The following is a 70,003-nucleotide window of genomic DNA, read 5'->3' on the forward strand; positions in this document are numbered from 1 at the left end:
GTGAGATTTTCCCCTACTTCAAATTAACAAGTTAGCCTGACACAGTCTCATGGATGCTGAGAGAAGATATGACATTCTGGGGTCAGAGACTATGTTCAGGGTCCCAAGACCACCCCCGGCTCTAATGATCCATTGGGAGGATTCACAGGACTCAGCATATGGTCATACTGATGGCCATTATCTGTTACAGTGAAAGGATCCGGCAAAGGGAAAGGCACGTGGGGTGAAGTGAAAGGAAACCAGGCTCAAGAGTCCTCCCCCCGAGGGCACAGAGGACACCCTGAATTCCCCAACGAGTGGTGACAACACGCGTGAAACATTGGCAGCCAGAGCTCACGAGAGCCTCACACTCAGAGTTTTTATTGAGGCTGTTGACATAGGCACCCTCTGCATGGCACGTACCAGAATTCCAGACTCTCAGAAGGAACGCAGGTGTTCAGCATGAATCACACTGTTTGCACAAACAGTTTGGGCTCACTGAGCCATTCTTATCAACTCCGGGGATGCTGGGAACCCTCCCCAAACCCAAGTTCCTGTACAACAACAGCAGGCCAGCCTTGCAAGCAGGGCTCTCCAAGGGTACTAGTCGGGTCTGCCATGTCAAGTCTTCGGCACAGGGACAAAGGCCTTTTCCTACAGCATCACGAGCAGCTTACGCTTCATCTGCACATCACTTCCACACACCGCCCGAGTCCAAGGGGCAGCGCAAAGGTGGGTGCACGTGATGCTGTGCACGCAATAGGTTTGTGTCACAGCCAAAGATCCCTGAGCATAGGAAGCCCAGTCTTTCGTAATGGGCTCTGAGCACACCAGACCGAGCTTTGCCTCAAAGGGAAGCGTTATCGTTGTGACGCTGGACAGCAAACAGACCTGCTCTTCTGCTCTAGAGGGAGACATTATCTCTATTTTCCAAGGGCGTTTGCTACAAACATCCTCGAAAAGACAGCCCAGAACAAAATGCCGTCAATGCCTCTGCTTAGATATGCAGAAATGCAGAAACCCCTGGAGGACCGGGTCCCAACAGCAGCCCCTAGCAGAGTCAGCAATGTTGTTGGGAGAAGGAGCGGTTCTGCACTTTACTCCAGTGGGCAAATTATTTTCTACCCAACAGTAATAATAACAGCAGCAGCACATATCTATTAAGTGATTATTACATTCCAGACATGGGTTTTTTTTTTTTAAAGATTTTATTTTTTCTTTTTCTCCCCAAAGCCCCCCTGTACACAGTTGTATATTCTTCGTTGTGGGTCCTTCTAGTTGTGGTATGTGGGACGCTGCCTCAGCGTGGTTTGATGAGCAGTGCCATGTCCACACTCAGGATTCAAACCAACGAAACACTGGGCTGCCTGCAGCGGAGTGCACGAACTCAACCACTCGGCCACGGGGCCAGCCCCCCAGACATGGTTTTAATACTTAGACGTTTGAACTCAGTTAGTCTTTCATTAGTGACATAACCTTTAATAGGTAATGAACAGGTCCCTATTGATTTCAGAACACCATATATATATATGTCTATGTAAATAAATAGATGTTAATATGTATGGACATCTGTCTATATACCTATATATATTTTCTTTGAGATGAGTTCAAAGCAAGGATCTTTGTTGAAAAAGTACAGAACCATTGGGTTTAAAATAATGAAAACTGCTGCTCTTAGCTAAATGTGTTTCCTTCCTTTTTTTGAAAGAGAGCAGTTATGGGATGACTTTCCACTGACTGATTCCATAGGATAAGCACTGCTGAAAAAAATTTTAAAGGAAGAACAAAATCACATTTTTTAGCTTTTGGAACTTTTGCTAAATATTTTTCTTCAATGCTCAGAATTCTGTACTGGTTCCTCTCAAGGAAGGAAGAGGAAATGGTAGGTGGTGTGGTGGTGGTGGTAGTGGTAGCAACCTGACCTCAATTAAGTTAAATTTCATCAGGAGGATGGAAGCGGTGAGGAGCCTCGTTAAGAGATCTTCCAGTGTGACAAGCACAGGGCAGCCACGGTTCTGGTTTGGTGGCAACTATTTATTTTTTTTGAGAAACCACCACATTGTTTTTCACTGTGGCTGCTTTTTTTTTGGGGGGGGGCGGTGAGGAAGATGGGCCCTGAGCTAACGTCTATGCCAATCTTCCTCTATTTTGCACGTGGGATGCTGCCACAGCATGGCTTGATGAGCAGTGTGTAGCTCTGTGCCTGGGATGCAAACCTGCAAACCCTGGGCCACCAAAGCAGAGCGCGTGAACCTAACCACTACACCACTGGGCTGGCCCCTGCAGCTATTTTTTTAATAAAACATCTTTTAAAATTTTATGTTCTCCCCAAGTATGCACCCAGGTCTCCAAAAGCTGCCTGTTTGCAAAAGTGGCCCATTTGTGTAAGCTGTTTGCTAAGGTCCTTTTCCTTTCATACATCCATTTAACAAGTATTTATTGAGCACCTCATCTTTGCCCAGGCCTCTGCTGGTCACTAGAGACTCTGCAGGGACAACGGAAGGCTCTGCATCAGGTGGCTGTCACTGGAACCAGCGGAGGGGGGACCTAGGCCCAGGGCCAGGGTGAGGGTGAGGTGAGTGAGGCGCTCTCCTTGGATGCAAAATGTCAGAGGGCTCCCCAAAAACTTAGTAATCAAATTATATTTTGATGCAATATTTTAAATCAAAATCAATGCAAAAAATCTGTGAACAAGACATCAAAATTTAAATTTATAACATGTTGGTGGTGGTGATAAGTGCAATGAAGAAATTAAACCAAGGTAGGAGGTAGTATGCCAGAGGAAGGGTGCTCTTTTAAACAGAGAGGTCAGCAAACACGGCTCTGAGGAGACGGCCCAGGAGCAGAGGGCTCAATCACTCAAGGGAGCCAGCCTGGCAAACTCTGGGAAAAGTGTTCCTGAAGAGGGAACAGCAAGACAAGAGCCCAGAAGTGGTCATGCACCGGGAGCCCTCGAGGGCGAGGAGGATGGCCAGCGCGGCGGGAGCCCTGGAGCCGAGTGAGGCAAAGAAAAGTGGCCAAGATGAGCTGGGGTGTGGCGAGGGGCCAGTTCACGTGAGACCTTGAACGCTTCTGCGACATTTTAAGTGCTTCCCTAAAACTGCAAATTAAAAGTTATTTTTTGTCTTGAGTTATCTCAGTAATCACCTCAATTTTCCACTTGGTTTTATTTTAATGCTCTTTGCGACATCCTCCTAAGTGCAACCTTAAATGGTAGGTGTGAAGTTCTAAAGAATCCTCACACGTAGTTTTTTATCCTTTCACGCTAACTCTTAAAATGGGTTACTCTGCGTGTTGGCATTTTCCAGACAGAATTTTACAGTGCAGCTATGGACGAGCACACAGGCAGAGCTAACAGGAAATCCAACCCTCAACCGTTTAGAAGTCTGAAATATTTGGGAACTATTGTAACAGGCCGTAGAAACAATTAAAGTCCTGGTTCTTAGCTGGAGCCTCAGGGCGCTGTGAACAAAACACATGCACTTATAAGCTGAAGCAAAATTTCCCATGTACTAAAGGATATTTTTCAGGGGAATAAGTCCAAAGTTTTCATCAAATTCTCCAACAGCTCCAATGATCCCAAAAAGGTTCAGAAATCCTGGCTTTGCTAGAAGGTGAGGGTTTTCTCTTTCATGATTTCATTTGTCTCCCACCCTGCAAGTCCACAGCTTGACTAGGGGAAAGGTGTCACAAGGATCCTTCTAAGGGAATATCATTTATTAGTTCGTTCAACAAAGGCAGTGGAAAGAAGCAGCAGATAAGGGCACCTGTTTCCCAGTGTGGGTGGGAGAACAGAATGGCCGAAATTAAGTAAAGCGCTGAATATAGGGCCTGACACGCAGCCAGCTCTCAACACAAATGAGCTGCTATTGATGATAATAAACCATACAGAAATTTTAGCGTGTACAGTCTGTAGCACAGAGCAGCCCAGAGACCAATATTCTAAAAGAGGAAACCAAGGAGGAAGAGAAAAAAAAATCCAGCTGCCTGAGCTTCAACGCTCGCACAGCTGGCACCGCTGGGTGTCAGCAGCAGCTTTGAGGGGTGGGAGGAGTGAGATTAAAGAACATGGTGTTTGTACTTAGATGGGCCTCATCTGAGAAAGTCCCTCAGCTTCTACTCACCTGCTGTGTGCCCCTGACCCAAAACACCTCGTATGTCTGCGTCCCGGGTGTGTCACGCCTCCAAACCTCCCAGTGTATAGTCACGGTTTAATAGAGAGCAGCTATTTTTATTTTTTCTTCCCCAAGTGAACTTGGTGAGGGGCAGGTTTACTTGCCAGAAAAGAGCACGGGTTTGAGAGTCTATCTAAAGATCCTTAGGTTTCTGCCGTTCTGGATCTGATTTTCTGTAGAGAAAACTAATCTTGGAAACATTCTCAGCTCTCACTTACTAGCCGTGTGACCTTGGACAAGTCGTTTGATCTTTCTAGCTTCTGTTTCCTCACCTGTAAATGGGATTCTTATCAGTCTTAGGGTCTGCCAAAACTGGGCTTGTCTGGCCTCTCTGAAGGAGTCTGCACTTTCTTTTGGTTTATCCAGGAAATTAATATCCAGTGTGCCAAAGACTCCTCCAGGCACTGAAGGTGCAATGGAGAATAAAACAAAGTCCCTACCCTCACAGAGGTTACAATTCTTGTGACTGGCCTAAAAAATCATAAGCCAATGAGAGACCAACTGATTAAAGGGTTTACATATTCCTTAATTCCCATTAATTGCAGTAACAGATAACCCAATCTCACAGCCCTTCAAGTTTTCCTATCCACAAATTTTCTGTTCCCACATGGGAATATTTTCAGCTTTTTATGATTCCCTTTGGTCAACAGGCTAACGACCAACCACAAAGGTCCACCTTGCTTGCAGTAGATAGGCCGTCCCCTAATATTTATAGCAATTAAAGAAACAAACGGAGAGACACTCAAAAGCATGACAGCAAACAGTCATGGATTTCAGCAGGGCTTTTGCAAAAGACTTGTGTTCTCATTATAGATGCAATACAGCCTGTCTCTTGGAAAAGGCATGGAAACATCAGTGTACCTTTTATATCTGCGTCTGTTTTTGCTTGTCTGCTTTTCAAGAAATAAAAAATTTTAGCTTGGGCTTCAGGAGGCTGTGAATGAAATACACACATGTACAAACTACGCAATATTTCAAATACATACAATGTACCTGGCAGTATCAGGAAGTTTCAGGCCTTAGACAGAGACACTTACTCCTCCAATATCTCCTTTAACATCCTTCACAGGATTTGTTGTTGAGCGCTTAGGTCACAGTCAGCGCTCAATAAAAAGGTATGCTCTCCTTTAAACACATAAACCTTAACTGAAATAACAGATCCCATTGATACGCATCATTAATTGCATTAATAAAACGCAGCTCCTTCCCTCGACGCGTTCCCAGGCTCGGGAACGCAGACCCACAGTGACACAGGCTGGGTGGTGGCACGGTGCCCAGGTCAGTGGGCGCTCCTGAGTCACCCCCGCCCGCGCCGCCCCGGCTCCCCGCCCTCCGAGCGCGAGCGAGAGATTGCGATCGCGCAGCAGAAATGCAGCGCCGCCGGAAACAGGAAGCGACCGGCCGCAGCCACTCAGACCCGGCTAAGCTCCGCAGCCCACGTCGCACGCGAGGCCCAGCTCGCTCTCCGGGGCCACGCCCAGCGCTAAGTGACGCTTTCCATGGCAACCGAGGCTTGGCAACCGCCCCGCCCCGCTGCGTCGCGGCGGGCGTGTGCGTCACCGCGGCGCGCCGGAAGTGACCGGCGCAGTCGCCGGGGACCCCGGAAGTGACCGTTGTGGGTGGTTGCTGTTGACTGACTCCTGGCCTGCGATGGGTTGCGACGGGGGAACAATCCCCAAGAGGCACGAACTGGTGAAGGGGCCGAAGAAGGTTGAGAAGGTCAGCCACGTGGGCCGGGTGGGGACTCGGGGTGGTGAGACCCCCTAGGGAGCGAGGGGAGGTGGAGCGGGGGGAGCCAGCGGGGTTCCAGACACAGCTGCGCTTATTCATCCCATTCCGGGAACTGAAAATTAATAACAACGTTCATAACGGACCTTTATTGGGTGCTTGCTATTGCCATTCACCCGGCAGTACGCTTAATGTGGGGTATCTCCTGTAATTCCCACAACAGCCCTGTTAGGACGTACTGTCATTCTCCTCGCTTTTCAGACATGGAAATTGAGTATCAAGAGGAGAAAGTTGCATAATTACTAAGTGACAGAGCCAGGATTTGAAGCCTATGTGCCATTAGTAACAGTGATCCAAATGGCCGCTGTTTATTGAACTTTGTGTACACTAACCTGATTTTCTCAGGGAAGTCTTCCCAAACGTCCCCTTAACCGCCATGAGATCAGGTCCTTCTCTTGAAAACTCTCTTACCACCCTGTGCGCTGCTCATGGTTGATTAATGTCGGTCTCAGGGGATGGTAAGCTCCTGGTGGTAGAAACTAGCCTTTTCCCGCCTCTACAACTGGCACAGTTCCTGGCACAGTAAATTTAGTGAATAATCCCTAATTATCACAGGTAATTGAGCAAATTATGTGTAAGAATTTTCATGCTAATGACAAGGAAATTGAGTCAGTAACGTGACGAAGATCATACAACTGGTCGGTAATGAAGCCAGGATTCCCATCTGTTTATTCAGGACTTCAAAGTTAGCACTAGCAGTTACTTTTTAATAATAGAAGCATGCAAAGCACCTAATACAGTGCCTGGCACACATCGGTGCTCCCTGTATTCTCCATTCAGCAACCAGAGAATTCTTTTTAAAAGGTAATCCTGTATATCACTACTGTATTTAAAACACTCCAGAGGCTTCCCGTCATATTTGGAATAAAATCCCATAAGGCCCTGTGTGACCTGATCCCCTGCGTCTTTTTCCACCTCATTTTCTGCTCCTCTCCAGCTCTTGCATTTTGTTCCCGTTACAAAGGCCTTTTTCCTCTACCTGGAGTATAATTTCCTCAACCTGATGTGTTCTTCACTGAGGTATTTGTGTCATTTGTTTCTTTACTGCAATTCAGTTCTTAAATGTCCACTGTAGCTGAAATACACCTTACTTCCAGTCATCTCCGTCCTCTTCTCCCGCTTTACCTTTCTTTACAGTGCTTATCACTATATTTATTTATTGTCTGTCACTCTCCTATTGTGGACAGGGACCTTGTATGTCTTACCTCTGTATCCCCTACAATGTGTCTGCCACACAACAGACACCCAGTAAATGTATTGAGTGCCAGAATGGTTGAACATTCACGTGGATGGACTGTGCCCTCTAACCATATCTCCATCTGCATAGACTCATGCTGGATAGTTGGCACTCAGGAGAGCTTTTGCCAAAGAAGTATTCGGCTCAGTTTTGTTAACTTGTGGCCAGGGCTGAAGAGGAGTAGCTTAATGAAAGGCTTGGCAAGAAACAGGTGTCAGAAGGGGCTAGAAATGAAGAAAGGATGATTGGAAACAACCAGAGTGCTCAGTAGGATGGACTTTTGACATCCTCATTTATTCAACAAATCCTTACGAAGAGCTTAGCATATACACCCTTCTAGGCCCGGGGGGTACAGCAGTGAACAGAGTCCAGCCCTGTGGAGCTTGCATTTCAAATAGATATATAACAATTTAATATTTGTTGATTACTCATATGATGTGTTTGGCCCAAAATTGCTCGGATTTAAGACCTTACCCTGAAAAGAAGAGAGACCTGGGAAAAAATGTTTTCAGGAGTTTTTTCAAGGGACCAATTTTTAAATCCCTGAGTAAGAAGTAATTTATCACTTTTCTCCTTGTCCCCAACTCTCCCAAGTGTTTTTTGAATCAGTAAAGGACTGTGGGGGAAGCCGGAGGGGGCTCCAGAAGGGAGGTCCTGGACTTGCTGAATGTGGCTTTTTGAATCTGCAAAAGATGTAGTAGGTCGACTTCACTGGGGGCGGGTCTCTCTCGGGGCTCTACTGCAGTGTGAATTTTGATAAAAGCTGTTTAAGCTGCCAAAGTGTGGCTCTCAGATCTGGGGAGTGGATAAAATAACAATTGCCGAGTGTGGGTTTTGTTTTGGTTGGTTTGAAATAACAGGTAGTGATTAAAAGCCTGGTCTCTAGAGCCAGCCTGCTGGCTTCTTATCCCAGCTCCTTCGTCTGCTTGCTCAGTGACCTTGGACATGCAGCCTCACCTCTTGGTGCCTCAGTTTCCTCCACAACAAAGGTACAAATACTAAGTCATAGGGTTTTTGTGAGGGCTAAAAGATTAAGTCACAGAAACTGCTTAGCGCGGCACCCGGCACACCATAAATGCTTAAGCAATTGTTGCTAGAAAAATTAAATTTAAGGGAATTTCTCCTTATTTTGTCCTTTTCTCTTCCTCTTTTTTCCCAGATGTGCCATCCTGTTCCATTGTTCAGGTTTGGCATTTTAGGGGGAAAGCATGGGACATGTAATATTATATAGGCAAAAGTATCATTTGTGGGCTATGGAAGTTCTTACATCTGGATTTTCATAGCGTGGGCAAGGATTTGGTATGCTCCCTAAAGAACAGTTTGCAAAAAGCACTTGTGTTAAATTGGTGATTTTATAAAGAATGATATAGCCTTTGTACTGAACTTAAAAAAAAAATGCCTATCTTCTCAATTCTTAGTGCTTAAAGTCTGCTAAAACTTTGGAGCTTTTCCCGTTGTTAGAAATTAGCCTATACTGCTTGTTTTTTCTGTATGGCTTCCTAGCTTACTGTTAGGATATAAATACTAATGTTTAAATGTAGTTTGCATAAGCAATTTAATAATTTGATGTAAACTGTTTCATTGTGGTGTCATGTTTAGAGGGGACTTTATTTGACATAGTATTGATTACTTTGACGTTTTAAATCCCAGCTTCGTGTGTCACTGTCTTTGATTTAAAAAACAAAAATTGTCACAGTGTGCTATTACTGAATAAGCCTTTATGTGAAAGAACTGTGGACCATATGTTTTTCAGAGGTGAAAATTAATTGAAAGGATTTTTTTTCTTTTCTTAGGTTGACAAAGATGCTGAATTAGTGGCCCAATGGAACTATTGTACTCTAAGTCAAGAAATATTAAGGCGACCAATAGTTGCTTGTGAACTTGGCAGGTATGGTTCCTTTACGTAAGATGACTTTTTATTAAATGATTTTAAAAAGAATTTTAATGTGTAAATGCAGTTCTTGATTCACCATATGTGAATTATCTCAAATTTGTGAAGCCTGGGTTATCATCCTCTGTCTCTGAATGTAGATCTGCACTTTCCGATTCAGTTGGGTGTATTTAATCACGGGTCGAAAACTCAGGGGCCAATAGGAGCTAAGTTGTAAACGTAAATGCGTGAAGGAACCCTGTGGGCAGTAGGAAATGATGGGGACTGGGGGAAACTGGAGAGTTCATATCCTGTCTAAAGGGGTAGCTGCTACTCACTTCTAGCCAGTTGTTGCAGTTCAAGAACGTGGGCCTGGTGATTCTGAACTTGTGTGTGTGTGCGCACGCACATGTGTTTTTCAAGAAAAGTTGAAAATGTGTACTTTTGAATTATATTTCCCAATTTTTAAAATCCTTGTTCAGGTCCCATTCAGCCCTCAGACTGCCAGTTTGCAATCCTTGATTTAAACTAGTTTGTTTCTTTCTTTGCTCTGGAAGTAGTTGAGATAGGATTAAATTTACTGTTTTAGTAATGCAGGACATTTCTGTTATCAAAAGTAAATGACTTTGGATTGTGCTCGCTCTAGTCTTCCTCCTCCGTGTGAAGGTCGATTGCTGCCAGAAAGTTTTGACTGGTCCTTCTTGTTGTTGCAGACTTTACAACAAAGACGCCGTCATTGAGTTTCTGCTGGACAAATCTTCTGAAAAGGCTCTTGGGAAGGCAGCCTCTCACATTAAAAGCATCAAGGTGAGACAGGCGATTCTGAAATGCTCCAAGGGTCTCCGTGGTTAAGGTTCATTTTATAGACTTTTTGTGCATTATAGACCGAGCTCAGAAATTTGGAATTCCAGTGCCACGTAGCTGCCTGACAAAGGTGTGATTTGGGCCAGGTGCTCAAAGTTCAAGCCAGAAGTTCCCACACCTGTGCTTCCTGCATTATAAATCTGTTGATTTCACACGTGTGAAAGAGGGGCCAGCCCCGTGGCCGAGTGGTTAAGTTCCCACGCCCTGCTTCGGGAGCCCAGGGTTTCGCTGGTTCAGATCCTGGATGCAGATATGGCACCGCTCTCAAGGCCATGTTGAGGCGGCATGCCACAACTAGAAGGACCCACAACTAGAAAAAATACACAACTATATACTGGGGGGGCTTTAGGGAGAAAAAGGAAAAATAAAATCTTTAAAAAAAAAAAGGGTGAAAGAGCTTTGAAAACTCTTAATGTGCTGTGTAAGTATTGGGAGGCATTATTTATTTTTTTAAATTTACTTTGTAAAATTTTTTATTTATTTAAATTTTGAGGAAGATTAGCCCTGAGCTAACATCCTCCACCAATCCTCCTCTCTTTGCTGAGGAAGATTATCCCTGAGCTAACATCTGTGCCTGTCTTCCTCTATTTTATACGTGGGATGCCTGCCACAGCATGGCTTGAGGAGAGGTATATAGGTCTGTATCCAGGATCCGAACCAGTGAACCCAGGCCACTGCAGCAGAGCGTGTGAATTTAACCCCTATGCCACTGGACCCGGCCCCAGGAGACATTATTTTTGTAGTTAAAACTCAGCTACTTACTTGTTAATTTGGAAGACACTTGTATAAAATTAGAGAATTTTATAGGTAGATTACTATTAAACCATTGTGGTCATCACCTGCTGATTATAGTTCTTTGATAAAAGTGTAAAAACAAGTTTTTTAATAAAGGAAGTTAGTTGAGAGGACAAAATCTTTCAAATCTGGTTAATAGGAGAAGAATTAGAAAAGTAGTGAAGAATTTGGGAACCATCAAGCTTGTCAAACACTTCATCTCACAGGTGAGAACGCTCGCGTAAATGACTCACTGAGGCCACACGGCTGGGTCATGAGCTGCTTGACCCGGAACCAGAGCCCAGGACTCCTGGTCTAAGGCTTTGGGGTTTTTCTTTCCTTTTTATTATTTGCATTATTTTCTTTTTTATTTATTATTAAGCTTTTTGTTTGAATTCTTGGGTAATTATAGGAGACATTTCAGGCAAACTGGTAATTCTGAAATGCAGCTAATGGTAGTGCTGTAGAAATGACCGTCATCTTTTACTTTTGGAAGAGAATTTGCTCCTGAAAACCCATGGTAGCGTAATTATCTTACCTCACAAGTGTGATTATCATTGAAATTAATTTATATAATTCTATACTAAAAACAATATTCAGTGTATGTGCTTGAACTTTTAATTTTAATGCAAAAAAACTTGCAAGAGGTTGGAACTGTAAAGACAAAAGGACTGAAAGTAACGCAAATGTAGATGATCATTGCTGTCAGTGATTAGTCCACAAATGCTCTGAGCTGAGAACTCGAGACACATGCCAGCTGTCAGCGGGGAAGCTGACGGTGTGCATGGTGGCTTTCCTTTTGAGGCACTCAGCTGCTCTCCAGAGTTCTGAAATCAGAATGATGGGGTTAAATGTGAAGAAATGCCTCAAATGCTAAAAGAGGGCTAAGTCGAACTCCTTGTGAAGTTGAATTTTTTTTTTTTAATTGGCACCTGCGCTAATAGCTGTTGCCAATCTTTTTTTTCCCTTCTTCTCCTTCTCCCCAAAGCTCCTCATTGTATATTCTAGTTGTATATTCTAGTTGTGAGTTCTAGTTGTGAGTTCCTCTGGTTGTGCTATGTGGGACGCCGCCTCAGCGTGACCTGACGAGCAGTGCCATGTCCATGCCCAGGATCCGAACCGGCAAAACCCTGGGCTGCTGAAGTGGAGCACGTGAACTTTAACCACTCGGCCACGGGACCGGCCCCAGGAAGTTGAGTTTTTATAAACCTGAATGGCCAGATCTTGGAATATGATAGTATTCTCTGGCTAATAGTTTGCCTTGGACTCATTAGGCTGTGGCCTCACAGATTTTACTGTCTATTCAACTATTAAACACAGATGGTTGATAATATGAAGCAGCCTCCGTGAGGATTCATCAGCAGGTAAAGAAGGCATTCCTGGGGGCCGGCCCTGTGGCTGAGTGGTTAAGTTCGTGCGCTCCGCTTCAGCATCCCGGAATTCACTGGTTCGGATTCTGGGTGTGGACCTACAGACCGCTGGTAAAGTCATGCTGTGATGGCATCCCACATAGAAGAACTAGAATGACCTAGAAGCAGGATATACAACTATGTCCTGGGCCTTTGGGTAGGGAAAAAAACCACGAGGAAGATTGATAACAGATGTTAGCTCAGGGCCAATCTTCAAAAAGAAACCAAACAGCTTAAGCAATTAATGAGTTTATTTAAAAAAGAAAAAAAGCAAGCATTCCTTTCTGCATGGAATTAGTACAAAGCTTTCTCTTAGTGGAGTAATGTTTTTTTGATGTCAGAAGTTACTTTTCCTTATATAGTAAAATGTTTGCAAAATAGAAATTAATTTATTTACTGGTCAGTGTATTTTCAAAATCTTGTTCCTATCACAATTTATTTTTAATTTTATATCCATATTAATTGATGGCCAAAGGAAAGTAGCTAGGAACTAGAGGTTTGGATAGGAAGGTACTAGAATAGCAATCTTTCTGTTGATTTGGGTGGTTACTAAGGCTAAGGATTATCCATTTATCAGATGAATTCTTTTTTTTTTTTTAAGATTGGCACCTGAGCTAACAGCTATTACCAATCATTTTTTTTCTTTCTGCTTTTTTCTCCCCAAATTCTCCCAGTACATAGTTGTATATTTTAGTTGTGGGTCCTTCTAGTTGTAGCATGTGGGATGCTGCCTCAGCATGGCCTCACGAGCGGCGCCATATCTGTGCCCAGGGTCCGAACTGGTGAAACCGTGGGCTGCCAAAGCGGAGCGTGCGAACTTAACCACTCGGCCACAGGGCCAGCCCTGACATATATGCTTTTTTGTTTGTTTGTTTTGTGAAGAAGATTGGCCCCGAGCTAACATCTGTGCCATTCTTCCTCTGTTTTGTATATGGGATACCTCCATGGCATGGTTTGATGAGCAGTGTGTAGGTCCACGCCCGGGATCCAAACCCACCAACCCAGGGCCACAGAAGCAGAGTGTATGAACTTAACCACTGTGCCACCAGGCCGGCCCTTGAATTCTTAAAATATTGATGTTTTTTCACAGAATGTGACAGAACTAAGGCTTTCTGATAATCCCGCCTGGGAAGGAGATAAAGGAAACACCAAAGGTGACAAACACGATGACCTCCAGCGGGCACGATTCATCTGCCCTGTTGTGGGCTTGGAGATGAATGGCCGACACAGGTCAGTAGTGGATGTGGAATCTGGTGAAATGATGCTAGTATTGTTGGGATTTGTGCCCTAGCTTGTAATCACATGCGCTTCTGTAAGATACCCTTTGGTATGGGTAGTGTCTTAGAGGCTGCTCCTCGCCAGACCACATTCATTCCCTTTTTGTACTCTGGCATTGAAGGCCACTCAACTTTGTTGTCTGTGGCCTTCTGTTCTTGAGTGTTCTGTAGTTTCTTGAGAACCTCAAGTAAAGAGGGACTTAAAAATTTCTCATGTGACACTTATGAGACAAGTTGGGTTATTTGATCTTTTCCTATGGGAAAGAAAGCAAAGGACAAATGTTTTCCATCAGACAAAGCCTATTTCCTTATAATTGCCAGAAACTATGCAACAAAACAATGGTACAGAGTGGATGGTCTGTCACTCAGCAAAAGGTCCAGCTGATAATGATAACTTGCTTTTGATTTGTAGCTAACGAATCCTCTGGCTAGGGCACCAGAAATTTTAGGTTGAAATTTATATGGCAAATGTAAGTGACCTGTATATTTTTCCCCTTAAAAAAATACAAATGTTGAATGGGTTAGTAGGTACCTTTTTATAGGATGTCTTGCTAAGCAAAAGCTTTAAACCCTTTTCACACCATTAGAAGTATCTTTAATAGACTGTCCTCTAGAAACTTCCATCTAACATACCACATGTTGAAAGGTAGCATTTTTTTTTTTTTACTATTTTCAATTCAAGAAAGTGGGGGGAAAAGCATCTCAAGTAAGTAAGAACTTTGAGCAGTAAACAACCACATTACTCTGGCACATTTGTACACACTCATTTAACAGACATGTGTGCGGTGTGTGGCACGCTACACCAGAGAGACGAAGCACAGGCTCTCCAGTGGAATAACTGTGGCCTTATGGGTTTGGAGAGAAGTAAAATTTAAGGCCCAAGGACTGTGTGCTTTTAAAGATTATGCTCTTCAAATAGTGTGAATGTAAGTCTTCTAGGCCTCTCTCAAAGTTCACCATTTAGTGGTAACTATGTGAGGTGAAGGATATGTTCATTGGCTTGATGGCGATGATCATTTCACAGTGTATAGGTCTGTCAAATTATCAAGTTGTACACCTTAAGTACATACACTTCCGATTTGTCAGTTAGACCTCAATAAAGCTGAGAAAACAAAAGTAAATAAAAATAAAAAGCTAGGGGGCTGGCCCCGTGGCCGAGGGGTTAAGTTCGCAAGCTCCGCTGCAGGCGGCCCAGTGTTTCATTGGTTCGAATCCCGGGCGCGGACATGGCACTGCTTATCAAACCACGCTGAGGCAGCGTCCCACATGCCACAACTAGAAGGACCCACAGTGAAGAATATACAACTATGTACCGCGGGGCTTTGGGGAGAAAAAGGAAAAAATAAAATCTTAAAAAAAAATAAAATAAAAAATAAAAAGCTAAGTTCACCATTTGGGTCAAGCAGGAAATATTCTAGGGAACAGATTCATGTTCCTAACCTTGTCCTACTTGCGTGTGTGTGGGTGTGCACATACTATTTTGAGATGAAAGTCATAACATAAAACTAAGCATTTTAAAGTGTACATTTCAGTGGTTTTTAGTACTCACAATGTTGTGCAATCACCACCTCCATCCAGTTCCAAAATACTTTCCTCACCCCACAAGAAAACCGCCTACCCATTCTCCCCTTCCCCCAACCCCTGGTGACCACTGGTCTGCTTTCTGTCTCTATGGATTTACCTATTCCAGATATTTCCTATGAATAGAATCACCGTATGTGACCTTTTGTGTCTGACTTCCTGCTTCTTTTTAAGAAAACCATAGCTTATCGCAAAAGAGGAACTTAGTAGAAACTGAACTCTGGGGTCTTGAGCAGGGGTTACCTGTAGCCTCTTGCTGTGACATGGCTTCTCCTAGTGTTTTCCCGTTCATTTTCTGGTTAGTCTCTTCCCCTTTTTCTCTTCCCAGTTAAGTGAGTTTTGCCTGTTTTGGCTTTGACCTCCTGCTATTAATAGGGCCTCTGCAGGGCCGACCTGGTGGCGCAGCCGTTAAGTGCACACATTCCGCTTCGGCGGCCTGGGGTTCGCTGGTTTGGATCCTGGGTGCAGACATGGCACCACTTGGCAAGCCATGCTGTGGCAGGCATCCCACATATAAGGTGGAGGAAGATGGGCACGGATGTTAGCTCAGGGCCAGTCTTCCTCAGCAAAAAGAGGCAGATTGGCAGCAGATGTTAGCTCAGGGCTAATCTGCCTCAAGAAAAAAAATAGGGCCTCTGCACTAGAAAATTGATTTGGAGGTTAGTTTGTATATTTAGTAAAGTTTGTATGATAAAGATTTAAATTTATCGAAAAATAGAAATAAATTACTAGTATAATAAAAACACTGGGCCTTTGTTTAAAGAAAAACAATTTTCTAAATTCTAATAATTAGTAAGCATCAGTAAAATAGAAATCTTTTTTGATCCTAAACAACATTTAATGAATTTAGGACAATGTTGTTAATTGGATTTTTGTTAGGGCAATTTGTATCCATTATACTCCCTGGGAAACTGGAGAAAATACCTATTGTGGTGTTTTTATAGGGATACATAAAGTAAAACTGTGAAAGTGCTTTTTGCCCTTTTCCCCCAGTCCTGGCCTCTGGTGGTAGCATTATTAGTTGTTTGGTGTTGAATGCTCCCCCCACCCACACACACACACACACCGGCACACACACCACACTCCCCTCCACCTCTGCAAAGAGAAATATAAAATGCGCATCTTCCCACAGTTGTGGGATCATGTTATACATATTTTGAAACCTCTTTTTTTCCCTACTTCTTTGTCTAATTTGAACATGTTTTCATGACCTTATATACAGATTTACCTTATTGTTTTTAGTAGCTATACATAATTTGTTTACCCATTCCCCTATTGGTGAACATTTAGGTGATTTCCCCTTTTTCCTTGTTACGGACAGCGCTGTACTACACAGCTTCATAAGTGTTTGCGGGTTTGCGGACTTGGGGGCATGTTTCTATAGAGGAATTCTGAAAGTGATGCTTTGCTTGATACCGCCAGGTTGTCCCCCCGTGTTGTACTCACCCACCAACAGATGGGCCTGTTTCCTTAGTTTCCAACTGGGTTCTTCTAGGCTCTTTCATTATTGCCTGATAGGGAAAGCATTACATGTCATTGTTTTGAAATGCATTTCTTTAATTAACAGTTGAGGTTACACATCTTTTATATATTTTGGCCATTTGTATTTCTTTTGTGAACTCTATGTTAATGTCCTTTGCCCATTTTTCTATTTAATGTTTATTATTGCTTTTCTTTTTTTTCAAGATTGGCCCTGAGCTAACATCTGTTGCCAATCTTTTTTTTCTTTCTTTCTTCTCCTTAAAGCCTCCGAGTACATAGTTGTATATTTTAGTTCTGGGTCCTTCTTATTGTGGCATGTGGGACACCCCATCAGCTTGGCTTGATGAGCGGTGCTAGGTCCACGCCCAGGATCTGAACCGGTGAAACCCTGGGCTGCTGAAGTGGAGCTCGAGCACTTAAGCACTGGGCCCTGGGGCCAGCCCCATTATTGCTTTTTAACACCTCTTTGAATACTCATAAACTCTTAATCTCATGTGTATTTAAAATATCTTCTCCCTGAGTTCCTATTCTGTCCTTGACTTTTTGTTTGTAGTGTTTCTTTTTTAATGTATCTATTTTTATTTATAGGACAGACCTTATTCGAAAGGATTATTGCAAGGGGGTAGGAATAGGACTATGGCCTATGTTGGTGGTTTTAATGTCAATATATATATTTATTTTGGACATACTGATTTTTTTTGTAATGGCCTCAATGGCCCATTTGTCTCTTTGTGGTTCTTGGCCTTTGTGTAAATTGAACAAATGTTCATTGATAATCTGGGTAACGATTTAAAAATTGTTATTTGTCCTTCTCCATAATTGCTCGTTTCTCCAGGTTTTGCTTCCTGCGGTGCTGTGGTTGCGTGTTTTCTGAACGAGCCTTGAGAGAGATAAAAGCGGAAGTTTGTCACACAGTGAGTTGTTTACACGTGTCGTGTGTTCCTTCTCAGTAAGTGAGGAGATCAGATGATTTAGTGTCCTTCCCTCCATGTGTCGTTTCAACATCTTTCAATTCTTTCTGAAACACGGATCTAATTAGTAGTTTCTCTGCTTAAAACCCTCCTACAGCTCGTCACCACTGGAAGTACAGGCTCAAACTACCTCTTGTGACATGTCCCCGCCTGTCCAGCTCACCCCCAGCTGGGGCCGCTCCCCTGACCTGCCAGCCTGGAGGGCTCCTGCTCCCTGTGAACTTAGTTGCAGAGTGATTGCTTCCCTGTGCCTGTTCCTCTTGCCTGACCTGCCAGCCTGGAGGGCTCCTGCTCCCTGTGAACCTTGGTTCCAGAGGGCTCACTTCCCTGTGAACCTTGGCTGCTAAACCTCTTCCCCGTTCCCTGCGCACCTTGTTATCCCATGCATCTCGGCAGAATGTAATTGGTATTTGTATGTTGGTTTCCCCACTGGACTGTGAGAGGTTTTTTTCTTCTTTTTTTTAATAAGACTTTATTTTTTTAGAGAAGTTTTATGTTCACAGCAAAATTAAGAGGAAAGTACAGAGATTGCCCATCTACGTTCTGCCCCTACACGTGCACAGCCTCCCCCATTATCAACACCCCCACAGAGTGGTATATTTGTTAGAATTGGTGAACCTACGGTAAGACGTCATCATCATCATCCAAATGTCTAGTTTACTTCAGAGTTCACTCTTGGTGTTGTATGTTCTGTGGGTTTGGACAAATATACGATGACAGTTATCCATCCTATGGTATCTTACAGAGTATTTTCACTACCCTAAAAATCCTCTGTGTCCCACCTGTGAGTTTTTGAGCACAGGGAGCAAGACTTGTCCATCTCATACCTCCAGGGCTTATTCTCTCCAGGGCATGTCACCTGTCCTCAGTAAATACTCACATGAGTGAACAGATAAGTTAATGTAAGAGCTCACCTGCTCAGCTCACATGCAGGAAATACTGATGACTTGGCTTTCACAGTGTTGTTGCTGTAGCCCAGAGTGTTTGTGTCTTTGGTGTTCTGCTGGCCCACAGAAAGCCTGGCATTTAGTTAAATGTCATGGATGCCAACAACTCCTGTCTGTATTTTCACCCATATTAACTCTGCTTGAATTTCATTAGGCCTACCTGTACTGTTTCTCCCTGTTGTAAATTATTCTTCATTCACCAGCCTTCACTGAATGACTGTTATGAGCCAGCCCCTGTCCTAGGCACTGTATGGTGGGATATCATGGCGGATGAGATTGATACAGCCCCTGCCTTCATGGAACTCACGTTCCAGTTGGAGAAATAGACAATAACTGAGCAAGGCACTATCGATTGTGACAAGTGGTAGGAAAGAAACGAGAGGATGATGGACCGGGGGGCAGAGAGACTGCCTTGGTGGTGGTCAGCCAAGGCGCCTCTGGAAGTTTGAGCCAAGACCTAAAGGGTGCAAAGGAGCCAGCTAAGCAGAGCTTGAGCAAAACCTCAGAAGTGACAGAGGACTTGGCTAGTTCAAGGAACAGAAAGTGTGGTGGAGGATGGGGACAGGAGAGGAGAAGTAGATGAAATTGAAGGGTTAGGCAAGGGTCACTTCACGCAGGGCCCAGGTGGCCACACTGGGGCTTGCAGATTTTATTATAATAGTAGTGGGAAGCCCGAAGGCAGCTTTAAGCTGGGCAGGATGTACTTTAGTTTCGAAATGATCCCTCTGTAAAAGAAGCCAGACATGAAGCCAAACTGGGTGAATCCGTTTGTTTGGGACTCAGAGATAGGCAAAAGGCCATTGGTGGTGAAGAAGTCAGTAAGGAGCATGGAGTTGTTTCCAGCTCGGGGGGATTATGAATAAAGCCATCATAGAATTTGGAATCTGTCTCATTAAGCTTTTACAGAATTCAACGAATGCATTCAGGAATTGATTTGTGTCATGTATTCACCAGTGTTTCTTACATCCTGTGTTAAAGATGATGTTATAGGTGTTCCAAGGAAAGCAGAATGTAGATGACACAGTCCGTGCACTCAAGGAGACTGCAGTCCTGCCAAAATCATGTTACATAGAAACCATATTCCACTTTGTTTTCTGAGGCCAGGTCCCAGGTGCATGGTAAAGATGTTATTGGAGTTCAGGAGCTGGAGAACTTTCTTTTGACTGTCCTGGTGAGAAGTGGCTTCATAAAGGAGCCTCGAAGGCAGAGCGTGATTCTCATCAGTCAGCCTTTCCCAGAGGTTGGGACACGACTGCTGGTGGTGGGGGTGCAGATGTGGGGTGGTCCATGGACAGGACACCAACATCTCTACAAGACACCAGACAGCAAGATAGTCACTCCTGCTTTGGCTTTCCTTCAGACCGGCTGCCTGCCTTGAGGAGAAAGTCTCCATTTGGCCCTAGTAAAGCTTTATAACACCTCTCTGACACTCACTGAGCTCCTAAAAGAGAGTGGACCTTATACGCAGAGTTTAGCAAGACTGTTTTGTGTTCTCTGTATTTTTATGGTTACTTTTATAGCAATGGTTCCTGTTTTTATATTTATGGTAGGAATATAAAGTTAACTTTGAGAGTAAATTTAAGTAGAAACAATATGTAGGTTTAAAGAAAAATATTAAGATACTGACTACAGTTGGCAGGAGAATGCCTGAAGTTTGTGAGACAGTTGTAAGTGATGGCGTGTGTTGTGGGGGAGGGGAGCAGGTGGAAGAGGTGGAGGGTGTTGAGAAGAGGAGGAGGAGGAGCAGCAGCAGCATTCGGGGGAGGAGGCACCCAGGCAGTCTACGGAGATGGGAGCGCAAGGTGCGTCTGACTGTGTGGCGGAAACTTTGAGTGCCCAGCCACGGAGCGGGTCCAGGTGGGAGTGCAGTAGGGAGCCATTGATGCCTTTGCAACAGCAGAGTGCTTTGGGAGCATAAACATGTGGACCTGTGCAAGATGACAGAGAGAAGACTGAACAAGATCAAGACTTTGACAGCAGGTGCGGCAAAGGAGCCTATACGAAAAGCTTTGGGAAGGAGAGGGACCTCAGTTGGCATGGGATTCCTACGAGCGAGAAAGGAACTTTGCACAAGTGCTCTGTATTCAGATGTGTGTGTGTTTTAAGACACAATATAGAAGATGTTGTTTAAGTGTCAGACACATTTTTAAGGATGCTCAGGCAGTCTACTTGAAAGAATATAAATATGAGAAGGCGGGACGTGAAGCTGAAATTTATTGCGGAAGCCAGCTGACCTAAATCCGTGGTTCCCAGACCAGAATTGCCACAGTGGCTCAAGTTCCCGTTCCCCATCTCAGACCCACTCGGTCACCATCTTCAGGGTTGGTGTAAAGCCCTGTGGACTTCTACTTGTATTTAAGAGTTCCCAGAATTGTTCTGATGAGCAGCCAGCTTCGGGGGACTCATGATCTAAAGCAATCAGACTTTTTTTCCTTCTACCCATAATGGTAACCGTCTCTTAGATTGGCGTGCAATTGTCCTTTGCATAGGCTCACGTCAGACATCCATGGTAGTAACCAGGTTGACACACTTGCAGCAAAACAGGGCTGTCTGGACAGAGCTTTATGGAGAAGTTGATTTTATTTCATGGAATGCAACATTGCAAGAGAGTTCTAGAATCATTTTGTTGGTGCTTGGGAAATCTTACTGAGCACTAGTGAACTTTTGAAAGTCTGTGCCTTGAAGGGAAGGAGGCAGGAGGAAAGGGGAACTGTCTGCATCGGGCGGGGTTGAACAAGTTGAAGCAGACACCAGGTGAGGACCAGAAGCGCTGGCTCCTCCCTCTCCTGATGGTGGCTGCCGTGGCTCTTGAGACCTGCAGTCAAGACAGGACACTGGCTGTCATTCAGGAATAACTCCGGGAGAAAATTTTCTTCAAATAAATCTGTTGCCAGAAGAGCAAGATAATGAGCACTTGTCACTACTATAATCTACATAAAAATTGCCTTTGCATAGCTAGGGTCACTACTCTATGTATTCGTCTGCTAGGGCTGCCATAACAAGGTACCACAAACTGGGGGACTTAGACATTTATTGTCTCACAGTTCTGGAGGCCGGAAGTTTGAAATCGCAGCGTCGGCAGGGTTGGTTTCTTCTGAGGGCTGTGAAGGAAGGATCTCTCCAGCCCTCTTTCCAGGACTTGCAGACGGCCTTCTTTTCCCTGTGTCTCTTCACATCGTCCTCCCTCCATGGCGTCTGTCTCTGTGTCCAAATTTCCCTTTTCGTAAGGACACCAGTCATACTGGATTAGGGCCCACCCTAGTGACCACATCTTAACTAATTACATCTGCAGAGACCTGATTTCCAAAGAAGGTCCCAATCTGATGTACTGGGAGCTAGGACTTCGGCATATTAATTTGGTGGGGGAGGGGAGCACAATTCAACTGATGACACTATACACTTTAGAAAATCATGGAGCATGGGACAGTGGCACACTTGAGTAGGAGTCATTTATTCATTCGTTCATGCAACCAATATCGAGGGCCTGGTGTATGTCAGTTTTGGCTCTCACACCAGCACTGGTTTGGGAATATCGCTTCACCCCTCTGGGCTTTAGATTCTAATATGTAAAATGAGGAAATTATAGTGAATTCTTGGATGCTTTCCTTTTAAATCCAAGATTCCAAACGGTAACATTTTTAAATGAGGAAATAAATGACAAATTTGTGTACTGTTATCAGGAGTCGAACTCATACTTCTAATTTAAAGTCTCTAAAGCCTGGTAGTACTAAGTATAATCAATCATGGTTGGCCAAGTGCTGTAACAAGCAGCCCCCAAATTCCAGTGGCTAATACAGTGCAAGTTCCTGGCTGGGCAACTTCCTTCCAAGGAAAGTTCAAGGACTCAGGTTCCTGCTGTCTTGTCGCTCTGACCTCTTCTGGTTTTTGGAGTATTCTCCATTCAGTTGACTGATAGGAGCAGAGAAGGGAGTATCTAGCGTGTGATGTTTTTATGGGCCAGGCCTGGATGTGCTGTCCATCACTCTGGTCACATTCCATTGGCCGGAACTCAGTATGTGACCACACCTAACTGCAAGGAAGCCTGGGAAATGTAGTCTAGCTGGATGCCCAGGAAGAAGAGGTGAATACCACCCATTTCTGCCAAACTACCAAAAGGAAGAATGATGGTGCAGTTTCAGGAACTGTAGTGTATCATGAAAATGTGAAGGAAGTGAGATAAAGCTACAGGGTCAAAGTCTAAAACAAACATTTTCATTTTTTAGGTAATGTCTGAAATTTAGAGAAACCAATGTCATGAGAACAATGTCAGGAACCTCAGTGATTCTTAGGGTGCACATTTTCTCTACTTGTTACTCTAGTTCCGGCTGCATTTGGACTGTCAGTTCACTAGAAGAGACTCGGGGGTTCAAAATTCCTCTGGTTCTGGACTCTGAAACATGGTGTGCACCCTGGATTTCAGTAAACAGGGTCCAAAGAGGTGTAGTTGCTAGGTTTTTTTGTTTTCACTATAAACAAATCACTAGCCAAAAAATTAATTGTATTCCCTACTGTGTTCTTTCCTTCTTGCAATAAGAAGACAGACATTAGAGTAATTACAGGTTGCAAAGTAAACGATGTGCTTGTTAGTCACAGTGTGTCTCATGGGCCTGCAATATCGGCATCACCTGGCAGGTTTTTGTTTTCTCTTTTTGAGAAATGCAGACTCCCAGGCCCCTCCCCCGACCCAGGAATCAGAATCTGCATTTTAACAAGATCCCCAGGGGATTTATCTGCATAATCGAGTTTGAGAGCCACTGATCTAGATATTAGAAGGATGATCGGTGGCATGTGACTTGCTGGCTTGCCAGCTTCATTTATTTAGGCTTTGTGATTATTCATTATTTAGGCTGAGTGGGGTATGTGAATGTTTTAAAATCAGAAGTAAAACAAAAATTCACTCTCATAGTGGGTGTCTTTTGTTTTTTTCATGGAGGGGTGGAGTAGAAGGGGAGAAAATAAGTTAGGGAAGGGAGGGGGGTATCTTCAGAAGTGGTCAGCGAATTCTGATTTTCAGGCCCTGGCCTCCTTCAGGTTATTATTTAGCTTTCTGCCATCTTTATGTCTGTGAATATTAACCCTCAGGGAATTGCATAACATACGGCACAGGCAGCCTTAAACTTTTACTTGAAAGAAAATGTAATAGAAAAATTGAACCGTAGACTCTACATGTTAGCAAGAAGTTTCTGTTCCCAAAGAATTAAAGAAATTATCTCAAGTCCCTATTAATATGTCGCCTTTAAGACGTGGTCCACGGCAGTGTATTTCAGACATTTTTTACATATGGTTTATTTTTGTTGTTTTACTTTACAAATGAGCACAGTGGAGGGACTCAGAGCAGAGTGAGCAGCGGCTTCTTCTTGTTGGTCCTGATGCTGCCCAAGGCTGCTGCTTTCTCCTGGCCTGTCCCATTCATGGCAGCTACCTGCCTCACAGCCTCCCCCGTCCCTGCCTCCCTGACACTCCACTGAAACCAGCCCGTACTTCCCGAATCCCTTGCTGCTCCACGCCACCATGCCTTTAAGTTACTTCTATTATTTCTGTTTTATCTGTTAGTGAAAAGATTTGTTGAGGTAGCCTCTTCCGTTAGGACGTTTGAGCCTTTTGAGGGCAGGTGTACGTTTGAATTGGTCCTTCTTTGTGTTGGGTAAGGTGGTATAGTAGAGGCTTGCACGCTGGGGCCACACTGCCTGCCTGGGTCCAAATCCCAGCTCCACCTTCTTAGCCACGTGGTCCTGGGGCTGTCCCATCGTCACCCTGTGCCTCGGTTTCCTCATTGGTGAAAAGTGTCGGACATTATTCTAAGTGCTCGTCTTCATAGCAAATCTATTAAGTAGACACTCTTATTAGGACCCTTTTCATGGTAATATGACTGTACTATGGATTGACATTGAAATGGAGTGAAGGCAGGCTTGTGTTTCAAGTAACATGAAAAGATTTAAGCTTCTTCCCTTTTTTTAATGGGGTTTGCACTTACTTGCTGGTGAGTTGTTATAAAATACAGGGGACACAGCCGTAGTGAATCAAGCTTTCTGAACCTCCAGTCCGAACGTGGCCAGTTAGCACCACCCGTGAGCACTGTCTGCCCATCAAAATGTGGAGAAAAGCAGTGCTGTCCTGGGGCTCGTGTGTTCTTCTCTTTGGCAGTCTTAACGTTTTCGGTGTGTGCTTTCGTTAGAATTACATATCTTTGAGGAAGAAATGTTGTTTAAACAAAGATGCTAATATTCTGTGGTTAGCGTAAGTTTGGTTTGTGGGATCTGCTTTCAAAGCCTCTTTTCCGTCTGGTCAGCTTGATGCTTTTCAAGGGCTATTTTCATGGACTCGAAGGGGATTTGATTCCGTTTCTGTGTTTGGGAAGCTTCAGTTTACTGAGTTGTTACACTTTGCCTTTGAATTATACATTTATTTCTTTAGTGTCCTCTCCTGTGGTTCCTGCTTTTCCTTATTTTAGTTACTTTATCTTGTGCTATTTAATGGTCATACATTTTCAGTCTCGTGTGATGCCACAGACTCTTTTAGAGAAAGAGAATATTATATAAAGTCCTCAATGAAACATCAAAGTCATGGACTTTTTACAGACCTGGATCTGTGAGAAGAGAGAATTAAGACCATTCATGCCTTTGACCCATGCTGTTCAGCATGGTAACCACCAGTCACATGTGACTATTTAAATTTCAGTTAGTTAAGAAAGGTTTAAATTAACTAAAAGTTAAGATTCACTTAATTGGTTGCACTAGCCACATTTCCAGTGCCCCAAAGTCACGAGTGGTCGTGGTCGGTATTGACAGTACAGACGTGGAACATTGCCATCATCTCCGAAAGTGCTGCTAGACTGCGCTGCCCGCTGCAGAGCTTCGAGGCGCCTTTTAAGAAGTTGTGTTTCAACTCCAGATTAATTTCACTTTGCCCAAAGGAAGTAAACTCTTGTGTGTTTTTCTAGGATTACCAGAACAAAGTTACATTGTTCCCAGCCACAGAGGACTGTTTTAGATAAGCATATTTTCATTTTCAGTGGGAGTCTTGTTCTGTGTTAAATTGCTTCAAAACAAGATGTGTTCTTATTCTAACTTGAGCCTGGATCTAAGTGTTTGGAGAATTTTGATTTTTAGCAACTTCTTACTGAAGCAGGCAGCCTTCCAGGTGGCTTTTCAGTATGTCACCAGCAGTACCTTGAGTTACTTTTTCTCTTGTGATTTCTCTCTCAAAGCTATAAAAGTGGCCTGTGATCAATAGCATAGTCTTGTCAATAACATGTTTCTAAATTCATATTAGGACTAATTTCTATCAAGGAATGATTTTCCCGTTTTTTCTTCTTTGGTTGAATGTTCTCTTATTGCAAGTCGGGGAAACAGAATGATACCAACAAGAAAGCGGATGCTCTTTGTAACTTGCAGCTCAGCGGTTCAGTCTCGTATTAAAGTGACTCTCCTGTTGAAAATGCCAGTGTGCTTCCACAGGAACCTCTGCCTGCTGTAGGACTTTAAGTCTGTGCCACCTCTCCAAGCACGTCACCACAAGAGGGTCTGTTGAAGGGTCGACTTTGTTGGCAAACAAAGAAGGTGATTGAATGATCCACGGCAAGTCTCCTGGGCCATACACACAGCTCTCCTGGGCATAGTGGCCTGCAAAGAGAAACGCACACTTAGCTGCTGCTTCCTTGTCAGTTGACCTTCACGCACAGACGCGGCACCCTTCTCCTAAGGGGTCTGTGAGGCCTCTCTGCCTCGCGGGAGTTCACCTTAAACGTGATTTCCATGATTGCGTTGACCGGGCTTTTGTGATGAATTTTGAATTTGTGATGGGAGAGAAGTTCTCTGTCTTTCTGTTAGTGCTCTCTGAAATGTTTAAGGGCTCCTTTAGGTGAATACTGTGGAATTTTAGCCAGCCATGAGCACGAGGGAGATGCAGTAGCGCGCCCATGTGCCGGGTAAATCTGAAGTCTGATAGCTTCGAAGTTCCATCAACTTTTAAGTGTTTTCCTTGGTTGTGGATCGTTCCTAAGTTTTGTGTTGGTTTTAGTAAGTCATTGCTTCCAGCTTTCCTTGGTTTTGCAGATGAGTGTTTGATACAGAGAGAAGTAGTTAAAATCGGAGGTATGGTTAGAATCCAGTGCTGACTGGATTCCCTTGAGAGGCACTCAGTAGCGCCTTGTATGTGCCTGGCACTGTGCCTGGCTCTTCCAACTCTCTCCCTCTTAATCCTCCCAGCAACACTGGGCGTGGTTTCCCTCATCGCCTGCAGTTTGCAGAGAAGCTCGCTCTCAGCTTGTGTGTGAGACCCGGCTCTCTCCCCAGGCCAGCCCAGTAATCCTCCTGCTAAAAGCCTATCTTAAGGAAATATTATGAAAAGGGGGTGGAACTGTGTGCACAAAAATGTCCAGTGTTGTTTGTAAAACTGAAAACAATCAGAAGGACCTTTCCCCTGCTGAGCAGACGTTCTCTCGGAAGGGGCTAGAAGGGGCTCATGGTAAGCATTGTGTACGTGGCAGCTGTTACCAGAATGAAATCTTTTTAACTGACAGGCATTCTTGGTACCGTGTCATACAATAGAATTACATTTAACCAGTTGAAAAATATACGTATGGAGACAAGCAGTGTGAAAAAGGACGTGGTGCAAACAGAATCCGCTGCACCATCATAACTGGATAAATTTATATACATATGGATTTGAACCAAAAGGGACACAAACAAATGAAACATTTCAGAGCATTGTGTTAATGCTCTTTTAGTGATTAAAAATAAACAAACTCTTTGTGGCTGATAGTAATGGGATGGCTGTCACTCCGTGTGCAGAGCTGTGCCATAAGCTCGCCCAGTGCAGTGGCGCCAGGAGCTGTGCCTGCTTTGAGACCCAGCTCTGTCACTTCTTGTGCTACTTTCTGTGACTTTGGGAGCAACCTCACTTCTCTGAGCCTGGGGTTCCTCATCTGTGAAGTGTGACTAATAACAGTTTCCACCTGAGAATTGTCGTGATGCTTGACTGCAGGCCCAGAGCCAGGCTCCAGTTTGACGGCCTGGCCTGGGCCGGGGGCTGATTCTAAATGCTGGCCATGGCTGGCTGTGTTACCGCTTTACTGGGGCAACAGTTTGCACACTGAACCTCGAGATGGCAAGAACTTTCTGAAGTGTTTACTTTTAGGGAATGATGATTTTTAAGAATTAGAGTAACTTGGGTTTTTTGCAAACGTTATTGAAATATTGTTTGCCACTATAATAATTCTGAATCATTACTTTATTATTGATAGCAGCAACCCTTCATGACTTCCTATACTGTTTGTGCGCCTAAGGGAATTGTGTTTTCAGACAGAATCTGAGCCCCCTCCTATGAGCATTTATTGACTAGTCCCGTCAACCCTGGTGTGTAATGACAATGCACACCTGCTTTCCAAAGAAAGGCCAAGGTGGTTTGTTAGCGTCTTGTTTAACTGTTACCTTCTTACTATGTGACTGTCTCCCTAATTGAATCATATCTACCTTTTTAAGATACTAGAAAATTATTCTTGCCCTTCTGACCCAGTACCTGTCAGGAGGATGGCTGTGCACATGAACTATTTTGAACTATTCTGGTGTTGGATTTTACATTTTTTATTTGTCTACAACCTGTTTGTTTTAGGTGAGTCTTTTAAACAGCTCAAGGACTGGATGAACCTAGTTTATTTTGCATATCTAATCTGTATTCAAACGTGAGGACCATACCTAAACCCTTCACGTAGGGTTTGCCCTAGTCTTCCTGCTTTCTCTGTCCACCACACTTTCCAGCCCCCTCCAGGTCAGGTACCCTCTGCTTTCCTTTCCGTGAATCCTCCTAGAGCATCCGCGCATCTCCCTGCTGGACTCGTGTGCTGTGAGTTGTTCATCATCCATCTTTTTCTCCCGGATACTGTCTGCTCCTCTCCAGCAGCCATCTCCAAACTGGGGGTCCGGTGGGTGGGGAGAGCCAGCCCCGGGAGCGTAGGCATGAATAGCTCCCCAGGAGCCAAGTTCTAGCTCTTCGACCCCGTGGGTATTTTCCCCAAAACTGATGTGCCTGCGAACTCCTCTGCAGTCAGCCAGTTCTCTTCCAGACTCTTCACACAAGAGGGACACTGCTCTCCCCCACCCCAAATCTTGCTTTTGTGTATTGTCCTGGTAACTAAAACCTTTGGGACACCAGACAAAGGGGCAAAAAAATTCACAGTTCCTCAAGGAGAGTCTCCTGAGGGCAAAGCCAAAAGACGGTCCTTCAGCAGGAACTCCTGAGCAGCTGGGGCAGGTGCCTGTGTTGTTCAGTCGTCTCTGCTGACAGAGAGCCCCAGGGAGACACAGCTTGTTATTGGTAAATGTTTGACTTTGAGTTCTAGGAGCAGGTGGAAAAAACCAGCTAGCTTGTGTATTGTTATCTTAAAACTTTAAAAGTTGCAGCCCTTTTGTGTGTTTGCTTTGTGAAAATTTATTAACCCAAATACTTAAGATGTGTGCACTTTTCTGTCTGGATATTAGAATTAGAAGTGTTTTAAACTGGGCAGCTGCTGATAGGGTCATCACTAATTGCGGATTGCTGTAAACGTGGCGGTCGGTCTTCCCACCGTTGCCCAGGCAGCAGCTGGATAGGTTTTGTAATTTAAGGGCTTGTTTTGGTTTTGTTTTTACCTTTACATCCATCGTGAACATTTCCCTCCTCGCTTCTCCATTTAATGGCTCGAATGTTTCCTTCCCAGCCAGCGTTTGGTGTGGCACCCGGAGCATCTAAGGGAGAAAACAAAACAAGGAGACAGTGTGGAATCCAGCTGCTCAGTTCTTTTAGAACAAGTTCTTCTGCATTGTCATTTCCACTTCTAGACACCGGAATCAGTGAGAAAGACCGAGGGCAAGTCCAGCCTCGTTTAAAATGTTTAGTTATCGTCTGATGCTAGGCTCGGGGCGGGTGCTGTGTGCTCCCCTGGCACTGGCATTGGGGTCAAACAAGGTCTTACGTTCCATCTTTGTGCTTAGGTTTCGCTTTTCATCCCTCTCTCTGGCCCTGGGCACGCACTCAGTGTTTACAGGTGCTCTTCGCGATTGTACAGAGTTTCTTGGGATTGTGTTTTCTCTGCTAACAGCCCTCTGAGGTGACTTGAAAATAGGATTTTCAAAGGATATGAGAGATTATAAGAAGGTCCTGATGGATTTTTGCTAGCTTCATCATTCATACTGCCCCCTGGACTGATTAGCTGAGCTCTTAAGGCTTGAAGCCACCTTCCCTGTAGGAGCTGGTCAGCTTTATACAAAGGGAATAAGTCCACTTAAAGGAGGGCATCAGAGTTCCCTCTGCCTCTCAGAGAACCTATCTGAGGTATCATATTTGCCACCAAAAAAATGACTACTCTTAATATTTTCTGTTCTTAAAGAGCCCCTAACACAATGCCTGGCACCAGTAGGTATCCAGTCATATTTAGTAAGTGAATGAAGAAATGAAGAACTTTCCCAAGATTTGTGCTCAGAATTTTCGAAAGGCTCTATTTGAGGAGAAGTGAAATTCTGGTATTTGTTTGGAGAGGGAAGAAAAGCAGCCAGGTTGGCTTGGGCATGTGGCACTCAGCAAGCATCAGGCCCCTGGAATCAAACGCCGTCCTGCACTCCCCAGTGGAACCTGGAGCTGTTCCCCAAGCCACGGCAAGACAGCTGAAGGAGAGACTGCAGTTAAGCATAAGCTTCTCCTGCTGCCACTCTGATCTGAACAGACGCGGTCTTGCTGGGTTGTCTTACCTTTCAGTCGGTTCAGAGTCACCCAGTAATGTCGCTCTGGGCTGTGGATGTCTTTGGACCACTGAAGCATGTCTTTTGCACGGATGTCAGTCAGTGCAAACTCTACAAATTTCCTCGTTAGTACGTAGTAAGCGCTTCCAAAATAAATTGTTAAGTTACGGGGCGGTTCATGTTTGAATCTTTGATTGGGAGAGACATAGATACTTCCTTCAGGGGCGAGTTCGGGATGACTTTGACTTGTCTTGGATTTAGTGTTCGGTGGTTGGATTACTCCAGGAGTGATATTTTTATCGTTCCATTTGCTCCTGATGTAGTGGATAATTTCTTTGTTGGTTTTGATTGGAAAGTCTTGTCCACCAAGATTAATGACGTAGTTCCATTGAAATTTGGAATGGACTAGATCTTTCATACAATTAATATCTGCCTTTAGTCTGGGAAAGCCAGTGTAAGCCACTTTCTCTGTCTTTGATGACATAAAAATATTTTCAAAACAATTAACCAGGGTTTGCACAGCAGTCTTGTACTTCTTTGGGGCCTTTTTATCGACATGAATACAGTAAACATTTTGAGGTACATAAATAGCTCTGAGAAGCCGCACGAACATAGCCAGCTCCTTATGAACAGTTATAATATATGCCAAGGAGAAATTGCCCTCTTCTGCAGACAGGGGTCTGGTTATGAAATGCAACTCCTGGGAAATCCTGGAGCAGTTTCGTGGTGTGTGTAAATGAGCAAGTATTTCAGCTCTGTGAGGGTTTTTACAAAATTTTGCAACTTGGGGGGCTGCCCCTTTCCCATCAAATAAAGCTGAACACAGTTCCTCTGGATAAAAGCCACACTCCACTACTGCTGGGTAGGTGGGTTCCTCCTCTGGTTCCTCGGGAGCTGGATTCCTTAAATAAAGAAAGATGAAGATGCAGATGGCCGTGCACACGAGAAGTCCCGGCCTTGTGACTCGCAGCTGGCTCATGTTTTGAGCTCCAGGCGCCTTCTTAGTCCCATGGTTTGAGATGTGTGCCTTTAAGCTTCCTGAAAGAACAACAGACAGAAGTTAGGGTGTGTGGCTCTTTCCCCACCCCCTCAGCTTTATTGAGCATACGTATTTAAAGTGTGTAATTCGATCAGGTTTATGTATGTACACACCGCTGAGACCATCACCACAGTCGCGATAGTTAGCGTTTCCCTTATCCTCGGAAGTTTTCCTGTGCCGCTTTTACTCCATCCTCCTTCCGCCCTTGTCTCTGGGCAGTCGCCGATATGCTCTCTGTCACTATGGATTAGTTGGCACATGCTGTAGTTTTATCTAAGTGGAATCATTCACTATGTACTTTTTTGCCTGGCTTTCTTCACTTAGGATATTGATTTTGAGATTTCATCCACGTCACCAGTTATCACCTCTTTTTTCCTTTTTATTGCTGAGCAGTATTCCATCATATGGGCATGCCACAATTTGTTGATCCATTCACTACTGATGGACATTGAAGTTGTTCCCAGTTTGGGGATATCACAAGATGCTATAAGCGTTTGTGTACAAGTCTTTGTATGGACCTATGTTTTTGTTTTTCTGGGGGTAAATACGTAAGAGTGAATTGGCTGGCTCATATATAGCTGTATGTTTAACTCTTAAGAAAGTGCTAAACTGGGACCAGCCCCATGGCTGAGTCATTAAGTTGGCACACTCTGCCTCTGCAGCTCAGGGTTTCACCAGTTCAGATCCTGGGCATAGACATGGCACCACTCATCAAGCCGTACTGAGGCGGCGTCCCACATAGCAGAACTAGAAGGACCTACAACTAGAATATACAACTATGTACTGGGGGGCTTTGGGAAGTAGAAGAAGGAAAAGAAAAAAAGGTTGGCAACAGATGTTAGCTCAGGGCCAATCTTGAAAAAAAAAAAAAAAGAAACTGCCAAACCGTTTTCCTAAGTGGTTGTACCATCTTACGCTCCTCCCAGCAGTAATGAGAGTTCCGTTTACTCTATATCCTCACCAGCCTTTGGTGTGGTCAGATTTTTAAATTTTAACCATTCTAGTAGGTGTGTAGTGGTAATAATTCATTATGGTTTTACTTTGCATTTCCCTGCTGGCTAATTATGTTAAGCATGTTTTCATGTGTTAATGCCCTTATTTTAGCAGATAAAAAAATCTCTAATACTTATTTTGGACATAGGTACTATCCTCTTCTGCATTATTTAGAGTTCATTTTATGCCGTTATAATTGTATCATGTTATGAGAATAAATCTTTCCAGTAAAGGAGGCAACAAATCAAGAGAAATTTTGTGATCACGTAATTCAGCTTGTTGAAATGAGTTTATGAGTTGTTTTCAGAGAAGGCTCCAGTGATTAAAAATAAGATATCTAATAAAATTATTCAATAACAATTTAGTTGCCTCTCTCAAGCTCTACAGAGATGCATGAGTAGGTGTAGCAGAAGCAAAAAGTGACCAAAGGTGTTTTACTTAATTCTCACTGTGTGCAAGGATCACCCTTTGGAATTTAGGGAAGAAAATTGATCAGGGAAAATTTTTGTCTATATTGTTAGTAATGATTTCTTTCTTGTTTATGAATCCTGACTCTTGGTTTCTGTAAAGAGTCTTATCGTCGCCTGTTCCTACTTCCTATTTTTAAAAAGCCCATTTACTTCTGACCAGTGTTCTGTCTCAGATTTGACATTAGTCCCTTGCCTTTCCATGTCATTTTCACAAATGCTGTGTGGATGAAGCTTTAACCAGGCAGTATTTTGAGTTATCCCTGTGTTCTCAAACTTTGAGCTAGTAAAAACTATAAATGCTGATTGTGGATTTTTAAATGTATTTGTTTTCATTATATAGTTTCTTTTTGCCCATCATGCTTCAAAAATAAAAAGCCATTGCCAAATATGCCACATTACAATGTTTTATGTTGGTTCAGTGAATGTTTGTTGATTGCTCCAAACTTAAAACATTATGGCATAATTTTAAAGACGTTTTTATAAATTACGTAATACTTTTTATAAACACGAAACTGTCATAATTAACACCTTTCATATCTGGCCTCTAAAATAAACAAAACCTGTATCATGAAAACAGAAATGCAGTGGGAGGGAAATACCTTCTTACACTTTCTTCTGTATTATAGCCTTAGTATGGGAAGGAGCTTTTGGAGAAATTGGTTTTTCATCTTGGTTTTCATTTTTAAGCTTATGGTCAAAGTAAAACATTCTGGTCTCATCACAGAAATGTTAGCCCCACTTCACTGACACATTACACCCCATGTAAACGTACCCTGTGGCGAGCCCAGGGGATTGGGTATTTTCAGTAGTTTATAATAATTAAATGAAAATGGGTCCCGTGTGTAGCGTGCTGTCCTTCGGGGTAGTGCGTGGGCTAAGTGTCTTCCCTCCCTCGTCTAGAGGCAGGCTCGTGAGCTTGGCTGTGTGTTCATCAGCCGCCTTGCCGCCCCTGGTTCTCTTGGTGCATCTTCCTCCCGGCTCAGGGTCACTGTGCCTTCAGACGCCGGTGCGCACTAGAGTGCCGTGTTGAGTGAGAACTAGGGGCACCAGCACTTCAGCCTTATGGTCACTGTTTCTGTACAAGCTTCTCACGGTAGTCGAGCCAGCCTCATTCCTGAAGCCTTGGGAGATTCCTCTGCTGTCGAGTGGAAATAGTTCTTGCTGTTGCTGTAACGTAACATCTAGTGGGTAGTGTGGCAATTCCCACAGGAAACGAGGGCCTGGCAGTTTTTCCTTTTTAAGTAGTGAAGAGCACCATTTTCAGTTTTGCAGACACTTCCTGGCCTCGATTCTTGATGATTTGTTGTTGTTGTTTGGTTTCTGTAACGTGAAGTCAACTTTTATAGTCATAATGAAAGTGTAATTATTAAACATGTGACTTTCTGTCATTAAATTAATTTCCAAGCAATGTAAGTGGCGTTTTCCAGGTGTGGGGAATATGCAGCTCATCAAATGTGCAGTGTGTCTTTCGTGGCCTGGGGATACTTCGTGACCTTGCAGTCCTCTGGCTCTGCCCCTTGGGTGGGCAGCATCATTCAGGGCTGTGCAGTGGGCAGTAGGAGCCAAGAGCTTCCGACAGTGAAGAATGTTCTGAGGATGGTACGTGCAGTTGACTGAAGGCATGTGACATCTAAGAGATACTGTAGAATATCTTTCAGCAGAAAAAATTACTAAAGTTACAGGTGAGGATGGTGTTTGAATTTTTTTCCTTTTTGTGGTGCCAGAATCTATATAGTAACAAATGATTTCCAATTATAGTTCTCAGAGTGGAGTTATTTTACATTTTATTTTTTGTGCAAGCATATAGTTCCAAGGCGTTTCAAAACACATTGCTGTCCTAATTGTTAGAGCCTGTGAGTATGTTTTTCTTCTTTTCTTCTTACTTCTTTATTTTTCTGCTCCCCCCCCCCCCCACACACACACACAAGTCTTAACAGCCAGAAAGAAAAGCCAGCACTATGGGCTGGTATCGTGTGTTCCCCGGGACCCTTCGTGCAGGGCAGTCATTGTGAATTTGTCATGATGGGTGGAATTTGTCATAAAGACTTTTGGGGGGAGTTGACATCCCATATAAACGAGCTCTTTTTGCTGAATCTTTTATACTTTGTTTTTTTGAAAAAAGGTAACTCCTGTGAGTAAACAGATAATGAAAGGGTATCTTTAAAGGTGAACTTAAAATATGTTGCCGTATATTCTAGAATATTACTGTTTAGAGCATTAACATTAGCTTAACCAGATTAAACAATTTATTCTCCGTTTTCCGGATTATGGATGAGGCGTGTGATAGTGCCTGCCTCACAGGGACACTGGGACAGGGTACAGGAGCCAATGGAGGTACTCAGGGCTTGAGTGGGTTTGGGTTGCTTAGTGCTCGCCAGCCCCCTGGAGTAGCGTGACCCCGAGACCGTGAATGTCGGTGCTCTTTCCATTTACTGTATGTTTGTCCTAAAAAATTGGCTATAGCTGTCCACAGCAGGGAACATTTTGTGTCATTGTTTTTGTTGCCTCTGGGCTCAGAATGATGTCCAAAGCACCCGACAAGTCAACACAGTTTTTTCTTGAACTGTTTGAGCTTGTAGTATTACTTAGACTGATTTTGAATTCCACCACTGTCCAGTAGATGTCTTAATCACAACGTGTTTATTCCTAAGATGTGTATACATTTTTTCGGCCACTTTGATATGAAGAGGAAAACTTCGTTTTAGGCTATCTTCTCAAAATAACCACAACAAAATACACGTTTTTATTATTGGCGCAAGACGAGAACTGAGGATTTGCACGTGGCCTGGAGGCTGATTTAGGTTTTATCTCCCATGTGAGAAATGAACGCATGTTGACATTTAAATTTAAAAATCCAATTGATCTCATCCTTGACAATATTCCACTTTTATTTTCTTTGGCTTAAATGAAAAATGTGGACTATTTTTGAGAGAAAAAGATGCCTGCTACATCTGCATTTTACAATATTACTGATATGCCAATATTTCTATTTTAAAACCATACAGGAGGCAAAGGAAAACATATTTTACTTTAATAATAACACCTGCTCAGCCGTGCCCTTCCTGAGCCCTGTGTGGCTAACGAAGCACTCACCGAAAGCCGCGCCTCATCTTCCTCGGGTGGGAGTCCAGGCTGCATCCCTGCCCGGTGGTGCTCTGCTTCCGTCAGCGGCTTGTCTCATGGTGGCTCCGGCTTACATCACGTGGACAGAGTTGCTTGGCAGGTTTTGTTACCCTTTCATCCCTGGAGGATTTTATTCTTGTTGATTCTGGCATGTAGATTGAAAACTACTTGTGGCTTTTGCTTTTCTGAGTATTTCTTCAGGACTGAATCACTCCTTACACAACGAAACAAGACGACTGCAGAAAACACTTGGCCCAGATGACAGGCAGAACACAGTAGTTCTTGTATTCGGAAAGCTGGGTGAAATCCTGGCAGTCGTGGGTTACATTCTTTAAATGCTTTTAAACATAGGAGGCCAGATTGGGTTTTCTGATCCTTTTTCATCAGAGGGATAAATAAAAGTCATTTAAGAATCTTGTTTGCTTCCTAAGTAGCATTTCGAAAAACGCGAGTGTCCTTCCTGGCTCTCCAGAGGACCTGATCTCAGGGATGCAGCCTGTGCCCTGCCTCTGTCCTCTGTCGCCCTCGGGGGCCAGTCTGTGCCATAGCTTGTTGTGGAGGTGGAGTCTGTCCCACGGTTGCAGCTCTGCCCTTTCCTTCTTCTCTACCACTGGGTGCTTGTACTCTTAACCTCCTTCCTTCTTCTGCTTTCAGAGGTCCTCTCCCTTGCTCGTCCTCTCCTTAGGCTTACCACAGACAGCTCTAGTGGGAAGAGTGAAGCCGGGAGCTGGGAGTCACACACATAGAGACTTACCATCCTTGCGTATATGTCCAGACACCTGAGCAGGGTACGTAGTCAGATGAGTACGGATTTTCTTCACCTGCCCATGGGTGATTCAAGCTATCTGTTGCTCTTTTGCAGAACAGTTGTTGCTGTTGCCATAGAAAGATTCCTTCCTTGGCAGATAGAACCGAGTCTCTTGCTGCTTAGGGGCTGCAGCATTGCTGTGTGTGATGTCTGTGCTGCTTATATAGAAACAGATTTGTGCGACCTTCCAGTGCTGAGACCCTGCGTATGTTTGTATGGAGATACTCAGAGACCCTGAGTTGAGGGACTAATTTTAGCTAGCAAGAATTAGGAAAGGAAGGTCTTTTTCTGTATGGAAAGGCCACCGTGCAGCTGTGGAGTCTTGCTGCAACTGTGACCCTTTCCTCTGAGTGCTTGCTTTAAAGACCATCCTGCGTGTCCTGCTGGCCTGGACCAGCAGGTCCGTGTGTAATGGCCCGTCCCGAAGGGGTCAGGACTGGTGCTGGATTTCACCTGTTCCCTCGCAGCCTTAACCTGGAAGGAGGAAGATTCTCCAAGCCAAAAGCAGAGGAAGAAACAACTGAGAAAGTATCGAGAGAGATGCCTACATAGTTTTATACTTCCGGAGCTCACAGGAGAACACAGAATAACAACCAGACATACTGGGAGAACCGTTGTAATAGATGGCCAAAGGCTTAATGGGCTCAATATATCCACTGCCTATGCAGATTGATTAAGATTTTTAACAGTGAAAACCCTAACAAATAAAATGGACATATGGTGTATACATGTAATTTAGAAGAGAGGCCCTGTGAGTGCAGTAGGGTTTATGTTTCTTAAAGCCCAAAAGGAGTATCTTCTTTTGCCTTTCCATTTGGTGTACTGTTTCCTCTCAGGTGATGCAGTATAATGGGCACTCTCGCATGTTAGAGTGAGTGTAATGTTCCTGTGACCATTTTAGGGGAACTCTTTGGCTTTAAAATTTCACTCCCTTTCATCCTGGTTTGAAATATTTCTTTAGGTTGTATTCTCATTCATTTATTCGGCGTTGTTTACTGAATGTCCGCTGTGTGTAGGACCTTGGCTTAACACTGGGCTCCAGCCACGACAGACAGAGACCAGATCCCCTGCCGGAGCCTCCACTGTGACAGAGGGGCAGTCAGTGATGACATGCAGGCCGTGAAGTGCCGCACAGGAAACAGGCAAGGTTCTGTGATGGAGCAGAGCCGGGTGTCAGGAGTGCGGTCAGAGGGGCCTGCAGGTGCTTGCTCACTGCATGTGTTTGTAAGAACGAAGACTGAGAAACCGCCATCCCATTTGTTCATGATATAAACATGCAGATACAGTGGCGTATTATTCCTAGTCCTACCACTCTTCCCTCAGCACTTTCCTACTGGCCATATTTTTAAAAAATTAACATCCAGAGGTCATATAAATATAAAATTACTAGTCTGCTTTTCCTTTTAACATGTGATAAGCTTTTTCCACATTGTCAAAGACTCTAAAATAACTGTATACCTTTCCTTTTTAGGAACATAGTATCATCTGTTTAATCATTTCCCCCATTTTTTGGACATCTAAGTTACAAATGATAAAAGGAAGCAAAATTTAAAATAAATGTGATTTCAGTGGTGCACTAATAGTTTACATAGAAAGTGCGTTCGCAGGAAAGGGTGAGTGGTTTTGACTTTGTGTATGTGGTACTGTTATAATCAGAGAGAGCGAGCTCTGTCTCTGGGCAAGCTGTGCCTTTGCAGCAGCCCTGCCCTCCCTTTCTGAAGTCACCTTCCACGGAGAAGAGCCCCAGCCTGGCAGCTGGCATTGCGACAAGCCTGCTTCCTGCCCTGGTTTCACTTGTCCTCCAGGGATGGGCCACTCCACCCGAGTTCCACCCAAGTCAGGTGTGTACCAAAGATGAGTAACAGGGCCTGTGACCAGCAGGAGGGGCGTGCACCCAGTCTCCAGGGGGCAGCCCAGCTCAGGTCCAAGCAGTTGAGGCCTTGAGAGAATGGGTTTGCTACTAAGGGATCTTTTGAATTTTAGAGAGAGAGAGCAAGATATCTCAAGTTTCTTTTTGTTTTTTCCAGGGACAGATTTGCCCCAAGCTAACATCTGTTGCCAATCTTCCTCCTTTCCCCTGGCCCCCAAGCTCCAGTACATAGTTGTGTATAATTGTAAGTTCTTCTGGTTCTTCTATGTGAGCCATCGCCACATGGCTACTGACAGATGAGTGATGTGGTTCCGCGCCCGGGAACCAAACCTGGGCCACTGAAGTGGCGTGCACAGAACTTTAACCGCTAGGCCATCAGGGCTGGCTCAAGATACCTCGAGTTTTAATGTAAGAGGGTCTCAGCTTTTTATTGTTAGTGGCTAATTCAACTTTAAAAATAGAACCCTGGGCACAACACACCACAAGTCTGTGCAGAACGGGGTCCACAGTCATATCTAGACAACCAACAATCATATGTAGGGGACGGAGACTGCTGAGCATGGTGGGAAAGAGGGGCAGCAAGGAGCGGTGGAAGGAAGCTGAAGAAAGCCCGGAGTGCTGAAGGAGGAGCGTGCGGGGCTGGGGGGACAAACGGGAACAAACGCGACTCCTCTCTACCTCTCAGTGCTGGACTCAGGAGAGTTATTTACGCCATAGCCCCAGTCCCAAGCCCCACTGGGCCTTATCTGCCACCTGACTCTGTTCCTGCGCATCCCTTTTCATTCCCTCTCCAAGGAGGAGACCCCCCAGGGGAAGGCTCTACCCACGTCTCCCGCAGTGTGAGACTTCCGCGGGTCCGCCTCCTGCAGAGCAGGCCGTTCCTCCGCCCGTGGGCCCCCCTGCAATGACGGTGAAAAACACGCTCCTTCCTCCAGAGGCAGCCCGGGCTGGACGCCATATCAGGCCCCTCCTTTCATTCCTGTAATGTCTCTATGGACTGACCGCAGGATTTGTGGGTCAGAGGAAGGTCTCTTCAGCCATGAAAATTTCCCAGACTCGCCCTAGAAAAGGAGCTGGCTTTGACCTGAAGCAGTAGGTTTTGGAGACAGAACCACGATAAATAAGCCAGCTAAGGCGGGAGCTGAGAGAGTCAGCCAGCAATGGCTGTTCTGTGTTGGGAGGTGCTGGGAAGCTTGGGCAACTTTTTTTTTTTTGAGTTAGTAGTTTACATCATTGTGAAATTTGAGTTGTACGTTATTTCTTGTCCGTCCGTCTCTAAGTGCCCCCCTTCACCCCTGTGCCCAGCCCCCACCCCCGTCCTCATTACCACTGAACCGTTCTCTCTGTCCATGTGTTTATCTTCCACATGTGAGTGAAATCATACGGGGTTTGTCTTTCTCTGTCTGGCTTATTTTACTTAACATAATACTCTCTAGGTCCATCCATGTTGTTGCAAATGGGATGATTTTTGTCTTTTTTTATGGCTGAGTAGTATCCCATTGTGTGTGTGTTTGTGTGTATATATATATATATATATATATATATGACTGGCGGTGGTGGGCCCCAGCGGTCTCCAGGAGGTCCTGATGCAAGGTCAAGCCCGCACACCTCTGCTCTGTCTGGAATGTGAGGGCTGCAGGTGGCCCCCTTCTGGCCCAGGCGCAGCAGTGGGTGGCATATCTCAGGCTCTTATTACATCGGTCACCACGAGACGAACCAGCAGTAGGTGTGCTCAAGAAATACTCTTAATAATTCCTTCAACTAACGTTCCCTAGATGCCCGCCGCGAGCCAGGGTCTTTGCCTGGGACCTTGCTCCGGTACACCTAGAGGTCGGGGCTGGTGGGGAGACCTGTAAGGAAAGAAGCCCCTCACAGTTAGGAAATGGTGGGAATCTTCCCAAAATCCAAGTTCCCAGACGCCAGCTGGGACCCGTCTTGCAGGCAGGCCCTTCTAGAGAGAGCACTGTCGGGCCTGCCTGCTAACTCCCCCAGCACGGCTCAACAACAGGAATTTGCCGAGAGCTGGCGGAGCGGCAGTTGGACTTCGAGTGAGGGTGTGCAGGCTGGCTGCCCTGTGCGTGCTGACGGAGCCTGCCTTCTCTGTTTGCCCTCTCCAGTGTGGGGCTGCCTTCCAGGAGGACGACGTCATCGTGCTCAACGGCACCAAGGAGGATGTGGCCATGCTGAAGAGCAGGATGGAGGAAAGAAGGCTGAAAGCGAAGCTGGGCAAGGTAATGGGGGCCTTGTGTCTGCCCCTCACCTCCGGGAGTCTCGAGGGACAGGGACGTCCTCAGGGTCAGCCCAGCCTCTTCCTCTGCTCGAGAGCCAGTTGCGGACCAGTGAACTGCGTTGCTGGCGGCTGCTTCGGGAATCTCAGTGGTTGAGGCAGTTTTTACAACCTAGAAGGGCCTGAGCTCTAGAAGGATTCCTCTTGCAGCTCAGCCGCACGCTCACTCTGACGGGCGTGGGGTCCTGCTTTTTGGTGCTCAGGCTCTTCACCATGAAATGGGGGTGGTAACGACAGCTGCTCAGGACAGGTGTCGTCTGGAGGGTTTAAAAAGACCGTGCCCGTAAAGGCTGCGCGGAGCCCAGCCCGCCAAGCGCACTGGAAGGGCAGCCCCACCATTGCTGCGTGTCTCTGATTTTAAGAGTACGTGTGTGGTGTTCATAACTCTAAAGAAGTGGAAAGTCACTGTCACCCCAGCACATCTGCAGAGCACAGGCTGCCCAGATGAATGTTCCAGGAGTCACCTGGAGACCTCAGTGGTCCCAGGAACCTGCATTTCCCTTCCACTCCTGGGGAGTGCAAAGGCCACCCCTCCAAGTACTTTGAGTAGCAAGGACCCCGAAGCGTTCCCATGAGTGGGAGCTGCTTCCCTGGCCTTCCTGAGCCCTCCCACGGGGAAGCTGGTTATGAGCGGTGCCCCAGCTTCCAGAGGCGAGGCCAGTGGGACGCGCTGATGCCAGCGACTGAAGCTCTGGGTGGGTGGCAGATGTGAAGGCTTTGTGTCGTGGCCCTAGGTTTAGAGTCACATTCCATAAGCAGTGGAATTATTGCTCAATGATCTGACCTACCGAGCAAGCTCAGAATGGTTTATCAGCTAAGAAATCATTCAGTGTGCCGTGTGCCATCGAGTCTGGCTCCAGCAGTAAATTGTTATTTCTTAAGTATTTACAGACGATAGCTGTGTAATGCATGTCTTTGGTGAAAGGCAAATTTTTCATTCTTTGAAAAGAAGTTAAGTCCAAGGTAAACGTGGGAGAAATTTTGTGTGATCAGAACTAAGGCAAAAGAATGCTTGACGTATTAGAAAATTAATTTCGGTATCCTGAGGACATAAAATTGAAAAAAAAATAGCCTGCCTCTCTGTGGCCTGCGTTTACCAGTAATGTGATAACTAAAGATTCTTCAGAGTTTTTTTGTCATAATAGAGGAAAGGATGAGACTGTCTCCCTGGAATCGTGTATAAAGCACGGTCCTGAGGCCTAAAAGCTGGCGTTGAGACGTGGCAGCAGTGTTGTTATCTGTGGATGCAGGACTCTCAGAAGGAGCCAAATCCGTTTGCGTCTCCTTTTATCCTTTTACTTAGGGAGAGAATAAATAATGCTTGTAAATGGTTCTGTAGTACAAGGAATTGTCCCCAGACTTTGTGGTCAAAGCCAGAAGTGTTCTGTGAAGCAGTGTTATAAGATGTTAACACAACATTCCTGAGAAATATTTCAAGAGCCACTCAGTCATTTACGGGGAGAGTTCAGGTTTAAAAGTGAATATATTTAAGTGCCTTTATTCTAAGTTGGTTGTCTAAATTACTATGATTTCATTACAATATGAGCAAAAAAGAAAGTAAAAAGCTTGACAGAATTTTGACAAAGGACAGTTACCAAGAAGGACCTGCTTATTCTTCATTGCTGCCTCTAATCGAGTCCAGTTTTTAAAAAGCACGAAAGGGAGAAATTGTGTTACGGGAAGCTCCTGGAGGTGTTCGTGTGGCCGTAAACATTTCCTTCAGTGGTTGTCGCCTAGGTCCCAGGCTTCCTGCCAAGTCGTTCAAAGCCCAGGGGGCTGACGTGCCCCTCTGGGCAGACCACGTAGCTGAGCTTCTGGGAGTGCCGCGTAGACACTGCTGCCAGGGCGCCAAAATATTTCCCCAACACGCCGCGGCTGGAGACGGGACGCGGCGCCTCCCTGCCGCCTCCCTGCGCCCCTGCTTTTCAGATGAGCTCAGCTTGCACCGAGGGCTTAGAGGCCCCAGGTGTCTCTGCTGAAGGCCTAGGTGGTCCCCTCTCAGACGAGGACGCGCGCCTTGTGTGTGTGAAATGAACGGGAAGTTTTGATGTTTTGTACCAGTGTTACAAGTCTAGCTGCGTGTGTGTATATTCCGAGTTCAAGGACACTGCCAGAGGAAGGTTTTTCCCTTGTTTTCTAGTGATGGGCGTCTTCTGAAATAATTAGGCTGGCATCTTTAGTGCCACCTTCTGGGTGCTTAGGAAAATGGCATTTTTAAAGAAAATTCTCTGAGTGAGCATACTGTAGTCCTGTTTGCTCTGTGATCGAATCAGTTCCCACACAGCTGTGTGATTTTAGAATGGTTAGCTTTATTTCTTAAATTTTGGCTGACAAATATAACTATTAGTGAAATAATTCTAGTGCCTAAAAATCTGACAGGAATAACCCAGAGTTCAGGAAAATGGCTGAAGTGCCCTTTAGTATATAGGCCTCAAGGCCTTATAGTTAAACAAACAAATGCCAAAGCAGTTTGATCACTTGGAAGAAGTCTTACTGGAGCGTGTAAACTTCGGAGTGTGTTTGTTCTGCTGCACTCTGTGTACTGTATTTGCTTGGTTATTATTCATTTCACTGCTCTTTTGTGAATAGTAGTCGCCACCAACATTGATGTTATCACTGAAATCTGTCATCTTCATTTAAAATTGTTGAAAATGTGATTTTAAGAATATAAATATAAAACTACGCTGATCTCTACAGATATATTCTTTGTGAGACGAAAGTGCATAACAGGATGCACGCAAAGAATCAAGGTTTAGAATTAATGGAGTGTCAGCATCTTCTTCAGAGTGAGTCCCTGTCTGGTGTGAGCTGCGTCGACCTGTCAGGGGGCCCCTGGGACAGTGGGTGGGCAGCCACACTGACGCTGAAGTAGAGTGAATCCAGGCACATCTCCACCTTCCTCCTTCTTTTTACAGAAAGCAAAGAAACCCAAGGCGGCAGAGTCTGTCTCAAAGCCAGATGTCAGTGAAGGTAAGATGCTAAAAGAGGTCCTTATTTTAGCAAAATAAGGCCATAAGGCTATTTCCTAAGTTAAGTTTGTAGGGGAGGAGGACATTTCCTCTCCCCAAATGGGGGTTCGTCTGGCTGGAGAACGAATTAAATTCACATGAGACAGAATAGCAAGAGAAAATTAAACAAAGCTTTATGAGGAACCATGGCCCGGGGCCTTTCTTCCCGAAGGAAGAAAGGGCACCGAAGAAGTGGGGTGCACATAGTGGTTATATACCCCCAAACGGGGTGTTTCACATGTGATTGAAATGTTCCTCCCACAATAGTCACAAGATTGCCCTGTCGGCACAGTGCTTGATGGACACAGCACTTAATGGTCTGCTGTCTCAGAGAGCGTAGCCGGAGGCAAGTCGATTGTCTGGAGCTGGGCGGTCACAGGTGAGCACAGCAATCAGTTCCTAGCCTAAGGAAAGATGCTTAATCCTTAAAGAAATGCCAAAGTTGGGAGGGGGAGGGAAGTCAGTTGCAGGAGGTTACCAGACTAGCACAATAAAATGCAGATTTTAAGTCCTTGCCTTTGGTATTGATTAAGAGTTTTTGGAGAGTAGGTCATCTCCTTTCTTCTTCCTGGTACAGAGAGGGAGGCACCTTTACAGATAGAGATTTACCTTACAAATGTAAACGTGTCCTAACAAAGGGCAAGTTCCATTCCTCAGAGCCTCCTTGCCTGTCCCAGTTTATCAAAAGCAATCAGCCTCAAACAATCCTGATGCCAAAGAGACATATCTTGGGGTGGCCAATTCCAGGTCCCCACAAGTTCATCCTTCTGTTTTGTTTTTGTTTTTCTTGTTACTTTTACAGAATCTCCAGGGACATCAAAAATTAAGACAGGGAAGCCTGAAGAAGCCGGCCTTGATTCCAGAGAGAAGAAGACCAACTCTGCTCCCAAAAGTGCAGGTGGGTGCCGCTGAGGCACAGTGCCCTGTTTAGAGAGCTGCGACCCAGGCACTCATGTCAGGGTTTTATTGGAGTGAATGAGAAAACTCAAGCTCGTCCTGAGTCATGTCTTTAAATAGTTTGTTTAGCTCTCAGGGGGCAGCTAAGAAACGGTTACTAGGCCCAAAGCAGGAGCCTGTCAGGCCTGAAGGAGTCTGGGCACAAATGCTGGTGGTCGGTTTTCCTGTTGAGTGTGCACTTGGCACCAGGCCGGCGAGGCTGCACTGAGGGCCGGGCCCAGATGTGCCACAGAGACTGCTTGGTGGACGAAGGCTTGGGGTATTGGGCAGGAATGTTCCTGATCTCTTTAAGGCTGGGGTTTTCTGTGCATCCCACGTGACAGTAAGAGCCAGCCTTCTCTCCACCTGCCTCTTGGCCAAGTGTCGAAGACCCGTTTGGCGTACAGTCCCAGAATCCAGTGCATTTCTCCCGAAACTCACTGCCTTTAACTCAGAGAAAATTGTATTTATTTCACAAAAAGAAAACAGAGTCATCAGTAGAAGAATGTGTAATCTTATGCTGTAAGTGGCGTCCACAGTGGGTAATGGGCTCCAGTCCCCACTCTGCACAGTAGCTGCCTGGCCTGGGGCGGATCCCTCGGCCTCCTGGGACCTCCGTTTCCATCCTGTGAAACGGGCGAATGGCAGCCCCCTCATGAGGGTGGCCTGCTGTGCGCCAGGCACAGAGCGGGGACCAGCCCCCTCGTGAGGGTGGCCTGCTGTGCGCCAGGCACAGAGCGGGGACCAGCCCCCTCGTGAGGATGGCCTGCTGTGCGTCATGCACAGAGCAGGGACCAGCCCCCTCGTGAGGATGGCCTGCTGTGCGTCATGCACAGAGCGAGGACCAGTGCCGGCACATGTCAGGCGCTCAGGGTGATTTTGAAACGGTAGCTTCACATGTGGCAGCCTCGTCTGTGTTTAGGAGTTGGTGATTGAGGTGAGGTGTTTCAACACTGATCCCGAGAAGGCAGGAGGAACGTTCTTGGCATTGACAGACTGACTTTTTTTCTCTTTTGAGATTGTGGTGTTTGGAATGATCTTTAGCCCCAGCCTTAAAGTTTTTGGCTTTTCATTTTTCCAGCAACAAACGGAAGCTCTTCTGGAAAAGTCGGGAAGCCTCCGTGTGGAGCCATGAAAAGGTCCATCGCCGACAGCGAAGAATCTGAAGCTTATAAGTCTCTGTTCACAACTCACAGCTCCGCCAAGCGCTCCAAGGAGGAGTCGGCGCACTGGGTCACCCACACGTCCTACTGCTTCTGAAGCCCACGCAGGCGCGGCTCAGGCTCCACGTGGATGGGTGGCGTGGGCGCTGGCTGTGCTGGGTGTTGTGTGCCGGGCCTCTGTTTGACGGCATTAGAAAGTTGTCCGCCGAGCTGGCGTGGTCACGCTGGCTGTGGGGGATGGGGGGTGACTCGCAGAGGGACCGTGCTGGGCACCCGCCCCGTCACCTCTCCCGCAGGCTCGTGCTCACTTTGCCTGCATTTGCTCCTCTTCTCACAGCCCGGAAAGCTCTGTTGGCTGCACTTTTTGTGTTTGAAATAATTAAAGACTCCAGATTCCTCATGGATGTGTGGTCGGCTCATTTTGACTAAAATTCCAATGGTTTTGCTGCCAAGAGTAAACTAAACAGGCGGAGGGAGGCTGAAGTTTAGAAAGGACGAACGGCAGATGCGTCCCACCTGCAGGGCTGTTGGAGGGAGCTTCCGCAGCAGAGAGGAGCGGGCCCGGCAGCCCAGGGCTTGGGAGCTTTCCTTAGTTGATCATTTTGAAGACAGAGGAGGTTTAGTTGGGTGCCTAACAATTTGGTACAAAAAATACAGCAGGTTCAAAGTCTGCTTTTTCTCTCATCTGTTGGTGTATTTTTTCTTCTATCTTCCACTAATGTTTGGGTAAGAAAATTGCAGCCATTGCATTGATGACAAGAGCAGTAATCCATGTGACACGAATTCCACCTTTTCTCTCAGCGTGAGATGGAAAGGGGAACTGGACATACCCTGGAGCGTTTGATCTGTCCGCCGAGTGTGCCGAAGCCGGTAATTAGTGAGGCTTCCCCCTGAGACTGCTGGTCGGGAACCAGGAATAGCCGGGTCTCCGCACTGCATTCTGGAGAGGACCGTGTTCCTGAGGCCCTTGCCTGGGGCTTTATCCCAGATCCGAGCCACTGGTTTCCATTCAAAAGTGGGGAGAGGAGCAGGGGAGGAAGGTCAGAGGGTGGGATGAGCAGTGGGCCCCTCGGAAGTTTCGAAGGGAGGATTCTGGGCAGGGGGCTGGGGAGTTGGAACCGGCCTGCTCTCTCCCTGTGTGCGCAGCTTCAGTGTGATGGAAAGTTGGGCCCGGAGGACGTTTTGAATTGTGACTATAGAAGCAATTTAATCAGAGTTACATTAACATCAGTGAATTTTTGTTGTGGACCTTTCCAGAACAAACCTGGATTAGCCATTTTCTTTCCCTGATCAATTTTCTATACAGTCCAGTTAAACCATTTTCTACTTGTTGCTTTTTCCCTTTTTCCTTTTGTTAAATTATTTTCATGACAATTAGTACCTTTTTTATCTGGTTAAAATTATTTATTTCAGGAGCCGGCCCCGTGGTGCATCGGCTAAGTTCGCACGTTCCTCTTCGGCGGCCCGGGGTTTGCCGGTTCGGATCCCGGGTGCAGACATGGCACCGCTTGGCAAGCCATGCTGTGGTAGGCGTCCCACATATAAAGTAGAGGAAAATGGGCACGGATGTTAGCTCAGGGCCAGTCTTCCTCGGCAGGAAGAGGAGGATTGGCAGCAGTTGGCTCAGAGCTAATCTTCCTCAAAAGAAAAATTATTTATTTCAATGAGTTTTCTATTTTAATTTTACAGAGAAAACTTGATTCGTCAGTCTTTTTAGTCAAATGTTACTAATTACACCTTCAGCCATCATGAGGTGGTGTTTCTTATTTTAGTAGTCATTATTTCTACCAACTTCAGTTTTCCTAATTTTAGCCTTAATCAATCAGTTTTATTTGACGTTGATGATTTTGACCATGTCCAGTTTTTTCCTGTGACCCAGTCACAGTGTCCTCAGCATCTCAGTAGCGCTGCTTCCCCTCAAGGTGACATCCATGCTCCCACCCCCAGCCCGCCCACTTCCCGCTGCTCATCTCAGGCCAGTGCCCCACCCATCCCTCTGCCTGCCTCCAGTCTCTGAACTACTCAGCAGCACTCCCCTGGAGGCTTCCCCGCTAAGGGACCCTCCAACCCCAGAGAGCAGGGCTGGCTTTGGAGAGTCCCTCCAGCCTTTAATATTTAGCAAGGCGTAGTGTCCTCAGAGACCTCCCTGCTTGAGGGGAGAGCAGTGTCTGCTTCCTGTGTTCCCCTGCCCTGGCCTAACACCTGATGCACAGAGGGCAGGAAAGCAAGGCCATCATGGCTGACAGCACTGTTCAGAGTGCCCACATGAAGAGTGAGGCCCTTGGGCTTCGTCCCGTGGGACTCAGCAGCACCAGGAAAGGAGCTGGGGACTGTCGTGCTGTCACTGAACACAAACACAGGCCCGCTACCTGATGCACAGGACGACCAGTTAACCGAAACGTCAGGCTTGTGACAAGGTAGGAGGTTCATTACTGTAAGGCAGCCAGACGAGGAGATGGGAGTTAAAACCCAAGTCCGGCGCCCTGAAGGGAAAAAGGTAGGGGTTTTTTATCTGGGGTTCTAGGTGGGGGAGGGGGAGTATGCAGCCTTCTTGGCTGGCATCTTCAGCCTGCGTTTGATCCTAAAGACTAAATCTCTTTTTCTCCCTTGACCATCTGGACTTTTCTGGTTAGTTTTTGTCTTCAGCCTGTGTTTAGCCTTGTGGGGCTGAATCACCTTTCTTCCTTTTTTGGGGGGGGCGGGGGGGGGGTGGTGAGGAAGATTGGCCCTGAGCTAACATCTGTGCCAATCTTCTATTTTGTATGTGGGACGCCTCCACAGCATGGCTTGGTGAATGGTGTGTAAGTCTGGGCCCAGAATCTGAACCCACAAACCCCAGGCCACCGAAGTGGAGCATGCAAACTTAACCACTATGCCACCAGCTGGCCCCCTCACCTTCCTTCTTTGTCTGGACTTTTGGACTTTGACTTCCTGGGAGAAACAGCTCACTCATACACTAAGGAGGGACAGAAAGACCTCTTAGCTTTGAACAACAGTTGGTGATGCTGAGTAGGCACAGCTGCAGTTAGCAAAGCTGATCTCAAACACTTTTTCTCGTCTTCTGGCCCAGGGACGATTCAGCCCATTGGTTCTCGGTTTCAGTCCTGTCTTACAGGTGAGATGGCTGAGGCTCAGAGCAGCTGGGCGACTCGCACAGGTGCCCACGGCTCACATGTCAGATCCGTTCTCCCATAAATTCCTGCCAAGTGAGCGAAGCGAGGGAAGCCTTCCACAGGAGCACGCTCAGGGCAGCCGACTGAAATGCAGGGTCCATGCAGACCTGGGGCACCGCATACTCCGCAGTGGTCACTCAGCCACTGGAACGGCCCTCCCGCAGGAGCCCCATGAGGCCGATCGGGAGAGGCTGGGACAGCCGAGATTTCAGGGCTGAGCCCCTGAGCCTCACAGGGTGTGCCTGCCAGCCGTGGCCATTGGTGTCGGGAATGAGGCATCAGCTCTTCGTACTGGCCCCCAGGAGAATGGATTGATTTAACTGCTTATTTTCTTTCTCCTTGTTCTTAGCTTTGTTTACTGAGCTGTAGCTGATGTAGAACACTGTATTCGTTTGTATTGTGAAGTGACCACCACGGTAAGTCTGGTCACAACCGTACTTACTTTCTTTTTCTTCTTCTTCTCCCCACAGCCCCGCAGGACATAGTTGTATATTGTAGTGTGGGTCCTTCTAGTTGAGCTACACAGGACGCCGCCTCAGCGTGGCCTGATGAGCCATGCTAGGTCTGCGCCCAGGATCCGAACCGACAAAACTCCGGCCGCCAAAGCACAGTGCTCGAACTTAACCACTCGCCGGCCCCTGTCCCTATCTTCTTCTTGGTGCTTTGGCCTTTCCTCTCTTGCCAGCCCTGCCCCAACGGTCTCCTGCAGGGGCACCCATGCCCCCGCAGCGAGCTGTGCACGTGCGGGAGCGGTCTGTGCAGCAAGTCCCACGCTCCGCCTTCCCTGTGTGCGTTCAGACAGACTAACAACTCCCGTCGCTGCACACAGCTCAGCACTCTGCGGCCCAGTGGACCCTTGACTATAGCTGGCAGAACGGTTTCGTCCTAGGGACTAAGTCTGGGAATCAGATGACCCAGCAGAACAAGTACGAGCCTTGTGTTCCGTTAATGGGGACTTTTGTGTTTCACGTCATTTTTAGAAACTGGTGGTTTCAAATACACTGGCCAGCGAGCCCTGGTTATATTCCTGCGTCGGCCTCGGCTGTCATACAGCTTTCTCTCCGCGGGGTCTTCACGCACATCTAGATGTCAGCCCCCTCCCCATCTAAGCCAGCCAATTCCTGACCACACCTCAAACTCTCCCCAAATGTCTCTCAGGAAAGCCTTGGGTTCTGTTCCTTTAAAACTCTGTTATTATCACAATTTTAATTAAATAAATTATACTCTTAATTAGCCCAGGGATTGCACACTCAGGTAAGGTCAGTGAGTGTGAGTGTGAGGTGATAGGGAGTGGTGGGGATTGTGGAGAGAACGCAGCCACATGGCGGGGCAGTTCCTACTCGGCTCCGGCAGAGAGTGGCCCAGTGTTATCGGATCTTCCATACTTTCAAAGGAAGCCAGAAATCTGGGCTTTTTAAGTGAAGTCCCCCTCCACAACTAGAAGGACCCACAACTAAAATATGCAACTATGTACTGGGGAGAAAAAGCAGGAAAAAAAAAAGAAGATTGGCAACAGTTGTCAGCTCAGGTCCCAATCTTTAAAAAAAAAAAGGAAAGTGAAGTCCCCCTCAACATTTAAATATTGGCACAGACATAATTATTTTTAGAAACAACGTGGGCCAAATAAACATCAGTGGCTCCCAGTTTGTAGCCTCTGGTTTAATATCTTTCTCTCCCACTTGACTCTCATAACTACGTTAGGCTAGTGGAGGTTATAGAGAGGGGCACGTGCCACGTCTGCTGTGGGTTCAACAAACGAAAACCAGAAACAGATGATGGCCTCTCCCGGTAGAGGTAGGGTCAGAAAGAATACACTGGCAGGGAGATGGCGTTCGTTCCTGTCCTGTCTTTTTAATCGCCCACTGAAAATTTCTCCATCCCCCTTTAAGTCCTGCCCCCCTGTGGCACCCTGAGCCTCATCACCCTCTCGCCTGCAGGCATCACAATGGCCAGAGCTGCTTCTGGCTCAGGCCTCTGTGACATCACCAGCTGCCCAGCCCTAAGTACCCAGTCTCCAGTGTGAGAGCAAACAAACCCACCATGAGCGACCCCCTCCCGCATCTCTGCTCACCATGCGGATGCTGAAATGGTTCTTGTTCTTGCCTCTGTGCCTCTCCTGCGGCTATGCCTTTATGTTTTCTTCTCTGAGAGACAGAGCCAAGGAACCCCAGGGAAAGGTGCCTTGCGGAGGGCACTTCCGGATGAGGCAGAATCTGCCAGAGCATGCCCAAGGCTGGCTTGGGAGCAAATGGCTCTGGCTTATTTTTGTTATTGTGCTGTATGCAACACTGAAGTTTCGAGGAGACGGTGAGAAGAGTAAGGTAAGGAGGGCTGCGTTTTTGACACCGCATTGATTCCATCTCAGAAATCCCAGGCTCAGACAAACGGGTGTTCTGGTCGTTAGGGGCAGGACCGTGAAGTATAACGAATTAGGGTGTAAAGTTCCACCTTGTGGTCCTGGGAATGACTGGCAAGTTCACTTCCTGACGCATCCTCGGGGAAGACAGTAGTCCCCAAACCCACAGAGGCTGGGACCCCAAACAGTTGAAGACCACCGTCTGTTTACTGGGTGACTAAAACCGTGGTTCGATATTTGTCCTGTTAAATGAGTTTTTTCAAATTGAGGATAGATTCAAGAATTTGGTGTTTTTCAGCTCAAAATTACTCACAGAGCCAGGTTCCCTGCCCCGATTTTGAACTTCCCTAGCATTTGACTCATTACAAGTTGCTCAACTGAATGAAAATAGTCTAATTATCCCAAGTAAAAAAGATCTGTCGTAACGGGACAGAGGTATAAGCGGTACCAGCTCTTCCACAGGGTGGCTACACAACTCGCAGAAGAGGAAAGGGAGGGAAACGTGGCAGCATGTCCTCTCTCAACAGACCCAACACGTCATGATTCTGTGTCCAAACTGTCTAGGGCAGGGGTTGGCAAACCTTTTCTGTAAAGGGCCAGATAGTAGATTTTTTTTCAACTTTTCAGCCCATTGTCTCTGTTGCAATTACTCGGCTGTGCCATTGTAGCATGGAAGCAGCCATAGACAACATGCAAATGAATACACATGGATGTGTTCCAATAAAACTTTATTGACAAAAACAGAGGGTGGGCCAGATTTGGCCATAGTTTGCCAATCCCCGGACTAGAGCAATGCTAGAACCATCTTCTCTTAGGCGAGTCCAACTGTCTCGGAACTGTCAAAACCAGCAAAACTGTTATTCACCCTGTATATCTTTCTTGACAGGAGCAGAATCCTCCTGGCCTTCGAGGCTGTTCATTTCGCTCTCCACTAAAGAAAAATCAAATTGCTTCCCCCAGCAAAGACTATGCATTCAATACCTTAACCCAGCTCGAGATGGACCTTGTGAAATTTGTGTCCAAGGTGCAGAATATGAAAGTCGTCATGGCAACTAGCGGTAACCTGAGGATTCAGAACTCAGAGGTGCCTGCAGACCCACAACATAATATTACGATATATGAAATATGGGGCGAAGAAGAGTCCGAATAAATGGATTTGTGCATCAAAGTAGGAGAGAAAAAGTTGAGTGTTGACAAGTCATATGCAAACTAATAGAATTATTCCAAAGAAAAAAGATTCTCAAATTTGAGACCTTTTTTCCTTTTTTTCTCTTTTATAAACTTGAAAAAATAAATGTGAGACCAGTAGCCACAACAGTTGTTTTGTTTTTGTCTTTCTCACTTCCTCTAGGGCTGTGGGTGGTGAGAAGTGCATCAGCGGTGACATAGTAGCATAGGGTGATATTCTTGGCCACAGTGTCATGGCCCTTGTAGGATAAGCTTAGGAAATTTGAGACAAGATGCTGATATCCTTGTCATAGTAGCTGTCTTTATAGTACCTATTTGTACAAAAGATGGAACCAATTTTTATCTTTATGATTTATTATAACATAGGACAACTTTCATTATAGGTTTAAAGTGATAAAATGATTGAATTAGAAGAATTGTGTGTGTGTGTGTGTATGAGTGAGGGGTATGGTGGCTTCTAGATCATTTGATTTTCTTACCACCAGAAAAGTCTTCTTATTCATGCCGTCTCATGGATTCCATGTATTGACTTTTCCTCATACTAAATTAGCAGTTGCATAGGTCTAATTGGATTAAGAAAAATGGAGAATCGATTCATATTTTCAATGTAATTTGAATACAGATGAGCAAACCAGGGACTCCCAAAATAGTGGATAATATTGTTCTTTATAATACTTATTTAAAATATGGATATTCTATTTATAAACCGATGTTACCTCAATAAAAAAATAAAATAAAAACAAAATTTTAAAAATATATATGGATATTTTGGGGGCCAGCCCGGTGGCCGAGGGGTTAAGTTCACGTGCTCCGCTTCGGCGGCCCAGGGTTTCACCGGTTCGGATCCTGGGCATGGACATGGCACTGCTCGTCAGGTCACGCTGAGGTGGCGTCCCACATAGCACAACCAGAAGGACACACAACTAGAGTGTACCACTATGTACTGGGAGGCTTTGGGGAGAAGAAGAAAAATTTTTTAAAATTTTAAAAATGGTTGGCAACAGATGTTAGCTCAGGTGCAAATCTTTAAAATATGTGTGTGTGTGTGTGTATATATATATGTAGAAATTTTGGCATGTTAGTATGGTTAATGGAAACTACACTCACTCGAGGCTGTTAAATTAGTTTACTGACCCCTGATCTAGGCCAGAGTGACACTTTTATAGACGTGCGAGTACAGGTCTGGGGGGGACCATGGAAATTCCCTCATTTCCACTTCAGTCCAAGATAACGTGCACCTGAATCTCCATCCGCTTCCTGCCCGGCCACAAGGTAATTCCATCATTTGAGCAAAATCTTCAGAATCCGTCGCACGTGCATGCAGGGGTTAGACTTCAGACAAGAGCGGCCCACCTCTTCTCCTCTGGTCAGTGTCAATTTCTTTGAAAAGTGGTCCCTGAACGCTTTTTTTCGTAACTACAACTTTCAGGATGGGAAAACATTGAAGGAGCTGAGATTTCTTTTTTTGCCTTCTGTGCTCTTACTGAGTATTTTCCAGCAAAGGGGACTGTGTGAGTTATTCTCACAGCAGGCTCTGAAGAAACTCAGATAAGGAGAAAATAACTGGGTTTTAACCTGTGATCTCAATAGGGGTAGATTAGAATGGAGACAGTCTAAAAGCCCAGGGGTCACCAAATTATGGCCCATGGGCCAAATCCAGCTGCTGCCTGTTTTTGTACAGCCTGTGAGCTAAGCATGATTTTCATTTATTTTTTTTTTAAGATTTTTTTTTTCCTTTTTCTCTCCAAAGCCCCCCAGTACATAGCTGTATATTCTTCGTTGTGGGTCCTTCTAGTTGTGGCATGTGGGATGCTGCCTCAGCGTGGTTTGATGAGCAGTGCAATGTCCGCACCCAGGATTCAAACCAACGAAACACTGGGCCGCCTGCAGCAGAGCGCGCGAACTTAACCACTCGGCCACGGGGCCAGCCCCTGGTTTTTATATTTTTAAATGGTTGGAAAAAATCAAAAGATGAATAATATGAATGAAAAGTACATGACATTCAAATTTCAGTGTCCATAGATTTTACTGGAACGCAGCCACACCCATTCATTTATATATTGTCTGTGGCTGCTTTTGTGTTCAAGCACGGAGCTGACTTATTGCACAGAAACCATATGGCCCACAAAGCTGAAAATACTTGATTTGTTTTGTTTTTGAAAATATTTACTAACCAAAAGTTGGCCCACCCCTAGTTTATACGAATCTTGTTTATATATTACCAACCAGGGAAAGTGTTCGTTAGGAGCAGCTGTAATCATCTGTAATCTTCACAAACATCCCAAATCTGTCTACTAGGCAAAAATGAAATTCTATAAATCGTATCTTTTTGTAGTTCTGTTCAGGTCACTAGCAGCAAAGATGGGGATCCGAAGAAAGAGCAGAACATTAGGATTCCTTACAGTAAGTTGACTAAGGACATAAAGGACAGCGAAGTCTACTGTGCATTTGGATTTAGCAATTTGTATAAAATAGCCTCCCTGAGTCTTTGCCTAGCCTGACACAGAGCTTTGCAAACCACAGTTTTGCCTAGAAAATAGTGTTTCCTCAATCAGCCCACTTCATGCAATATTTTCATGCAAAAATGCATTCGATGTAGATTTAGGAGCTAGAGCTTAAGAAAGCTGCTCAATTCTGCGGTTGTAGCTTAAACTCAAATTGTATTGATACCACACTCTGTGGTTTAAAAACAGCGCTTGTCAGGCAAATCGTAAGTGCCGGATCACTGTGGTTGTCTCTACCTGATTATTCATCAGAGGAGGCTCGCTCAGGGGGCTAGCAGAGTTCATTTCCTGTGGCCGTAGGACTCACGACCGTGCGCTTCTCCAAAGCCAGTGAGGAGATTGAGACACTAGAGCGAGCCCGCTCACAGAGTCTCACATAATGCGAGGACATCACCAGAGGGACATCCCATCACCTCTACCATCTTGCCCCGGGTCACTCCAGGGGAGGGAATTGCGCCAGGGTGTGAACAGCAGGAAGGGAGCCCGAAGTTTTGGGGGACTTCATGGTGACACTAATGAAGGAGCGTGAGAGGACAGTCGACTCATGCTGGGCATGATCGTCTGCGAGGCCTTTTTCGTATCCCTGGGCGTGGGTGGTAGGCATAATTCTAAGATGACCCCAGAGGCGCACAGCCTTGTCTAATCTCTCCCTGGAGGGTGGACGGGAGCTGTGACTCTGATGGCATAGCTGCTCCGGTGATTACATTGTATTTTATGAGCCCTCCTAGCCAAGAGACGCTCCTGGTGGCCCTGAAGAAGTGAGAGGATGGGTCACATGGCAAGGACGTGAGGTGGCCTCTAGGACCTGAGAGTGGTCCCCAGTGAACAGTTAGGAAAAACCAGGGACCCCAGACGCGACCGCAAGGAGATGGATCCCACCAGCAACCAGTGGCCTGGAGCCCAGTGCCAGTGGGCACCTTGACTTCAGCCAGGGGAGAGCCTGAGCAGAGGAGCCTGCCCACCCGTCCTCAGGCTCCTGACCCACGGAAACTGTGGGGTAATAAATGTGTGTTGTTTGAAGTCACCAAGTTTGTGATAATTTATTACAACGCAATAGAAAATGAATACAGCATGCCTACACACACCAACACACAAAATCCTTCCGTGTGCTCTTTATGATGCCAACGATGACATGTCCACCTTCTCTCTGACCTAGTTACCTGGCCTCGCAGCCAGGGCAATACAACCAAGGTGCTATCGGCAGAGGGTCAAGAAAGGTCCTGTTCCTCGAAGCCGGAGCTCGTGCACTGTCCGCTCAGGGACCCAACCTCCCCCAACTCCACCGTGTTTGTTTGGCCCATAGTCATTTATTTTTACTTTCTATTTTGAAATAATTATAAATTCACAGGAAGTTTCGAAGGTCGTACAGAAAGGCTCCTTGTCGCTTGGCCCACTTTCCCCCAGTGGTTCCATCTTGCGTAACTGTAACACAATGGCAAGCCCAGGAGACGGACGTTGGGACAGCGTGTGTGAAGACTTCTGTGCCGTTTGTCCCACGTGCAGGTTGGGGTCGCCACCACCGCAGCCAAGACACAGGACCATTCTGGAACCACAGAGCCCTCGCTTGTGATGCCCTTCATCACAGCAAAGCCGCCTCCCCCAACCCCGACCCCCGGCAACCACCAATCAGTCCCCGTCTCTGGGAGTTTATCATGTTGAGAATGTTGTATGAAGAGAGGCATACCGTGTGTGACCTCTGAGGTGGGCTTTTCTCACCCAGCACAGTGTTAGCCCTTGAGACCCACCCAAGTGTTTCGTTTGCCACCACCGGGTGCCCACCTTTGCTGAGTACGTCCCACCATCCACCTGCTGAGGGACGTGCTGGTTGTTTCCGGGTTTTGGCTGTCACAAACAGAGCTGCTGTGAAGAACTGTGTGCAGGTTTTTGGGTGGACACCCGTTTTCATGGCTCTGGGATAAACGCCAGGAGTACGATTGCTGGGTCACCCGGGAAGCGGATGTTTTAGCCTCCAGTCATTTTTTAAAAACTTTGTTAGTGGCTGACATTTTTCAATGAGATTTCACATTATATTCTAGTGAGGGAGACACAGTAAACCAAGAAGTCCCTATAATGTACAAATAAACGTAATTCCAGATGCAGCACGCATAGACTTCCATCCTCCCGTGCTTTCCCGCCGTCCTTACCCGGCATCCAGTCCGCCTCGCTGACCCACACGCCCTGTGGGTTGCCATCCTCTCCTAGCTCCTGTCTCCTCCAGCGACACCAGGCCAACCCCATTTCTGCCTCAGGGCCTTTGCACGAGGCCTCTCTCCCTGGGGTAAGTTTTTCCTCCGGATGTCACACTGCCAGATGCTATGCTCGTCATTCTGATCTTTGCTCAGAGGTCGCCTCCTCAGAGAGTTCTTCCCTGGCCAACCAGCTAAAGGAGCCCCTCGCCTGCCACTCTCGCCACGTCTCCCCAGTTTATTTTACTTTCTTCCCAGCACAATCACTGTGTGACATTATGCTTTTTGTTGACCTGTTTCCTGTTTGTCCCTTCTCCCTGGAATGGAAGCTCCATGAGGACAAGGACGGTGTCTGTTGTGGTTACTGCAATGTCCTCAGTGTCTGGAACAGAGCCTGCCACTGGGCGCGACTTGATATAGAGTTTTCAAACCTTCTATTTGGAACTCGTTTCAGACTTACCAAGAAGTTCCAGCAGCTGCACCGAGCCCCTCTACCCCGACCCGACTTCCCCCAACGCTGGCCTCTCACGTAACCATTTCATCAGGAAAACCAAAAAATGTAACGTTGCCCCAATACTGTGAATTGACTCATTTGAATTTCACTTCATTAAAGAAATTCATTCCATTAACGTCCTCGTTCTGTTCTAGGATCCCAGCCAGCGGCCCACGTCGCATTTAGTCACCTCTCCTAGTCTACTGCAGTGTGGATGTTCCACAGGACAGCCTGTCTTGTCTCCTATGACCTCGACAGCTTTGAAGAATCATGATCGACTACTTTGCAGAATGTCCTTCCGTTTGGGTTGAAGGATGTTTTCTCATGACAGGAATGAGAGTGTGCATTTCTGGCAAGAATGGCGGGGAAGTGATGTTGTGTCCTCAGCGCACCACATCAAGGGTCCGTGCTGTATGTACTCCCCCCCATCACTGTTGACATTGACCTTGATCACTTGACTCAGGTGGTGTCTGCTGGGCTCCCGCACTGTAACGTTGATGTATCTTAGAGGACGCTCTGAGACTGTACAGTCCTGCCTCTTCTCAAAGCTTCCCCACCGATTTGAGCATCCGGCGGTGGTCTGGTCTGGAACGATTACCTCAGCGGTGTTGGCATTTTGCCTGATGGTCACTTTGATTTCTCCTCTTTCCTTCTTCATTTGTTAGTTGGAATTCTGCTGTAAGGAGGGGCTGTCCTTGCTCTCCCATTTATTTGATTATATATTTGTTTCGGTATGGACTCATAGATATTTATTTTATTGTATCAAAATCCAATACTTCTGTTATTTATTTTCTTTCTTTCTTTCTTTTTTGTTTTTTCTCTTTTTGAGGAAGATTAGCCATGAGGTAACTACTGCCAATCATCCTCTTTTTTCCTGAGGAAGTCTGGCCCTGAGCTAACATCCGTGCCCATCTTCCTCTACTCTATGTGTGGGATGCCTGCCACAGCATGGCTTTTGCCAAAAGGTGCCATGTCCGCACCCGGGATCCGAACCTGCGAACCGCGGGCCACCGAGAAGCGGAATGTGAGGTCTTAACCACTGCGCCACCAGGCCGGCCCCTGTTACTTATTTTCTTGCTCAAACTCTTCCAGCTCCGTCAGGTTGGCTCCTGTGTACTTAGAACAAACCAATGGCGTCTTCTGAGCAATTTCTTACTTTCTGGCAACCCAAGATGTCCCCGGACCATCTTGTGTATTCCCTGCCTCAACCCTGGGGTCCACCACTTCCCCCAAGAGCCTGGCTCCCTGTGCTGGAGAACGGGGCTCGGCAGCCAGGCCCTGGCAGCCGAATGTGCTCGTCCGTGCTGGGCTGTCATTGCCCCTCGGCCCTCTCGGCAGAAAGAGCCAGGAAATATATGTGCGTGTATTACCCACCCCCCACGTCTGTATGTCCATATGTGTGTATATATGTCAAACACTGAGACTTAATCCTGGTCCCTCTGATTCCAGTCCAACACCTCGGGCTCATCCCAGCCACCCTCCTACCCCTCATTATTAGCCTCTTTCTCTAACAGTGAGAAGCCCGGCTCTCATGATCCATATTTACCAATTCATCCACTTCTAGTGCACACAGAAAGCAGTTACTGAGTTTTGAACCCAGACCCCACAGCGAGCACATTTACTAACGAGGTTACAGCAGTCCAGACGGTTCCCTCGTCTCTAGGCAGCAGCATCCAGCCGAGAGGTGTCCCCTCAAGCTCCTTGGGGAGCCCTTCTCTTGCCCACCCCCTTCAGCATGTCAGTGTGTCTGTAGCCCATTTCGGGTTCCCCGCATCCTGGTTGGTTTTGTCGGTTCACTTTTCAGTATGTGAAGCTGGGACATCTCCTGATGGTTCTGAGAGTCAAGCATTTGGAAGAAGATTTACCCGCAGAACTTCTCTCTTTCCTCTGCCCTCCTGCCCAGGCCCCTTCACCTCCTCTCCTCCTCTTTCCCACGACGTGCTGAAGGCGATGAGCCTCTTTGGTTTCTCTGTTATCCCGCCTGTATTCCTTTTGCACAGATGAACGGTACGCATGTATTTTCCTATATCCCCTCTTTCTTACGTGAAGGATAGCATGCTATCGATATTCTCTCCCACTTAAGAGAATGTCCTGGAAATCACTCCACATCGGCTCGTAGAGGTCGTCCTCATTCTTCTCTCCGTCGTGTGGATGCGCCGGAATTTGTTCAACGCTCTTGTGTATGCGGACGGTCAGCAGGTTTCTAACAGTTCGCAACGACAAGCAATGGTTCAGGGAACAAGCCCGTGCGTAGGTATTTCTGTGTTGGAGATGCACGTTCAGGGTAGAGTCCTAGAGGTGGGATTGCTGGGTAGAAAGGTAAGCACACTGTAGTTTTGTTAGTTTTGCCAGATTTCCCTCCAGAAGGGTTGTGCCAGTTTGCGCCCTCGCGGGGAATGCCAACAGAGATTTGAAAATGAACATGGGGCCGACGTCTCCGCCTGAACCCGCTTAGACGCCCCTGCGTGGCCTGCAGTTACTGGAGATTGACACTAGGTGGCAGGCAAGCCCCATCACAGAGAATCCAGAGACGCTGTGCTCAAGGCCCTGATGACAATACCGTGGAAGCTGAAGCGACGACAGTCACAGGGCTGTGTCACTAATGGCAGCGAGCATTCACAGCGTTAGTAGTAAGAGCAACATTGTTTCTGTTAACAACATCTGTTGTTTGGCTGTTTACTCATTCACTCCAGTGTTCCTTGTTCCAGGCCCTGTTCTGGGTCCTGGGGATGCGGAGATGCAAAACAAACATCTTGCCGGCATGAAGCTGGTGTCCTGCTAGGGAAGAGACAGTCAACAAACACACAAGTCCGATATGAAGTCTGTCAGGCCGACACAGGTACTACGGAGAAAGAGTGAGGAAGGGGAGAGGGGGTGTGTGGTGTGTGTGGGATGTGAGTGGGGTGGTTGGGAATAGTCTTAAACTGTGGTCAGCGGAGGGCTCACTGGGAAGCAGTTATCAAGGGACTAAGCCATGAGGACAACCTAGGAGAAGAGTGTGGAAGACAGAAGGAATGGGAGGTGCAAAGGCCCTGAGGCAGAAGGGTGCCTGGCATGATGCGGGAACAGCCAAGGACCAGAATACTTGGTGCTGAGTGAGTGAGATATAAGAGGCACGGAACCTGGTGCAGGTCATGCAAGATGTACAGGCCACTGACAGGACTTTGGACTTGTCCTCTGTGACAGATGAGAGCCATGCGAGAGAGAACATCAAATTCTCAGAAGCCCAGAAAGAGGGCGCCCCTCTGCCAAACTCCCCAGACCTGCACCTCACCCATTCCCCACACAGCCGCAGGCAGCCCACCGTGGGCTGACCCCGCAGCCCCGACGGTGAGAAGAGCTTGGTCTCTGTTCGAGGGGCTCTCACAGTCTCTGGGGGGCGAGGGGACAACAGATGGGGCAGCGTCAGGCCTTCGACGGGGGTGCGATCCGTGCTGCCGGGAAAACTCGGGGGCAAGTTTCCCTTGGGAAACTAGGCCTGGGCTCCGGCACCCTTCTGGGTGACCTTGGCCTTCATTGTCTTCGAGCTGCGTAACAATTCCGCAAGCCACAGAAAGTGGGAAGATGCAAAGCCCTCTTGTTCATAAAACCCAGCTGAACCACACGGAGCAGATGCCGCTGGGCCTCAGCATCCGGCTGCAATCGCATCAGCATCCCCAACGCCTGCGCGTGTGGTCCTGCGAAGTCTCCTTAAGCGGTTGCGACGCCCTACAAGTGATCTAAGGATCATGCCCGATCTAAGGTGTGGAATGAAACCTTTGATACAGAATCGTTTTAGATCGTACAAGAGTCGCGATTCTGCCCTCTTTCTCAAACGTCCCTCTCACGGAGCCTCGAGCCTCTCAGACTGAGGACAGTGCGGAAACGAAGACGCCTCCAGCACCTTACTCTGGGGGATAAAGGAATTAGATTCATTTCCATTTTGAAAACCCAGAAAAAAGCAATCTGATGACTAGGAAGGAGGCAGTGGCGGTGGGAGGCCCCGGCCCTTGCGTCTCGTTCTCTGGGCCATCACAGGCATCCGGGCAAAGCCCAGCGGGGACCTGCCCACGGGTGGTGATGGGAGATGCGGAGAAGTGGGTGAAGTGGAGAGAGATGGAGAGGCAGCACGCTGGGGGCGAATGGGAGCCTCGAAGCGCCTTGAAGGCAGGGCCGTGTCTTCCCCAGCCAACCCCGTGGTCCCCTCGAGCCTGCCCTTCATCCCATCCCCCTCCTTCCTCTGCTCTCCACCCGAGACCCTTGCCCTCCCCCCGGGGGGCTGATGGCCTGGGAGGGAGGCTCCCCTGGCCCCGAGCTCCCCCCTGGCGCTCTTAGGAAACCAGCCGCCTTTGTGGGCAAATTCTGGATTCCCTGAACTCAGGGGACCACGGGCGGCTCAGTGCCTTCCCCTCTGCGTGTGGGTCTCGATGTCAGACAGATGCTTCTGGAATTTTTGCCTCCCCCTTGGACCAATGCCATTGGCACCACCTCCCTCGACTTCAGAATTCCAGAAACACTGTCTCCCATTCACTCGTTCATCCTTCCCTGATTCGGTCATTTATCTGCTCATCGTTCAGCATTAACTCAGTGGGCTTCACCGGGTATGAGCACCGCGGAGGCACAGTGATGCACAAACACAAACGTGGACCACGCTGAGATCCCCCTCCCCTGCTTAGAGGCGACCGTCAAAAACCCAGAAAATGACAAGTGTTGGCGAGGATGTGGGGACACTGGGACCCTCGTGCACTGTCGGTGAGAATGTAAAATGGCGCCACCACTGTGAAGAACAGCATGGAGCTTCCTCAAAAACTGAACAATAGAATTACCATATGACCCAGCGCCTCCACTTCTGGGCATACACCTGAAAGAATTAAAAGCAGAATCTCAAAGAGATGTTTGCACATCCATGCTCATAGCAGCGTTATCTCAACAGCCGAGAAGTAGAAGCAGCCCAAATGTCCAAATGGGAGGAGCACTCGAGACAGTTGGAAGAGCAAGTGCAAAGGCCCTGAGGTTCTCCTAGGAAATCACTTCTTCCTCCTGAGCACTAACCCCTGTATAGTAATTGGGTTTCAATTTATGTTGGAATTGGATCCCTATGAAGGGGATCAGGATACGCAATCCCAAAATACACCACTTCGTCATAAGGATTATTTTGAGCTGAAGGCAGCTGAGGCAGGAAGAGTTCTCTGCCCTCCTCTTTTCCTCCTAAAAGCAGGACATAAATTTGCCTTTGAGGAAGGTGTCTGTTCATGTCCCCCCACCCCCGTCAATCCCCCGTACCCCCTACAATACCAGGGAGACAACAGGGATGCTTATCATCAAAGACGGGAGTCGACACCAGGATGAGTTGCAATGCTTACTTACTTACATACTGCAATAGCCTTATCTTCCAGTAATTGCTCTATATTTTCCTAGTCACTTCCTCACAATTTATCCCTTGAAGCCCAAACCCTCTTTCCTTTGTTAAATGGTGTTATAAGCCCCTGAGTCTAACAGCTTCTTTGAGTTTCACTTCTTTTCTCTGAACTCCCATGTATGTAAATATTAATGAATAGTGTGTCTTTTCTCCTATTAATCTGTCTTTTGTTTGTTTAATTCACAGACCCCCATTTATTGAGCCTAAGAGGGTGGAGAAAAAACTTTTCCTCCCCAACATTTTCTTTTCTTTCTTTCTGTTTTTTTTTTTAGGGAGATTAGCCCTGAGCTAACATCTGCTGCCAATCCTCCTCTTTTTGCTGAGGAAGACTGGCCCTGAGCTAACATCCGTGCCCATCTTCCTCTACTTTATATGTGGGAAGCCTGACACAGCATGGCCTGACAAGCAGCGCCGGGTCCGCACCTGGGATCTAAACCAGGGAACCCCTGGCCCCCTAAGCAGAACATGCAAACTTAACCACTGCACCACCAGGCCAGCCCCTCTCCCCAACATTTTGAATTCTCTACCCTCAAGACATTCTGGTTCTGATTATTCTAGAGTTTGGAAGCACCATAATTTAACCAGTTCCCTGCTGAGGGATGTCTAGGTTCTCCCCAGTGCTTTGTTACTACCAACACGCATGCTACAGATTTCCTGGGACTGCGCGGGCTGTGACCATCTCCACTCAGACAGCGCTGCCGCCATCTGCCAGTGTTTGGGTTTGTTCTACAGTCAGCAAACACTGCAGGCACAGCCAGTCAAGACGCTGACAACAAAAAGCCTGGAATGGCTTATAGTTGGCTAATTTTAGAATTTTAAGTCATGACTCATCCCATTTAAATTCAAAGCTGTTTAATGGGCCATCTGGCTCGGCGGGATAGGAGAGACTTTGCCCCGAAACCTGGAAAAGTGCCCTAGAGGAAGAAGCATCTTCCCCGGAAGAAGCATCTTCCCCGCTGACCATGACCGCGACTGCGACCGGGAACCTCAGCCGAGTGTTAGCTCCTTGAGGACAGGAAGGGTTTTGAATGAATAAACTGCGTCCTGTCTGGGCCCATTTTACTGTAAAACATTTCCTTTTTCCCCCCATTACAAAAGCAATGCAACTGAAAGCACAAGTTACCAAATAACAATAGGTAAATTAGATTTTATCAAAATTTAAAACTTCTATGCTTCCAAGGAAACTATAAGAAAGTGAAAAAACAACACAGGGAATGGGAGAAAATATTTGTAAGTCATCTCTCTGACAGGGTCTAGCATTAAGAATATATGAAGAGGGGCCGGCCCCATGGCCGAGTGGTTGAGTTTGCGCACTCCGCTTCGGCGGCCCAGGGTTTCGCCGGTTCGAATCCTGGGCACGGACATGGCACCACTCATCAGGCCACGCTGAGGTGGCATCCCACATGCCACAACTAGAAGGACCCACAACTAAAATATACAACTATGTACCGGGGGGCTTTGGGGAGAAGAAAGAAGAGAGAGGAAGATTGGCAACAGATGTTAGCTCAGGGCCAATCTTTAAAAAAAAAAAAGAAAAGAAATTGTTTAAACGGAAAAAAAAGACTATATGAAGAACTTACAACTCAACAATGAAAAGGCAAATAACCCAATTAAAAATGGACAAAGGACTTAAATAGGCATTTCTTCAAAGAAGGCGTACACATAGACAATAAGTCTCTGCATCCTGAATCATCAGGGAAATGCACATCAAAACCACAGTGAGACAGCACTTACACCCACGAGGACGGCCATAAACAAAGAGACAGGCGATAGCAGAGCTGGGGAGGCTGCAGAGAAGTTGGAACCCTCACACGTTGCTAGAGGAATTGTAAAATTATGCAGCTACTTTTGAAAAAAGTCTGGTTTTTCCTCAAAAATGTTAAACATACAGTCACCATATGACACAGCAATTCCATTGCTAGGTGTCTAGCCAAGAAAAATGAAGACATATGTCCACACAAAAACTTGTACATGAACGTTCATGGCAGCGTTATTCACAATAGTCAAAAAGTGGAAACAGCTCCAATGTCCATCGACTGAGAAACAGATTAATAAAATGTGGTATATCCATACAACGGCATATCATTCGGCCTTAAGAAGGAATGAAGACTGACATGCACGGCAAATTGAACGAACCTTGAAAACATTACATTGAGTGAAAGAAGCCAGACACAGAAGACCGCATATTACATGATCCTGATTGTGGAGGAAAAACTTCTCCCATTCCTGTGGCTGGGGCACTGATACCACCCCTTGTTGGCATCTACGTGTTTAATTTACACTCGAATCCTCCACTCGGGTTGGCAACAAGGACAGCAAGCAGGTCGATTTTCCATGCCGAGGCCTGACATTATTGGGAATGACTGGGCAGGGTGGGAAGAAGCTGGGAGATGGGAATTTTCCCCTCCTGGGCCCCACACCCCATCCCACCACCTGCTCAGTCCCCGGTACCTGCCGGTGGGGGCGGGGGGGGGGTTGAGGGGGTTCTCAGAGAAGGGACTGGGCCATGGAGATGGCCACCGTGCAGTGTGAAGTGTGTGGGTACCCGCCCCTCTGCGCACCGTGGAAAGAACTGTGCCATCCAGGGAGGAGCGGTGACAGACAGGGCTCTCCACGCCAGGCCAGCTTCCCAGAATCACAAGCCTTTGTCACAGGATGGACAGGAAGCGGGCCGTTGGCTGTGGCAGTGTGGGGCAGTGCAGCAGGGCATCGAAGTTGGAATCTGGAGGTCCTGCTTTCCTGAACCCAGAGCTGCCTCTTGCCAGCTGTGTTACCTCAAGCAGATTCCCTAACTTCTCTGAATCTCATCTGCCAAATGAGGTTTGCAATGGGCTGATGGAACAGGGTCATTGAGAAGATTCAATGAAATATTGCCATGAAACCCTTAGCATGATGCCTGGCGCACAGTAGGTCCTTAATAATGATTATACCCAAAAAGTATGGTTTGAATGCCCAAGGAAACTAAGTGCCTTAAATAAAGGGTTAAAGAATGTGAGTCTTCTGCGCTGTGTAACATATTTCCCTGCCTTTGGACAGAGTGATCACCTACACTGCAGAAATTCCCGCAGAGCCCAAAGCCTGCCTGTAGCCAGAAGTCGAACACGAGTCTTCATTCAGTGTGTGCCCCCACACTCACTGTCCTGGAACCCGGTTTCCTAAGATGTGCTGTGAGAGGCCCTCAGAATAACAGTCAAAGGCTCGCTCAGCACAGCTCCTCGAGAAACAGGAAGGACACACTTTGAAGTGGCCACACTAACAGCAAGTCACTATTTCCCATGTGCTGTGGGGTGAAACCCCAGACCCCTGGGCATGTGGTCCTGTCACAGTTACCAGTGATCGGGCCCCAATATCAAAGTGAGAGGGCTATCACGCCCGGAGCACATTGAACGAGGCTTTGAATCAAAGGCTGATTCCGGATTCTAATAGCTTTTCACGTAGGCGTACCAGACTTAGCACGTAAAAATACAGGAAGCCCTGTGAAATTTGAATTTCAGATCTGCAATGAATAATTTTTAGTATAAGTATGTCCCATGCATCGTTTGAGACATACTTATACTAAAATTTATTCTTTGTTGACCTGAAATTCAAATTTAACTTGGCATCTGGTATGTTGCCTGGCAACCCACGCTGCCTCTGTCCATGTTCGATGGACACAGAAACAAAATCCTAACAAAGGAGAAAGAGAAGATCCTGAACGCTGTACTTGCCTCGGCACAGAGATCTGAATGGAAGATGGCTGCCACAGAGGCCTTGTCTGGGCGCTCCGTTAGGGGGCTCTCCTTCAGCTCCCACTCGTTCTTGGTAACCGCTTTATTGAGATATAATTCACATACCGCACAACCCACTCACCTGCAGGGTACAAGTCAATGGGATGTCTTGTGTATTCACAGATATGTGTGACCATCCCCACAGTCCATTTGAAACATCTTCATCACCTCGAAAAGAAGCCCGTACGAGTTCGCGCTCACTCTCCATCGCTGGCCCTGGCCCCTGCCAATCGCCAATCTACTTTGTGTCTCTATGGATTTGCCCCTTCTGGACATTTCACAGAAATGGAATCGCACAATATTCAGCCTTGTGTGTCTGTAGCACGTACCAGGACTTGATTCCTTCTTGAGGCTGAATAATACTCCGTCTGTGGACGGACCACATTTTGTTTATCCGTTTGTCCATCGATGAACATTTGGGTTGTTTCCACCTTTGGGCTCTTATCTCATTCTTAATCTCATCGCCCCATTTCCTTCACATTTATCACAGTGCACTGTCATCCTGTTTATCTACCGAGTGTCTCTTCCTTATCTCTCTTCCTCGCTGCGCCATAAGCTGCAAGGAGGCACAGAGTTGTCTGAATCACCGCCGTGTGCCTAGCCCACACCTGATGAATGAGTGCTTGCAAATGGACCTGCTCCCTGTGATTCAGGCCTCTGGGAAATGAGGGCGTCATGAGCCAAGGGAGAAGAAAGTTCTCATAATTCCCAGGTAGGAAAAACCCTTTGGTGTGGCCGTGGAACGCCGTGTTCCTCCTGGCCACGGTCCTCTCCGCTTTGAGAGGCTGCGAGATCGCCTTATCTTCCTCCGAATCTCGTTGGGACGAGTGTGGGGATCGGCGCGCTGAGTTGGGGCTGGAGGAGCTACTGTCTTCTCGGGAGCGGGTCCGGAGGCTGGCTGGTTCCGCCGGGATGCCCGTCTCGCAGAGGTTCTGCCAGTTGTTACTCCTTGGGGAGACCTTCCGGTCCACAATCCACCCTCCCGCCCTGAGGGATATCTGATAACCAGCCTGCTCAGCTCTTTATTTTATTTTTATTTTTTTGCAGTTTGGGTGACTTTTCCGAGTAAACCTTCATCCCCAGAAAAGGAAATTTTTATCTGCCCATGTGAGTCTTTAAACTTCATTCAATCATTCAACATTTATTTAATTCCACCCTGTATTAATTAGATTTCTGGGGTGGCCATAGCAAAGTACCACAAACTGGGGGTTTAAAATAACAGGCACTTATTCTCTCGCCTTTCTGAAGGCTAGAAGTCCACAATCAGGGGGTCAGCAGGGCCGCGCCCGCTCTCCGAATGCTCCGGGGAGACCTGTCCCATGTCTGTCCCCCGGCTCCCGGTGGTTGCTGGGACTCCTTGGCGTTCCTTGGCTTGTAGACGCGTCACTCTGATCTGTGCCTCCATCCTCACACGGCCGTCTCCTCGCTGTCTCTCTCCTCTTCTTATAAGGACACCAGTCACATTGGATTAAGGGCCACCCTCCTCCAGTCTGACCTCCTCTTAACGTCCATCATAACTACACCTGCCGAGACCCTATTCCCAAATAAGGCCACATTCACAGGTGCTGGGGGTTGAGACTTCAACATATCTTCTTGGGACATAATTCAACTCCCAACACACTCCCTCCAAGAAAAAAACCTTATGGGAATTTTCAGTGGAATCGTATTCAATTCACATCATAATTTTGACCTTTTCTTACTCAAGGACATGGTGTGTCTCCTCTTTTGTTCCTATTTTGTGTAATGTCATTCGATAAGACTTTATTATTTTTCTCATAAGGCCCCATGCCTTTCTTATTCAATTTATTTCTAAGTATTTTATCATTTTGGTCTATTTTGTGAATGGAATATTTTTTCCATAAAAATTGAATTTTTTTTTTAATTGAGGAAGATTAGCCCTGAGCTAACTACTGCCAATCCTCCTCTTTTTGCTGAGGAAGACTGGCCCTGAGCTAACATCCGTGTCCATCTTCCTCTACTTTATATGTGGGATGCCTGCCACAGCATGGTGTGCCAAGCGGTGCCATGTCTGCACCTGGGATCCAAACCGGCGAACCCCGGGCCGCCGAAGCAGAACGTGCGCACTTAACCGCTGTGCCACCGGGCCGGCCCCATAAAAATGGAATTTTTATTACTAGGTGTTTATTGCCAGAATGTAGGAAAGCTGTGGCTGTGTGTTTATCTTGAATCCAGCCACCTAACCAAAATCTCTTATTTATTCTAGGGTTTTTTTTTTAATAGCTAGTGTATTTTGGGTTTTCTAGGTACATAAGCCCATAAACAGGGAAATGATTTTTAAATGTTGTGTCTTGGAATCTTCTGCATCAGATGGGAAGAATGAACTGGGGGCCGGTCCCGTGGCCGAGTGGTTAAGTTCGCGCTCTGCTTCGGCGGCCCAGGGTTTCGCTGGTTCGGATCCTGGGCGCGGACATGGCACCGCTCGTCAGGCCATGCTGAGACGGTGTCCCACATGCCACAGCTAGAAGGACCCACAACTAAAAATGCACAACTATGTACTGGGGGCCTTTGGGGAGAAAAAGGAAAAATAAAATCTTTAAAAAAAGAATGAACTGGAGTTATCAGTTGACCTTGAGCCACGTCCACATGCCTGTGTTAAGTGAGAAAAACAAGATGCAAGAACGTGTAATGGAATCTCAGTTCTGAAAAACCACGTGGAAAAAGGCAGGAAGTGTGTATAAGGATATATGTTTATATGTGATTTTACGTTCATAGAGAAAGTGCGGAATATTAGATTGTTAACCTGGACTACTTGTCAGGGTGGGGAGTTAATATGGAGGGAGGTGGGAGGAGGGATGAAGGCAGTCGAGCAAAAAGAGAAAGGACTCCACCAAAACATCCTAAACCATCATGACACGGGCACATGTATGCATGTGTGTAAATTTATACGTTCAAAATATTACATATATGTTTGTTGTATACATATATAACACATATATATTTGTTAAAAGTTACATGCATATTTGTTGTATATGTTCAGAGAAACAAAATAATTTATAAATTGAGACAAAAACATGCAAAGCAGTGAAACTTTGATGGAGTGGCTCTTGAAGGCAGGGTCTGCTGAGGAGACACGGCCCGTGCCCTGGAGGACGCCCAGGCCCGGCGGCGGCTGGCAGGGGAGGGAGGGTTTGCTGCCCGCACCCCAGCCCCGT

General features: G+C 46.4%; 3 protein-coding genes across 6 annotated transcripts; 2 read left to right on the plus strand and 1 right to left on the minus strand.

Moving 5' to 3' along the window:
• Nucleotides 1-5,547: 5,547 nt before the first annotated feature.
• RTF2 (replication termination factor 2) lies at nt 5,548-46,167 on the plus strand. Of its 2 annotated transcripts, XM_070589617.1 has the most exons (9): nt 5,548-5,873; nt 8,973-9,067; nt 9,763-9,856; nt 13,187-13,326; nt 17,272-17,350; nt 40,489-40,602; nt 43,574-43,628; nt 44,469-44,564; nt 45,684-46,167. In XM_070589617.1, the coding sequence occupies exons 1-9, from the start codon at nt 5,805-5,807 to the stop codon at nt 45,860-45,862; spliced, it is 921 nt and encodes a 306-aa protein (XP_070445718.1). In that variant the 5' UTR covers nt 5,548-5,804; the 3' UTR covers nt 45,863-46,167. The 2 variants fall into 2 exon arrangements, with proteins under 2 accessions (XP_070445718.1, XP_070445719.1); XM_070589618.1 differs by lacking the exon at nt 40,489-40,602 and having other exon boundaries at nt 5,568-5,873.
• Nucleotides 11,293-35,784, minus strand: LOC103561023 (beta-1,3-galactosyl-O-glycosyl-glycoprotein beta-1,6-N-acetylglucosaminyltransferase 7). 3 transcript variants are annotated; one of them, XM_070589616.1, is made up of 5 exons: nt 35,664-35,784; nt 30,078-31,106; nt 28,983-29,078; nt 16,401-16,465; nt 11,293-11,514 (listed from the first exon to the last, which is right to left on the minus strand). In XM_070589616.1, the coding sequence occupies exons 2-4, from the start codon at nt 31,045-31,047 to the stop codon at nt 16,446-16,448; spliced, it is 1,086 nt and encodes a 361-aa protein (XP_070445717.1). In that variant the 5' UTR covers nt 31,048-31,106; nt 35,664-35,784; the 3' UTR covers nt 11,293-11,514; nt 16,401-16,445. The 3 variants fall into 3 exon arrangements, with proteins under 3 accessions (XP_070445717.1, XP_070445716.1, XP_008533631.2); XM_070589615.1 differs by lacking the exons at nt 11,293-11,514; nt 16,401-16,465 and adding an exon at nt 20,916-21,169; XM_008535409.2 differs by lacking the exons at nt 11,293-11,514; nt 16,401-16,465 and adding an exon at nt 21,786-25,976.
• Nucleotides 46,168-49,283: 3,116 nt separating the features above from the next.
• Nucleotides 49,284-52,609, plus strand: LOC103561024 (protein FAM209-like). Its single transcript, XM_008535411.2, has 2 exons — nt 49,284-51,259; nt 52,181-52,609. The coding sequence occupies exons 1-2, from the start codon at nt 51,011-51,013 to the stop codon at nt 52,442-52,444; spliced, it is 513 nt and encodes a 170-aa protein (XP_008533633.1). The 5' UTR covers nt 49,284-51,010; the 3' UTR covers nt 52,445-52,609.
• The last annotated feature ends 17,394 nt before the right edge of the window (nt 52,610-70,003 follow it).

Source organism: Equus przewalskii, chromosome 21 (assembly GCF_037783145.1).
Source record: "Equus przewalskii isolate Varuska chromosome 21, EquPr2, whole genome shotgun sequence".
NCBI classification, from domain to species: Eukaryota; Metazoa; Chordata; class Mammalia; order Perissodactyla; family Equidae; genus Equus; species Equus przewalskii.

Coding starts and splice junctions, on each gene's coding strand:
- RTF2 (XM_070589617.1), top strand. CDS start 5,805: ATGGGTTGCGACGGGGGAACAATCCCCAAGAGGCACGAACTGGTGAAG. Junction 13,327..17,271: donor GAGATGAATGGCCGACACAG/GTCAGTAGTGGA, acceptor TCGTTTCTCCAG/GTTTTGCTTCCTGCGGTGCT. Junction 44,565..45,683: donor CTCTGCTCCCAAAAGTGCAG/GTGGGTGCCGCT, acceptor TCATTTTTCCAG/CAACAAACGGAAGCTCTTCT.
- LOC103561023 (XM_008535409.2), bottom strand. CDS start 31,047: ATGAGCCAGCTGCGAGTCACAAGGCCGGGACTTCTCGTGTGCACGGCC. Junction 29,079..30,077: donor GACTCTGAACCGACTGAAAG/GTAAGACAACCC, acceptor TTTCTCCCTTAG/ATGCTCCGGGTGCCACACCA. Junction 25,977..28,982: donor TGTTCACGATGGATGTAAAG/GTAAAAACAAAA, acceptor TTCTCTTTGCAG/GCCACTATGCCCAGGAGAGC.
- LOC103561024 (XM_008535411.2), top strand. CDS start 51,011: ATGCGGATGCTGAAATGGTTCTTGTTCTTGCCTCTGTGCCTCTCCTGC. Junction 51,260..52,180: donor GAGACGGTGAGAAGAGTAAG/GTAAGGAGGGCT, acceptor CTTTCTTGACAG/GAGCAGAATCCTCCTGGCCT.